At 38.2% G+C, this 72,089-nt stretch overlaps 2 protein-coding genes and 1 pseudogene across 2 annotated transcripts; 1 reads left to right on the forward strand and 2 right to left on the reverse strand.

The window, feature by feature from the left end:
• Positions 1–3,638: 3,638 nt before the first annotated feature.
• Positions 3,639–4,275, reverse strand: LOC143633869 (putative calcium-binding protein CML36 pseudogene; annotated as a pseudogene).
• Positions 4,276–11,413: 7,138 nt separating this feature from the next.
• On the reverse strand, positions 11,414–14,894 carry LOC143633919 (triacylglycerol lipase SDP1-like). Its single transcript, XM_077102133.1, has 3 exons — positions 13,423–14,894; positions 13,194–13,337; positions 11,414–12,441 (listed from the first exon to the last, which is right to left on the reverse strand). The coding sequence occupies exons 1-3, from the start codon at positions 14,851–14,853 to the stop codon at positions 11,575–11,577; spliced, it is 2,442 nt and encodes an 813-aa protein (XP_076958248.1). The 5' UTR covers positions 14,854–14,894; the 3' UTR covers positions 11,414–11,574.
• A 14,581-nt stretch (positions 14,895–29,475) lies between these two features.
• LOC143633870 (uridine 5'-monophosphate synthase-like) lies at positions 29,476–33,802 on the forward strand. The gene is made up of 7 exons (XM_077102094.1): positions 29,476–29,941; positions 31,568–31,911; positions 32,624–32,707; positions 32,881–32,963; positions 33,045–33,132; positions 33,207–33,461; positions 33,555–33,802. The coding sequence occupies exons 1-7, from the start codon at positions 29,494–29,496 to the stop codon at positions 33,681–33,683; spliced, it is 1,431 nt and encodes a 476-aa protein (XP_076958209.1). The 5' UTR covers positions 29,476–29,493; the 3' UTR covers positions 33,684–33,802.
• Positions 33,803–72,089: the final 38,287 nt, after the last annotated feature.

Consider the following 72,089-nt stretch of genomic DNA (forward strand, 5'->3'; position numbering starts at 1 on the left):
CTAATAACTATTTTTCATCAAATCAGTTTCTTTTTTTTTTCTTTTTGAAAGGTAAAGATCTTGAGATTTGAACCAGAACCTTTAATGTTTAAGAGACCTTGTCGGCTTGTCTCTACCATTGAGCCACCAACCCGAGGACTTTCATTAAATCAGTTGAAATGTGTGAGGAACCACCTATTGTTTTAAAACTGTGTAGTTACCCTAACAAACTAGTACGAGTTATAGAATCTATAAGGCTGAGGGGTGTGGAGCGCGACAGGGGGCGCGTGAGCCCATCCCCTCGCGCCCCGGGGCGCGAGCACCACACCACCGAGGCGCGAGAGGGGCGCGAGAGGGGCGCGAGCGCGGAAAAAGAGGCAGGCGCAAGAGGGGTAGCGGCTGGGAATAGGCGTGAAGGAGTCTTGGGTTGCGTAAATAGAGCCGTTGGGCTCTTTGTTTATTAAAAAAAAAAAAAAATTTCTCTATAAAACCAATATCACATACCACCCAAAACCAATATCACATACCAATATCACATACCATCAACCCATTTTAACCATATCAAACACAACTTCAATCTCCAAACTCATATATAATATCCCAAACTCCTTTATAAAACCCAAAATTTTTTTCCTATATATAACCCATTTCATATAAAAATCCAAAAACAACCCATCGTCCCAAATTTTTTTTTAAAAATAATGTCGTCGTACTCGTCTGATTACGACTCCTCCGAAGAGGATGATTTGCTTCTTCATGTAGGGGGAGTTTTGACCGCAACCGTGGTCAATCTCTTGCAAAATCAAGCCCATCAACCCCGACTCCCGAGGGTTAGAGCACCACCTCGTGATCGTGATCGATCGGGTGCTAACGATACTTTGATGAGGCATTATTTTAGCCCTCAACCGGTATACGCGGAGTCGGATTTTCGAACTCGTTTTCGAATGAGCAGGCAATTGTTCACGCGTATAGCGAGTGATTTAGAGGCACGGTATCCCTTTTTTCAACAAAGGAGGATGCTAGGGGTCTTCCCGGTTTTACCCCCCTTCAAAAATGCACGGCTGCTATCCGTCAATTAGCGTACGGCATCTCGTCGGACGCTTTGGATGAGTATTTACAGATGTCGAAAAGGGTTGCACGTGAATCCCTTCATTTTTTCTGCCAAGGTAAAAAACATTAATTTTACTTTTTATTAAATATTTATTACATTTTGTAATATATATTGTACGTAGGAGTCATATCGACTTACGCTCGGAGATATCTGCGTAAACCTACAACGTATGACATCCAACGCATATATGAGGTGCACGCAGAAAAACATGGTTTTCCTGGGATGCTAGGTAGCATCGATTGTACGCATGTTGGATGGGCTATGTGTCCAACGGCCTGGCGAGGTCAGTTCCACCGTGGTGATCATGAAGGGCCGACCCTCATACTTGAGGCGGCGGTGTCACAGGATCTTCGGTTTTGGCATGCTTTTTTTGGTGTTGCTGGGTCAAATAACGACCTTAATATTATCGATCAGTCACATTTGATCAACGACCTTATCGACGGGGTTGAACCACCTCAATCTTTTCTTGCAAATGGAGAACTCTTCAAGTACGGGTACTATCTGGTCGATGGTATTTACAACGAATGGGCTGTGTTAGTTCAAGCTTTTACAGATCCAATCGCCGACAAACGGAAGTATTTTACGAAGAAGCAAGAGTCTGCTAGAAAAGATATTGAAAGAGCTTTTGGAGCTATAAAAAAACAATATTATGTTCTGGCGAACCCGATACGTTATTGGACTCGGGAGAGGATAATGGACGTCGTCTACACGTGTCTTATCCTACACAACATGACGTTAGAAGACGAGGGCAAAGCTATATGCCAAAACTACCAAGGTGACATTCCGCCACAACCGTCCACAATCAGTGATCAACAAAAACTTCATAACATAGCAAATATCAAGAGCCGTGAGATACACGGGGATCTTCGACATGAGTTGGTTGAACATTTGTGGGCGAGGCGACCAGATGATCTTGTATTAGATTAGTTTTATTATTAAATATTATTGTTTGTTTAATTTTTAGTATGTTTTTTTTTATTATGAATTTTCAAAAAAATGTGTGTTTTTTTAAATAATTTCTTGTTTTTTTAATAATACGTTTTTTTAATACATTTATAAAAAAATAAAAAAAAACCCGCTCGCGCCCCCTCTCGATCCCCTCCACACCAGGGCCCGGGGCGCGAGCACCACAACCAACACCCATCTTATCAAGTTTCTCTCTCTGCCACACGTCACAATATTATTGGCTGGAGCCCCCACTCGCGCCCCCCACACCCCTCAGCCTAATATGAAGCTGCCTTCAAATTTTTTAAAGCAAATAAATTTAATTATAACAAAATTTATTGAGCGAACTTGCTCCACTAGAAGTGGTTTGTAGTATTTGGCAATCCATACATCCATGAACATCATCTGTGACCCTTGAGCTTTTATCTTCGTTCGTGGATCAAGAAGATGACTTCCATGAGTGAAATAGTTCATACAAAGAAATACATTAAATTATTAATAATTTTGTAACATATCAGTTGACACTCGGTAAGTTGTTCCCCTATGTAAGATTAGTTTATAAATTAGTAATCATTTTTGAACATTTGGTGAATGCTTAAAAGGTTGAATGTTATGAAGAATCTAAAATTGTTAATTAGGGTAAAGGGAATACCTCTCGCTCACCCTACCTAAAATTGTTAAAATAGTCATTTGCCCAGTCAATGTTCGTTTATTGGACCAGCCCATTTACAAAATGTTGATGCTAAAACTTTTTGATCCCGTCACTTTTTAATCATTAGGTGACAAGATTTTTAACAAAACGAATCATGTCGTTTGTCCAAAATAATCTTATAAGAAGCCAAAATAATCTCATGAAAGCCTAAAATAAATCTTTTCGGGTTAAAATCCAAAATAAATCTCATCATACGCCAAATAATCTTGTTGAACGTCACAACAATCATGTCGTTTTTAGCAACCTAGTGGCTTCAGCAACTTAAGAAAACTCAAAGGTCAAAAATCGAAAGCCCGTCGGATTAATGGTGACACAGATATCACTCCGGCTGAAAACTGTCGAATCGCCAAAGACAAGAACAACATAAATGTCGTCTCCTCCAAAGACAAGAACAACATAAATGTCGTCTCCTCCGACAGTTTTATAGCATGTGACCGAAGCTGATTTTTTGAAAATCCCTTTTAAGTAAATGATTAGACCGATAAGCTTTACAATGAACATTTTTAGAAAGCGTATGGTCCAATAAAACATTTTGTTAAGGTTAGTTAGCATAAAATTTGAAAATACACTAATCTTGGTCGTCCATCTATTAATATTATGCTGATATGCACAATAACGCCTCAAGTTCAAATTCGATTCCACGTTTTACACTTTTATCGTAGTGGACTTTCGTGTAGCAGGTTTACTTAAAAGAGGAGACGATGAACTTGGACTACCAAGCAGTATCTGTGATCCGCGTATGAGGTTATCCGGATAGCTGGCCTATACTCGTTGAACGTTAGGAAACCGATAAATCACTCACAAAAATAAAAACCAAAAAAAAATAATAATAAAAAACTCAAGAATTAGTATTTGATTAATGTTAAAATCGTTCCATTACAGTATATATGTTTTCACGTATCTATCTCTCTCTGCTGCTCCATCATTCTCGTGAAGTCTTCAAAGCATACAAACCCGTCTCCATTTCTATCCACACTTCTTATCATACGCTTACAATCCTCTAAAGTGCACCGTCCGTCACCGATCACTTTAAACACCTCAAACAACTCGTCCGCCGTCACCCGTCCGTCACGGTCCGTATCAAAAAACTCAAACGCACCCTTCAACTCATCATCACACGCAGGCGGACCAAACGCGGAGCTTATCGCACTAAACTCCTCTAAACTGATGGTCCCGTCACCGTCCGCATCAATCTCATCGATGATCAAACTCAGTTCGTCCGAACTGATGGGCTCGGATCCCCCAATCCGAGTTAACAGGTTTGTTAACTCGGATCGCGTGATCTGTCCGTCGCCGTCGGCGTCCAGCATACGAAAGGCTTGGATTAGTTCGTACTGGACGTCGAGGGCGGCGGAAAAAGGAGGTAACACGCTTGTTGGAGTCCAACAAGCGGGTCTGTTAGATACGGATTTGCGGTGGTGAGAGGAGTCTGGAGAGGAAGAGGAGCCGGAGGAGGAGGATGAGCGAGTTTTTGATCTGAAGAAGTTTACCTTTGTAGACAGTTTCATTATTATTAGTATTAGAAGAAAGTGTTGATAATGATAATAATAATAATGGTGGGATGGAAGGAGGGGGTGGTTATATGGAGGGAGGAAAGGTGAGGCATAGTGAGCTTCCTGGAAGCTTCATTTTGAGTAATGAAGGATTATTTATAGGTATGAAAGTGGGGAAGTGGGCGGTTTGTTCCTTTTCAAGATTGATTAATGAGTTGGGTGATAAAAATCTGGCATATGGTTTGTGGCCGACGTGTGTTGTTGTTTATGGGTAGCTACTTGATATCATACTGATAAAATAAAACTTGAGACAGGGCGGGTGTTTTAATGTTTGAGATGATACTTATCAGCTCGGGCCTCAAATAAACTCGTTTAGTTATGAGGTCTGAGCTCGAGCTTAGTGTGTGTTTAATTTTAAGTTTTGACCATTTTGAACATCTATGTATTAATTTCACACCACTCAGCAAGCTTGAGCCGCACTTTCGGTCGTATAAGACTATTAGGTTCGGCATGTGAGCTCAAGCCAGGATGGTGTTTGTGATGTGGTTGCGACTACAAGAAGGTGTTGGGGACAGATATGAGGTTGTGTCAACGATGGTGGAGATGAAGGCTATATAGTTGTGGTGACATCGGCGGTGATCGGGAAGTGATGGCGTGGGATAGCAATGACGGTGGCGTCAATGGCCTAAATAAATTCATATAAAATTATGTTTATCAAAGACAACCCGTTATTTTATAAAACGAGTCATAATTGTCACTTATACTTTTTATTGATACGACCAACTCACACAACCTTTAAGATGCCTGTAAATCTAAACCAATGTGACAATTTTAGGCTTTTATATATAAAATTTAAAATTTTTGTATTTACTCACTTGTTGAGCCGATAGAGAATGGGGCCTTATGATTACCCTCTAGTAAGTTGCTTCGCCATCAGGAAGTAACACATTACTACATATCTTAATACCATAGGACCGGTATCTTTATGCAAAGTAACAAATCTAATATATATCTCAATACCACTATGAATGAACATATATTTACTACATATCTTAAGTTGTAGTTCTGCCTCAGTAATTAACAATGTCCAGCATAAGACTAGTATCCTCAAACATTTGGAGAGGAACACATCGAATACACGTCTTAATACCGCTAGACTACAAACCATTTGGTGTCACCTATAAATAATATGTAGTTATATATGAAATGTATATTTATTTAGGCAAATTGTGTAACATCTAGAAAAACCCATATTTATTTTGGGTTAAAATTACCAACTTTGAAAGTTGAAGGATTAAAAATAATCTTAAAGGCAAGTAATGGGAAAAATGAGATAAGAAAAAAAAATAAAAAATTAAGCATCTTATATTTAAGGAAATAAGAAAAATCCATCCCACATGGAAAGATGGAAGAAAGTGGAAGCATTCCACATGGGTATAAATAAGGAAAAGATATTTTCATCTCACATGGAAACAAACAAAGAAATTGAAGCTCTTTATGAGGAAGCAAGTTTCCATAGAAATGTTTTAATGTGGCTAATCACTCTCCACAGTCCTAGCGGAGGGTGCGAAGCACCAGACGCGCATGGTCACGAACGCGGGCTCAGGCGATGGGCGTAATGTGGACAAGTACAAGGACTGGAAATGAAAATATGAAAAGCTCATTCTTCGCGATACGCGAAGGATCGAGCCTCAACATTTTCGCGCTACGCGAAAGACAAAAGACCTGAACCAACCATGAAGCATCTTCGCGATGCGCGAAGAAGCAAGACCAGGCATCTTCGCGATACGCGAAGTGGCATTTCTGCATGCGTGACACGTGGCAACCCTACTGATGACTCAGCGAAGCTAGTGCACCTTCGCGTATCGCGAAGCAGCTTCGCGATACGCGAAGATGCACGATTTCAGCTATAAATAGAGGGGTGTTCGACACATTCCAACTCACACCAACCATTTCACTTTTCACACGTTTTGCATCGTTTTGCGTGCCGACCTCGAAAGGTGTACCGACCTCGTGAAGTGTGCCAAGCTCCGAAGCTCTGAAAGTGTAAGCTCTGTTACGCGATATATAGTAGAAGTGTCGCTCGACCAATCAAAAGCATTTAACTCCTAATACCCGTACGAGGTAAGGGTTCTGATTAAGTTATTATTTTAATAACTTAGACCATAGTCGGGGGTATAGCCCAAACCTTGATCACTGTTAAATATAATATAACTTTTCATAAGCAAAAATTATAGTTAATTATAGTTTCTTCATGATTAAGAAACGTAATCATTTTCATGCAAAAGGTATAATTAAATAGTATTTCTTAATGATTAAGAAATATACTATTCATTCACAGATTATAGACAAAGTAATGTTTCTTCTTGAAAAAGAAACCTGGTATAAATGTTTCTTCCTGAAGAAGAAACCTGATATATAATTAATAAATAAACAAAGGGACTAAAGGTCCACATGTTTTGTACAAACAGACGATTTGTCAAGGTTACAGCTATACAAAACAGACTACGGGGTATGAAGCTAGATCATTGATCTAGACATTTATATAAATGTTATACTCGTACTATAGGTCCGAGATAACAGTCAATCAATCAAACAAAAAGCTGAACAGAAACAGAAATCAGTAACAGAAACTGATTTACAGACAGGGGTCAGTAACAGAAACTGATCAATATACAGGAATCAGTGTCAGAAACTGATTTACAATCATAAAAGGTGAATACGCCCCAACCTTTTACAACTCTTTTAAAGTCTGAACTGTTTACATGGGATTTACGAATCCTTAAAACTTTGTGTTACAATAATGAGAAACGGGCATACTCAAATTAAGAGTATACATGTGTCTGGATCCATACATACATGGTGACTCTGAGTTCCCTGAGGCCATGCATATCATCAAACATGCCTCTGGTAGTCTACGACACTGATCAGAGAAATGATATTGTGTATATGATTAATTATACATGTACTTAGGGTAATTGTAACCCAATTGAGTTGGGTGCCTAATGAGTATTGTCACAAAGGTATTATTATTGATTTACACACTGGTATTATTGAGTCAGCGTCATTCACCGGCTGTGTGCTGACGTATTTTTCCCCCACATTTCAGGGAACTGAAAAGAATAGAACTGACAGGCAAGACTGATAGAAGATTGGAGACATAGTCATTAGAGGTGATCTGATGGCTCAGATATTTTATTCAGGATATTGTAAAGAATGATATTTTTAAAAGATATGTATTTAAATTATCAAATGGGAATTCAACTCCCGAAATTTCAATATAATAATATTTTATCCAAAAAGACTTCCGCCGATATTTTAAAATATCCAAATGGGTATTCTGACCCGACATTTTATAAATGAATACTATATTATAAGACCTCCGCTAATAACCCGCAACTCTGATATATTTTCAAAACTAGATACCAACTAACGGGCGTTGCACCCAGGCCTTGAGTCGGGGTGTAACAAATTGGAACTAAATAATCCCATCATTTGTGTACTGGCCGATAATAAACTCACCTTTAAAAATCACTACCACCGTTTCGAGTGAAGTTTTACATCAGCTGCCTCGTATCTTTCTTTCGATCAAAATCCCTAAAACATCAGTTTGAAAATTGGAAAAAACTTAACGACATTAAATATTTTTAACGGAGGTCCATTGAGACAAAAATATGTGAAAGGTTAGACCGTTGGTAGTTATTTTTAAATGCGCGATTATTATCGAACAATACACAAAAGGTGAGATTATTTATTTCCAATTTGTCATTTATTTGTACATCTAGTTCTTGCAAGCTCTAACAATTTGGATATTACTAGTTGCTTGCTATACAATTTTTCCTATTATGGGATACTTAGAATGGCATTTTAGGGGAATATTAAATAATTTTAATGTCCGTAAACACATATAGTAGCGTATAACACTAGAAAAATCATAGAAAAATGATTATATTGTGGTTTTATAAATGGAAAACATGATTTATATAATTTTATGGGGAGCCGGGAGCATAAAGCCATACACAATATCTAAACATTGTAACATGTTCGTATCTTTCCTGTTGGATTTATAAATCATGTTTTTCTTTCTAGAATATTAGAGAAGACTAACATCTAAAATTTTATAAATCCATATTAAACAACTGGAAGCAATTTAAGATTATAATTTATAAGAAGTGAACGGAATATGGGCCTCTTTAAGTTGACTAGTAAATAACATTATTTTGTCTATTCTTCGGAATATCATAAATAATAGATATGTATATATGACTGAATTGTTATATAATAATAATAATAAGAATAATAACAACAACAATTGTAATTTGATTATTATATGTGACTTTGGACAATTGGACCCGTTTAATGCGTTCCACAGGTTCCTTTTTAATTATGTCTTTTTGGTTGTACAAATACTAACATACAATTAAATAAAATAAAATTCCACATTGTGTCAAAGTTCTCCTCTAGATACCTTTTACAATTGATTAAATGATTAAATCATATAATAATTAACAGCCACGTCAATTGCTTATCTAGTTTTATAACTATTAACGAACTATCGGATACTTTCCACATCACGCAACACACGGTAATAACACGGAGCATGACTCCCACCTTTTATTTATGCAAAAATGTTTGATTAGAATTTTTATTAATTTAGAAAACAATTTAAAATTGTACAAGGCTAAATTATCGAGTCATAGCGAAGGTATCTCGGTGGTAAGGAGATGAAAATCTGTTGTGAAATGCCTGGTGATAAAACATTCAAACCCAAGTATTGTCCGTTTAATTTTGTGTCACATTATTTACTTTTCTCATGTTGGTTGTGAGACCGGTCGGTAGGGGACGCCTCATGGCCCATGGTGATGAATTGACGATTGTGCAAAAACGACAAGATGTTTAAATATGTTTTTTACTAACTACAATTCTTTAGAGTAGACTCAAATACATTATACTTTAGTTGTAAATGTTGGAGAAGTTTTTAAGTATGCTGAATTTTGTTATTTTACATTTTGGAGTTTGGACAAGATGATAAAATTGATATAAAAGCAACACAAATCCTTCAGTATTCAATAATGTTCACTTCCAGCCCCTCAACATTCAGTTCTCAACCAATACATGTAAACAACTAAAAATAAGCTAGAATTCGAGTTGAGACAAAGTTTCTTTGTAAACGGCTTCAGTTTAAATAAATACAAAACCATCAAGGAGCTAGGGGAGTTTACAAAGGAAAAGGTGGTTGATACAACAAAAACAAGCACGTAGGACATGAAAAAAGTTATTGAATGTTTAAAAAAAAGTGTAATTTAAGAATTAAGAGTATAATTAAAGAGTGTGTGAGTATCATTTAAAAAGAAAGCACAGTTCGACCATGATATATAGAAGCCGAATTTGAAAACTAATTGTTGAACTCGAGTTGCCGGCGGCATTTTACCAAAGGATAGAGGGCCAAGCCGAGGCCAACCCGAAGGGTACCCCGAATACTGGAGCCGTTGGTTATTTAAGTTATCTTTTCTAATAATGTTATCGTTTCTCACTGCATTATCCGTCATAGTGTTACTGTCCAACTGACTAAACACGTTACAATTTAACAAACACTTATTAGCAAATTTGTAATTCCTAATTCAATTTTTTTATTTTTTTTAAAGTTCATTATTAGTTATTTGGTAGGGTGGTCATAGAGATTTCCTTAGGTTTTCCTCTTGGGTGGTGCTCAAATTCGATTCCCGGCTCATGCACGATTTAAAACATGAAAAACATCACTGTAAGGGGATTCGAACTTGGATATGTGGGTTATATGCAAGGTAGGCCTTTCAGAGTCCCCATACAGCCAGTTGCACCAGCATTGGCGGATCCAGCTAGTAAATGGGTGGTTCCCCGGAACCACCCGAGTTTCGAAATAATAGTGTACGGATATATAGAAATACTAGAGGAACCACCTTATATATTAAGAGGGAACCACCTAAAAAAAATTCCTGGATCCGCCACTGTGCACCAGGCGCCGAAAGAAAAAAAAAGTTGTTTGGTATGTGGAATTGTCATTGATTAGGCATGAGCACAAGTCACGCTTGGACGCATTCATAATGATAGGTAGCACTTGGCCTAATGCACATGCACCATTCATTGCTTTTGGAAATTTCTTTCTCCTTGTTTGCTGGAATTTTGTCCATCTAAAATAAATATCGGGATAATAAGATACAATATAACCTGGATACTGGCACAGTCAAGAGTGACAAATTTATAAATCCATATATATATTTGTAACTAAGATTATGATTAATAAAACCTCTTTATGATTTTGGTAAGTTCAAAATATATTTTATAGAAACATGGGAAAGTGCCCTTTCACATGGATGCTTAAGGTATTACTGTATTCGAGGCGTCCTTCGGGTAATCCATCGGTTTCATCTGCCACTCTCCATCTCAAATGATTTGGTAGACTAATTTGGTTTAAAAAAATCGAGCAGCAACACCCGAATGTGAAGCATGTGTGGAAAAATGAATTGGGTACTTCAAAACCACCCCATATGTTTTGGACTTTTACCTATGAAATTTGATAAAAGTGAGGTGCTACGATTTAATTGGTTCTTTTAAATTGAGTAAATTTAGTTACTTCGCGAAGCACCCTAATACCCTTGCAATACATAGAAAAACTCAAAGCTCAAAAATTGTGAAACAGCTACATAGGTATAGTCTCTGATTTGAAATAAGTTTACTTCCATAGCTATGAAACCCGTACAGTGCTGGATGACAACTCAATTGAACATTGCATACCAATACCATTTGATTTTATTATTTTTATTTTCTTATTGTTGGGTAATAGAATGATCTATTAATCAACTAAAACTTCATATTTTATATTTTTAACTTCTTTGGTTAATAAAATTATATGAACATTAGAATTATAAGAAATTACTTACGAATCCAATAGGTAATTGTTTACAAATAATCGGATATGTCTAATAAGAACGGATAACTAATAACTAGATAGCCACATACATTAAGCATACAGTATACACGGTTCGGTATGAGACTAGTATTACCAGTACCCCTCTCAAACCGGAGTTATAGCCATCCTAACAATATCTGGTTATATCATATATAATGAATTTTTTTTCTAGAAGAATATAAAACATTCAATAAAATTACTTTTGTTAGGCAATTATTGATAGGGACAAGCATCAAATGTGGAAGAGTAATGCATTGATACTCCAATCTGATTTGCTGGATACCAATCATACAACAATCATTCATGTCCTACAATTCATTGCTTACTAGACCTACTCTGAGTCAACTCAGACCTATTGCGAGTCAACTCAACCGGCCCAACTCGGTGCTTAAACCTTCACACCAACTCCACTATTATGATCATTAACATCTTCATTATCACCATCATCATCTACTTGACCACATTCCGAATTCGAGCTCACATCCATATCCTGCTCGGCCGAGTCAAGCTGCACGCACTCAGCAACCGAGTCACATGGTGAGTTGAACCCCGAGTCATAGCTTCTATTAGATGGTGTTAAGTCTCCTTTCTTCACTACATTAAACACAATCCCATTATGTATCTTCTCAGGCTGAAGCAAATCGCCTGCCGCCACCGTGATGCTACTGCTACTGCCACAGCTATGAACCCTTTGATCAGCCTCAGGATCTAAATTTCTCTCAGGCGGGACCACCCGCAAATTCTGAAAATTACTGATTGACTTATTCATTTTCGACTCGGTATCAAGGTTTTGAACGAACTCACCGAACTGATCAGCAGATGTCGTACGCATCAGCGGGCCACCAGATCGCGTCCACGAATTCAACTCCGCGGTCTCCGACTCACTATCGCTGCCCTCGTGTGCGCGGTGGTGGTGCCGCCAGTTCCGGCCACCGTAGTGGAGTGACGTGGCGTCAAGTAAATCATCTTCTAACGAACCCGTTGAATTCTCTCGGGCTATACAGTTCCAAGATGGGATTCGTTTTGAAGCGTTAAACCAGACCGTGTTTGGTCCACCGTGTGAGGCTGCAGCCGCACGTTCTGCACTTCGTTTTAGTCGGCGCATGTGGTTTAGAATCGCGACACACTCGTCGAGTGCGAGTTCGATCCCACAGTTGGCTTTTATGGCTGAAAGTTTCTCCCATGTGCATCTACGGCCTTGATTGGCGGCTTTTTGAAGTTCTATATGAGATGGGTTTTGTATGATCTTCGAGTACTGATAACCGAAACAAAAAATCCGAGTTACAACTTAGTCTAGTTTTATAAAATTAAAATATCACTCATTACAATTTTGTCTAGTTTTATTAGTTTCTTTAGGCCCAACAGATTAATGTACGCATTTGTGAACCGTTCGTTCCTGCTATTAACAAGCGAGCATAAAAGAACAAGAAGACACTCATCAATTAACGATCTAACACAAACAAGAAATCGCGTACGTTTAACTGTTCGTGTTTGATCGTTTGTCCAGTTAAGGTTAAATGAACATGTTCTGTTCGTTTACCAGCCTAAGAAAAAGCGAATAACTGTTTACCCAAAAGAGCGAACCGATTCGGTTATGACTTTTTTGGCAACCGACTTTTATGGTTCGGTTATGGCTACATGTATATAAATAACCGAATAAACCAAACCGAACTGACATTAAAGGCAACCTTTATATAATAATATGTTATATGTTGGAAAAGTTTTGTTATAATATTTTGAAATAAAACATATTGGTTGGCATTTCTTCTTTATAAATTAAAATAATTACTAATATATTATTTGACCCAAGATATAAGTTGATTTATTAGTTGAAATTAGCTTGAATTCAGTGATGGTTATCAGCATTAACAGAACCATGACTTTCCAGTAACCAAATCAATCGAACCGTTTATAACCAAAACCGATCGGTTATGAAAATCTAAAACCCAAAACATTTTTTAAATTCGGTTTTAGCCCATAACCCACCCAACCAGAACCGTAACTCACCTGAGCTAAAGTTGCAGGCATAACGACAGTAACATCACCCTCCCAATCTTGCGCAAACAGCTTTGCAAGTCCTCCTAACGGAAACCCGAGTTCCAAAATCTGATTACATCTATGTTTCACTTCCATTTCAACAAGATGTGCAAGCTGCAACAACATCCATATAACATATAAAAAATCAAAAAACGAAAAAAGATTCAAGCTTTAACATTAAAGATTCACAAAAGCATACCTTTGCAGCAAAATTACCACCATAAGCTCTCACAAACTCTTTAAATCTAAGTAACGGTACAATATGCGGGTTCGCTTGACTCACAATAAAATGATTCACATTAAACAGCTCTTTCAACTGAATCATTGGCAAATCAATCTCCAAACTCCCATCCCGCCACCGCCTAGTCGACGCACCACTCGCTTCTTCCGGGCCCCACTGAAAAGGCGGGTGGTACGGTACAATCTCACCACTTCTATCTTTTGCCATAAGTTCTTGAGCTTCAAACAGGCCAGGGAACGCACATGAAGCAGTAACCGCACTCCATATAACCACGTGAGGTGAAGTCAAGTAGTTTAAACATCTTGGTGGCTCGTGTTTTCGTGGCGAGCATACGGTTATCCCAAGAACCCGACCCGTCATATCGTAAGCTTCTTGAAACGTGAGGTTGTTAGTTAAGTTTCTTAACAAAACTTGTAAATGTCTAATGTCGTGAAGCGCTCCTTTTGTCATAACCCGCTTGAAAACGTTAAAAATCCCGCCCATTTGATCGAAGAACTGCAATGAGTGCCACGAATCCTCGAAAAAACTTTGTAGTTCGGGCCACGATCGAGTCGCTACAACCGAACACATTATGGACCCGACACTAGACCCCGCAATTATTCTCGGTAAAAGTTTATGTTCCACTAAAGTTTTCACCACACCAACATGAAACGCGCCGAGTGACGCACCACCGCTTAACAGCAGCGCGGTCCTACCAAACGCATGCCTCGTTTCATGCATAAACGCGAGCTTCTCTTCTAAAAGAAGCTCGTCAGAATCAGAATCACAAACCATTCTTAACTGCGTTGAAACCTCATCAATATACTCTTTAATCAACTTCGGTACCTGATGCCTACCTTTATGAAGCTCGGGATTACACATATTTCCAAGATTCCTAATCAAATCAGCCCGCATACAAAAAATAATATCTCTAAGCGAACCTTCTTGACGCCTATGTCTAAGTTCTTGCAGCTTATTCCTAACAAGCTCTACATCATAAAGATCATGTTCATTCAACTTAGGCGTCTCTTTATCCAGCATTTTAGCAGCATGCGCCCATTCCTCATACGTTAACGCTGCCCTCATCATATTCCTCCAAAACTTTCTCCTATATGCCATTTCAGCTTTTAATCTCACATTCGTGTAACGCTTTAACAAAAACGCTATTATCGTCACTAATAACAATATCCCTTGAGGGTTTCGAGGGTGTAACCATGAGATAACAGGCGTAACGATATCCGAAACACATGTTCTAACTCTATGAAGGTAATATAACAACACAGTAACAATCTGATGCCTTAAATGTGCTATTGACTTACAGAACAAAACCCGAAATGCTATCGTTCGTCCGAATATAGTCGACGGTCCGATTAAAAACCGGTCCACCGCAGCTTCACTACTTATATCCATTTCTTAAATTCGGATCTTAATTCAAACCCTAAATTCTGAATAACTGACTCAAATCACTCAAATTCAACAATTGGGTACGAACAAAACCCTAATTTTGAATATGATCCGACTAAAATTGGTTCAAATTGAGTGAAATTACTAGGATACAACCAACAGATTGATGATATTCTACAATTCAAGATGATTTTTAATACCTGATTCCACAACACAACGAATTGAAGAAAACTGCAAATTGGGGAAAAACAAAACCCTAATTTAGACTGAAATTGGGTTAAAGGGTGTGATGGAATTGAATTGAATTGAAGGGTTATGGATTAAAAGGTTGAAATTGATGATGAAGGTATGGGATCTGAAGTCAAGTTGATGTGATGACCAAGATAACAGTATATGTATATTATAGTATATGATATATGTATGTATATTATAGTATATGATATATGATATGATAAGATTAGATAGATGGATGCACACGTTTACGTTTATGTTGTCAACTTTTGATTTGATTGTGTGTTTGATTATAATATTTGAATATGTGGATAAGAGGAGGTAATGTTTGCATCATTGGTGACTGTACAAGATGATGAAGGAATGGGTGCCAATTTTGAAAATTGTTGGGTGATTTGTGTTGGTCTAAATAAGGGCAAAATTGGGGATTGGGGTTATAAAATTTGGGGGTTTTGGAAAGGGTTTGATTATAATTATTATCGTATATTTTTACTCGTATTTAGGAGGCGTGTTTGGGAGTAAGTCGAGCTCGGTTCGGGTTTAGAGTTAGGTGAGCGATAACTGAAATGCAAATCGAAATTGAACAGGAGTTAACTGATTATTAAGTCCATTGGCATAAATATGCTAAGTTGAAGATTTTACCACCTGGTTTTTGGTTATTAAACAAACTGAAATATCAACTGAATCAAAACCAATGAAAATCGAAATAACCTGTAACATTTCAGATTTTTCCAAACCATATTTGTTTATGAACGAAACATTTTTAGATTTTTAATATTAATCAAAATCAAATATTTATAAGAAATTATTTTCACTTTATACCCTTTAAGTTTTGAATATGTTCATGTTTTGATTTAACTTTAAAAATGAACAAGAGATGGACATTTATGAAAATACAAGGGCTAATATTGACAAAAAATGAAACATCCTATCCTTGGCTGGAGTGCCACGCAGTGGGGGAGCCCCATGCCGCCGTGCGCCGCCATGACATGTCTGCACAGATCGTTTACTTGTTAATTGTTTCCTAGTTCATTTTTGGCATATAAATCGCTTATTTTAGGACATAATCGAGTGAATTAAGCCACAAGAAATCCCCCAAAGCCTAGATACATGTCTATATACCTTAACCCTTGTCCAAGAACGAAATCCTCCGGTTATTTTAATGATTTCATCATTAAAGGCTCATTCGGTTTTTTAAACAAGTAAGTTACCATATTTAGTTCGATTTAGTGTATCTTATATAAACATATTATTATTTCTCTGCCACAAATCATCCATAAACCCTAATACACTATTCTCAGCCGTCACCATCCTCTGTCCCTCATCAAACTCTTCGGTTTTCGCATTATTGTTGAAGATACGCGCATACACTGTTGACTTTGCTTGCTTTAGGATCTTTGACTCTTCATTTCTCTTGATCGTTTCAATGTCGTGGTAAGTTCTAAACATAGGAATCGTTCATATATATTTCCTAGTCAATAACCTTCAATCAACTTCGGTGGTTGAAGGGTGTTGACTGGTCAATTCGCTTAAAACCCGCTAAAGGGCAAAATAGTCAACAAGTTTGACTATACGTTTTCTCATACTTCTGATCTGATTCAGCGTTCGGTCCAAAGGATTTTTATTCTCGTAATGAAATTTTAAGGCTACTGACCAAAACCCGACTTTCGACTCACTGTTCGGATTGTGGTCAGTACCAGCTCGCTTAAATCTTAAAGTTAACATAACCGGAGTTTTAGGCGTCCGTTTAGATTAATTCCAGCGGCATTAAGTTCTTTTTTACTTACATTAGCATATCTCCAAGATTCAGGTTCTGATCATTTATCTCGTTCGACGCGTATTGGACGACTTATCTTAATTAATAATCACTTGCCTTTAATCTAATGTGAGTTTTATCATTCCCCTATTTTACTCAATTTTCTAAAATGTTTTGGAGAAATATGCGTATATCATACTACATATATATCTGTATCAAAAACAGCAAACGCGTAATTGTGTGTGATTAATCAAATATACTTATTATGTGCTTACTTGTTTATGTGTGCATTCGTTTGGCATATCCCCTTGTGGAGGGTTCTCACTGACCAAAGCCCGATTCGCTTGGCAACGGTCTTATTATTATTTGCTCATGGTTGATTTACCGGCGCCCGATTCGCTTGACAATGGTTTAATCGATATTTATTTGCTCATAGTTTGATTTCATTACCGCTGTCACACCCCGACCAATAAAAGCGGAAACGTCGAGGCGCGACATGATTGCTCATTGCATGTAACACCCCGGCTAAAGCGGAAACGCCTGAGTGTGACGTACAAATTGCTCAAACACACGTGACACTATTAGGTGACCATAATAACATTATTTCATTTAAATCATCATATAACACAAGTTTATCAAATAATACAAGTTGAAACAATAAATAAATAAATGATAAGTTGTTTTTGAATATCCTATAGGCATGCTATGTGTCTTCTAACTTTCATCCTCGTATCTTTACACCTGTTACATATGTATAAAATAAAGTCAGCTATAAATAGCCGGTGAGTTTCCATAGTTTAAGTACGTACGTAAAAACCATACAATTCATGGACAAGTGATAAACGAGCAAGTAAGTCCTTTCCAGTTAGTAACAACCAACATACTCGGGTAATCGCGCAAGTAAGGTCCTTTCCAATTGGTAACAACCAACGTACTTGGATAATGAGCTCTTTTCCACTCGATACAAATGGACCGGAGTTCAAAGGGGGGCGTATGATCATACTTAATGAGGCTTCCCAATTGTGCAAGTAATACAAGTAGCACACAAGTCCATATACGAATTGTAGTTTGTAATAAGATAAACAATGCTTGAATTTTTTTATAAGGATACATATGTTATCCCAAAACATTAAAACATTAAAAAGGGGTGGTGAAAAACCCACCTTGAAATTGAAGACAACTTGTAATATAAGCCGAAAACATGATAATGAAACCGAAGCGATCAAACGTCACAAACTATAAATGAAAATGCAAGGGAAATCAAGACTAGTCAACGGGATTAGTAAAGTTGTAAATATTTGGTTAACAGGGTATTGCAATATTTTTGAATATTTTAATAGTATTTTACGGGATAATATTATGTTTAATTTTAACGGTATTTTTAATGAACTAAATATTATTTTAACTTTTTTTATTAATATCTTCACATTTATGAGAAATATACTGTTTGCAAATTTTGAGTTTTAGATGATAATTTTAATCTCGATTTATGATGGTTAACGATTTATTATTACCAAATTAAAGTTTAACGGAATAAAAGCTAACGAAACTAATATTAAAGTTAACGAACTATATTATTTAAATGTTATAATTTTAACACTCATACGAAAGTTACGGTATTTACGAGTCATGTCTTGAAAATACTTATGTTATTGGATGAAACATAAATCTACCAAATTTTAGTTAACAAAAATAAAGTTTAGCGATTTTACAAGCTAATAAATTTAAAGCTAACGGATTAAGTTTCACTAATTTTAAGTTAATGGTTTAAAGTTTACGAATTACGATTAACTAATTGACGTTTAATGGATTAAAAGCTAATAAATTGAAACAACGGAAATATAAACTTTTTTTTTTCGGTTTAACAAAAGTGGAAGTTAGGTTTTAGATAAAAAAAATAAATTATAATTTACAAAAAATTTTACTTAGTTTAAAATAGTTTTATTTGATTTTTAATACTTAATTTGATAACAAAAAATTAAATGTAAATTGGTTTTAAAGAAAACAAACTGGTCTGCCCGAGTGAGGTTCGAACCCGGGTCATCACGCCTACACCTATGTGGTTAACCAACTGAACCAGCCATAATATTCTGTTAATATATCAAAACTATTTTTTATAACAAGAAGCTGATGATCATCTTCCTCATTGAAACCCTAGGGTTTCAAATGTTCAGAGATTTAAGTTGAGGGGTTTTGTTAGCCGATTGAAAACTGCTATTTTGCATATTATAATTACGTTAAATCGTTTTGGTTAGGCCGAGAACCACCTTGCCGGAATACAGGAACTTTAAGCTTCTATTATGAAGAGAATAAGGAGAATGAGAGGATTAGGGAGTTGTGAGCGAGTTTAGTTCGATGCTAGGTTCGTATTTATACTAGTTAATGGAGCGTGTACTCATCAATTTGATTAGTTTGATTTCCGAGTTTTCCGGCGATCATCACGGCCTTGATTTACGGTGTTATAACGCAATTACCGAGTTGGTTAAGTATTATAAACGTGGTCTAAAGTTGTTACTCAATTAAAATGGTCAAAGATTGAGGTTTGGAGGCCGTTTGGGATTTCCGGCGTCGCCGCCGGCGACGGTGGCTGGGAAGACGGGTTCAGGGGGGAGAGGGTTGGGTTTTATTTTTATAATAATATAATTTAAATTAAATTTACAGTTTAGCCCCTGGTCTTTACTACTTCTTTTAAATCCTAACTTGCACTTTGACTAACAGAACTGGTCCTTGCACTTTTAGATAGATTATACTTTCATGAATTATAATTATGACTTTTAAATTATGATTGGAAATAAGTTTACAATATGAACCATGAACTCTGAAATGCTATAATTAATGAATCGTGAATTATTATACTTGGATGTATTTGTATGATATACTCGTGTACTTTGCGTATTGTTTAAATGTAAACTTTAAATCCCGTAGCTTCATTAATTGTACAAAATGAAAACAAACGGTAAACGAGCGGGTGATAACGTAATTTCTCGTGAACATTATAATATTAATGGATGATAAACAAGAACTTGCGGAAAATGCTCGGTTTAGCAAATAACAAAATAACGAATGTCAAACACGTGAAACAATCTTAAGGTATGTATATATATATATATACACATATTTATAACAAAACCGAAAATTTAAAATGGGTCGGGTTTTTGGGTTTGAAAAGTAACGAATGTTACAGGATTCACAACTTTTAGAAATTTCGTCCCGAAATTAAAATAAAAATAAAAATTTAAAAGAAACCAACTTATGCAGAGAGTTGTTTAAAAGTTTAACAAATTTTATATACATAATTATATAAAAACAATAACGTCGATCTCTGAACGGCCCGAAAGATGCCACCAATGGGAATATGGCAAGGACACTTATACATAGGATGTACCAGTGGCGTATCCACCATGTCCTTATCATATTTCATTTGTCCCGTCATTCAAAATCATTCCAGGTTTCGAGTTATTGCACACAACGTACTTATTATGTCTTCCATGCGATGACTTGGATAATTACGTGTCAACCCATAATTACCTTTGTCATCAGATGGTCCACATAATCCGCCCCATTATGTGGTTTTAAGATAAAAACAATAAATACAATAAACTTTTGTGTGAAAACTTAGAAATCAAGAACAATGAACTATATAAATCAAAATTTAACAGAATATATAAACAAATCCTTGAGGGCAAGGATAACTGAAAATATTAGGTCAAAAAGAAATCATTGAAATTTAAACGAGGTAAACGATGTTATTGAGGTTTAAACAAAATAAGCGCAACTTAAAATAATATGAGTAATGAATGAAAACGTCAAGGTCATGAATATCATTGTAATTCAACAAAGCATTGGATTCGAGAATAACAGAGCGAATAAATGTGGCATTAAGTCAACAATTACAAATATGAAAATCGGTAAAGCATTAAGGCCGAGAATAGTAAACGAAACTTTAACATAGATTAAGTTCTCAGAGTCAATCACGACTCGTTAAACAAAAGAAAATTTCCAATAAAATATCAATGTGAATAAAAGCCACATTGAGATTAAGAGTCACAACATAAATAGTTGAAACTTAAAGACCAAAGTAAAGCATTCGTCTCAAATTGATGAAACATTGAAATCAATAATAAATAATTGAAACTTCAAGGTCAAAATAAGACATTGGTCAAATTGATAAACATTGAAATCAAGAATAACAAGATAATTCGAATAAAACCTTGAGTGGAAATAAAACAATCAAAATGATTCATGTAACAATAACAAACTCACATGTATATAAACGTGTTTATAGTCCCAACTTCCCTTAAAAGATGGTGCTTCATGGAAAATTGATTATAGACCGCGAAATTGAAATAACAAAACAAGCTGATTCAAAGTGCAACTATGAATGGAAGTAGTTTACAAATTAACGAATAACCAAACTCAATATTAACTTCGTGGACAATCTTTGAAAGGAACTCGATACATAAAACTTCATGAAAATGCCAAAACAGAGAAATATCTATAAAATATGAAAGAAAGGAAAACAAAAAGGTAACTTGTCATGCTCGTCATCTCGAAAAATGGGTTTTGTGGTATGGAGGTTATTATGGTGCGGTGGTATGGTTTACTAATCTGAAACTCGTTAGTGTTGAAAAGGAAGAGGAAAAGAAATGATTGATGAGATTCATTTAAGTTTGTGAAAATCAATTGTAAAAACGTGATATTTATAACTTAAGGAAAATAAGTGTTGTGGTTTAAGACTCAAGTACAAATCATTTGAATTTGAATAAGCATACAATGCCACCCCCAAAACGAAAAATGGAAAACGGGGGATGAAAAAGTACTCACATTAACAAATAACTTGAAAGATAGTGTCGTGAATAATCGGAGAGATCGGTTTAACGAGCAAGACCTATATTAAACGGGTCTTGTGTTAGTAGGTAGTCTTGGAAGGGTTTAAAATAAAATACATGACAAATAAAGTTTAGGTTTTAAAATGTAAATATTTGAGAAATTAAAGAAACGAGTCTTGTAAAATAAGTTTACTCGAAACCGGGTCTCGGTATTCTATTCATTAGTTTTTTTCTTTTTCTTTTTTTACTCAACCTATGTTAAGTAATAATGTGGGTTAAAATACATTATTGCAAAACCCTTGGTTATAAGAATACCAAAAGGATGTTTAAACGAGTGTTCGGGTTTGTCGGTTCGAGACTTGATAATTGACCAAGCTCAAAGTTAACTTCCCAAAATAATAAATGTTATGAGATAACTCCATAAAAATCAAAATAGACTTAACCAAGTATGTAGTTCTATTGTGAAGAACCTTAACGTTCGTTAAGCGAGTATACGGCTTTATCGGTCCGAACTTGTTATAAGATCAAGTTGGTTACCGACATGCCAAGTATGTTTATAAATTAACTAAAATTGATTTAAAATATAATCTTGAAGAAAAATATGAGTTTTGGTGGCTAAAAACACACTTGTGTGTCTTAAGCGAGTGAACTCGGTTTAGTTCGGTTTTTTTGGTTCGGTCATTGACTCGGAATAAGACCGAGGATGGTTACCACACACCCAATTACCATGGAACTTGTAAAATAACTTATAAATAATAATACTCAAGTTTTACATTCAAAAAGTTAACAATAAAGCTTTTAAACAAAAGTTCGGTTTTTGGTTTGGTTCTCAACTCGGGATGAAACCGAGGCTAGTCACCACATACCCAGTACCATGGAACTTGACGAATATGAACAATAAACTAAAATATGCAGAAGTTGAGCAAGTATAACAAGTTATATGGTTAGATTTGTTAAATATATAAACAAGGTCTACAAAATCCTCCATGTAACCTTGCCTTACTAGCCCGACATTTCAACCGGCCGAGACTGGAGAAATGAAAGACCAAAGGTAAACAAGGAGTTTATATTATATATATGTTGTAACGTCAAGTTTTAAGTATTGAGAAGTTAGTTAAAATGAAAGATTAGCTTATGAAGAACAACCTTAGAATTCAAGAATTTGAAAGAGAAATAAGGAAATGAGCAAGCATAAATGAAGAAGATGGGTGTGTATATATAGGGTAAGTTGAATGGGTCTTTCATAAAGGGTGTTGCATGAAATGGGTTGGTTATAGACCCAAGAAAGCACAAACTACAAATGGGTCCTTTAAGTCTCCATTTTGGCAGTTTTAGTCCATAGAGTTCGTTTTGAGCGTTTTCGGGGCATTTTAAGAACCGAAAAGTGTATTTTTTTAGATCCAACAACTATAAAAAAAATATGTAACATAAAATTCATCATTTTGATAATATCGAAAGGTTCGAGATACAAAACGGGTCGGTTTACATTAAGAATACAAGTATAAAATAACCCGAAATTGACAAATTTCACACCGCAGTTATTACGTTTTGCTTATTTCTCTTATTTATTATATTAACATTATTTTATTGCAAAACTGGTGATAAACTCACTCAACATGTGTTGTTGACAAACTCTGTTTTCTACACATATAAAGGTTGCTTGAAGTTGAAGTATGGACACTTAGAAAGACCTTAGGGTTATAATGAAGACAAACATGGATTTAAACTTGTTATATTTATTTACTTGAATAGCTTTGTTGTATTTGGATATTGTATGTATTCTTTGAATAAAATAATTAATTAGATATTGTCACTTATATTCATGGTAGTATCTTCGAGCTGTGAGCAATCGGATCACGCCCCGGCATTTCCGCCTTAGATTGGGGTGTGTTATAACCGAACGGAACTGCGGTTATCAATTTTCGATTTTAGAATAACGAACTTCGGTTATTGGTTTTGGTTGAGTGTAATAACCGAACCAATGTTGGCTTACTCCTAATTCTTAACAAGCTAAAACTTGAGCTCTTAAAGAAAGTTTCAAGTTGGCTTATGATTCCACAAGCCAATTTGTTTAAATAAAATTATAATATATAGTATTTAACTTAAAACCAATATTGAAATTATTAATAGACAGAAATACAATTTTTGTCCTTTAAACATTGACAATTTATGGATTGGGTCATTTAAAATGTTTAGTTTCACTCACTGTCCTTTATATGACAAAATGTCTCGTTTTTTGTCCTTTACACTAACTGTCATCCAAGAACTCTGTTAAATTCTAGCATGTGCAATATATATGAGGGTAAAACGGTAATTTTCAACCATTAATTAAAATACCCTTAAAATTTAAACAAAAACAAATTCAAATACAATTGATAGGATCAACTTAATTTATAATTATATAAAAGTATTACATAAACGTGGGTCCCACCCCCACACACTCTCCATTATCATCCTTCCAAGTCTCATCAAACTTTTGTCACCACCACACAGCCATCATCAACCAGCACCACCACCACATATACCGGCCACCTGACCACTGTCATCTCGCTCACTCTCTCTGACTCACACCGTCTGAAATGCTCGCAAATCAGAAAACCAAGTTGTATCTTGATTCACACCCACTCTTTCTGTGTTCATTTGTAAACAATTTATCGATTAATGCAACGATACTGGAATTGTTCCAAATCACAGGCTCGATTGGCTTCGTTAGGCTTGCAAAAAGAAAAACTATATATGAGCTACATCCAATCACAACTCTTGTAAAATAATCGAATAGGACGGTGACCAGTGGCTTGATTCCTATCTGTCGATCTCTCTCTGACTTCCTTCAGATGGTTTCCCCTCTTTTTCCCAACCGATTAGGTTCAAATAGAAATTAGGTTTAGTGAGTTGGTGACCAGCAACGGCGGAGTTAGGTGATGCTGCTGGTTGCCGGAGTTGGTGGTGGCGGAGAGATAGGTGATGGTGATGGACGAGGTGGCCATTTATTGAGGGTTGTGGATGACGATTTGGCCCTGAACAAGAAGGGATGAGGAAGGTAAGGGTTAGCATAAGAAGAGAGAGAATACAAAATAGAGACAGTGTTGGAGTTGTGTACCGGCGATAGTCGGCGGAGAAGAAAGTGTTGGTGGCGGAGAAGGTGTTTGTAGATGTGCAGGTGTGTGTGAGAGATAGGATATATACAAAAATACTATCTATTAATAATAAATGGGTGGAATTACCATTTTGCCCTCAGTTACCATGACTTAACGGACGTTAAGTTAAAGGACAAGAAGCAATGCAGTTTGTCGTTTAAAGGACAACGAGTGAAACTAAACTTTTTAAAGGACCTAGTCCATAAATTATTGATATGATGGTTTCTAGATGTGTCACGGACTATATATTATGTTGGCTTATATATACAAATGAAATTAATTAAGTTATAAGTTATCGACGTTATAACTTGAGCATAAAAAGCTAGCGACTTATTTTGGCTCTAGCTCGATTCATTTTATAAATTATTCAATTTTAGGCTAACTATCAGAAAAATGCAATCAAAAGCTTCTTTATTTTGAATAATCAAACTACAAATAGATTCATACAGATTATAAGATGAAGAAAACAAAAAAGGATTAAAGACTACGTTGTTGACCGTTGTTATCTTGAATATTCATACAGATTATAAAACAAAGAAAATTTATCTTGAATACTAGCACAGTGTCTAGTTTATAGCCTTAGCAAACGGTAAATATCTTGAATCAATTAGGGAGGTATCCATTGTAGAGACAGGCTGGCTTCGAGCTCAGTTTATAAACAAAAAAACACATTAGAAAAATGAAGGTTTGATATTAAATTGAATATATTTCTAACACTAAGCGGGTGTTTGGGATTCCTTATTTTGGCCTCCTTATGACTTTTTCATAAGTTATAAGGTATAAAGTTGTAACTTATAAAACTTTTCCTCTCACATTATAAGCAATCTCAAATAACTTTTAACTTCTCAAAAAGTTAATAAAGCATAAGTTGGTGAAAATAAGTTCCCAAACACCCCCCTAACTTTTTTCAAGGTTTAGTTGAGCAAGCTTCAAGTCACATTATTTTTTGGATAATTATATGCATGAGGATTGGGACTAGTGTTTTTATTTCTTACTGCTTAAACTCTAAAGGGGAGTCGAAACAATATTGATGAATGATGTTTTTATACATTGATTAACTTCAAAAACTCTATTTTTGTTGAGATGTTGCAACTAGATTATGACAGAAAGTAAATATTTAAATGCAACTGTATTCATATAAGCAAATCGGACATTTGAAAAAAAAATAGACATTTCAAGCCGTGTGTGTAGCGTAAACAAAGTGTATCACATTACCACAATCATTCTTTTGTATTTCTTTCTTTCGAATTATTTTTCTACTTGCATTAGAATTTTGTTCTAATACTATGGATGATAACCAGAAACTGACAACCACCCTGAAACATATGGGAAAGGTATAACACGGGTATTTGGGTATCATATGAGAGATTATGCAATAGATTAATTAAAGAAAAAAAGAAAACATATCGGGTATGAGAATAATAGTATTAATGAGTTAACCAGCACTGGCGAAGCTTTACTTGGGCCGGGGGTGGCCCCGACCCCCCGGTTTTTTCGCGTAGTAGTGTAAATTTACCCGTTTTCGCCCGAAATTTTTTATGCGTAGCGTAAATTTAGGCGTTTTCGGCAGAAAATTTGAGTCCGCCCCCCCCATCGTTTGTGAATTTTTGTATACATTTTGAGTCCACCCCCCCCCCCCCCGTGTCTTAGTCCAAGCTTCGCCACTGTCAACCAGCGCAACCACCCACCACCACTGCGTGTTACCCCCACTTATAAGTCACTCCAACTGCCGCTACCACCCCTCCCATCATTCTGTCATCCTCGTGGTCACCCTCTAAGGCCATCATTGCCACCTCGACCCCGCATCTTTCATCGTTGTCGTCATCACCGACAGCACATCCCCATACACGGTTGTCGTTCATCACAATAGCCACCATGAAGACATATATAACACAACACATACACCCATCTAGTAGCTACACCGACCTCCCCCATATATTTAAGGATTTGGATAATTGTTGAGTAGATGGGTTTGAATTTCATTCTCAAATCGGATTTCGAATATTCGATTTTGAAATTTCGAAGCTAGACTTGAATTCGATATAGATTTGAGAAATTCAAATTAGCAAATTCGAAATTCGATTTAATTCGAGAATGAAATTCAAATGGATTCGATTCAAATTCAATTAAAAAAATCTATTTTAGTTCAAATTTCAAAATCACTACAAACATGAGTTTTTAACAAAACTAAAACGTCTATAAAGCAAACAAATTAATCAAAATTACAACATCTAAACATTCGATTTTTAAAATCATAAGTTTTAGTCTAATTACATGAACTAATAACCCAAAATGATAGAACTTTCAATTTTTAGTCTTTAGAACCTAAAAGATAGTTATTATTTATCTTTTTATCAATATGCATGTTTATAATAAAAATAAAATGTATAATTTGAATTGTTTTCGAATCGAATCAATTTTAAAATCATAATTTGTATTCGACTTAAATTTCTATTACTATATTGAATTCGAGTTGAATCAAATTCGAATGATTGAAAACCAAATTCGAACCTTTAAATTCGAATGCGAGTCGAATCGAATTGAATTTTGAGTTCCTCGAGTCTAATTCGATACTAAACACCCCCTACGCCCTATACAACCATCTGTTCCATTTCTATGTCTAACCTCATACAGTTAAAAAACGAGTTTTTAAAACATCGATTATCATAAATTCAAAACCTCAAAACAACGCTAGACTTCATCCAACATCCAAATCACTTAAATGCGATTATATTCTTTGTTGGGCCAGGCCAACACCTAGGCCCGGGTTCACAACCACTATTTTTCTACAGTCTCCCGCACAAACTGAAAAGAGCATCTTTACTCACTTTAACAAAGCAAGCAATTAGGGTGGTCCAAATCAAACGCCGAAATTTGCAGTGTCATCATCTTCTCTTCTTCTTTAACACCTTCGTCAATGGAGTCTCTAATCCTTTAACTCCATGAAATCTCCTCCATCAAATGTATCTTAATCACGAGCCATACCGAGCTTAGGCCCATTATGTTTTTTTCTTAAAATATATACAAGTATTAATAAAAAGTATTTAAAATTATTTACACTGCATTCTCGAGTTTAAAATATAAAGAAAAGAAATGATAAGATTGGATAAGAGAAGAAAAGAAAAGAAATTATATGCTTAAAAGACATTTTCAAGTTAAAATAAAAAAAAGAAAAGAAAAGAAAGCGTTAATTACATTCTTGAGTTAGATGAGAAGGAAAAGATAAGAAAAAAAATTGTAACTTTACAATTATGCTCTCATTCTTGAGTTAAATAGAAAGGAAAAGATGGGTAAATTAGTAATAAATGAACTTTTCCTTCACAATCCGGCCGTATTTGACAGGAAAGTTTTGAAGAAAAAAATGCCTAACTTTTATTTTAATTCTCTTTCTTTTCTTTAAATAAAAAAACTTAAGAATGAAACAAAAAAATTTTCCTATTTTTACTTTTCTAAACCCTTAAAAAAAACTCAAGAATACAACATTAGTAAATAATAAATGAGTCGGGGCAAGTTGAACTCAAACTTAAAGAAACATCTCACGAGCCGACATAGCACTTTAGGAAAAAACTCGAAATGAGCCAAGCTCAAACTCAAGCTCTCACAAGTCAAAAACAAGCTGGGCTCAAGCTTAGTTGAGGCCTTTAACATTAATCAAAATGCTATAACTTATTAGACGTTTGCATAAAACTCGGTTATGGGCACGACTCATGGGTACAAACCAGGTTTCAGTTCCTTTTAAGAATCGTACCAAGACTCAGAACCAAACCAGCTCCACCTCTATTTAGTCAAATCCGGACCAGACCCAGCCAAAACCCATTAAAAACCGGGAAAAACCCGAACGATCCCAAAACCAGTTCTTAAGTGACCCATTTCTTAACTTTTCTTTTATCCAAACCCATAACCAGTTCCTGAAAAAAACCGACTTGCCTACCTCTACTTTATATACCGAACCGGACCCACACCTACCCAATCAAAATCCAAACCCCAACCCAATAAAAACCCGCCAAAAACTTGAACATACCGAAACCGGTTCCAACCTCACACCAGTTCTTGACTTTGTTAATCAAACCCGAAATAGTTCTAATCCTTAAAAAAAACACCCTTTATACACCTAGACTAGAAAGTAGAAACTAAGGGTGTGTTTGGGATTCCTTATTTAAGATAAATAGGCATTTTTGTGATATGTTGAAAAGGTCTTATGGCTTTCTAATAAGAAGTTTTCAAAAAAGTGTTTGGATTAACACAAGGCAGTAAGTTGTTTCTTAAAAAGCGTTTGGTTTAACTTATTGATGTAAAATGACCAAAAAGGTCATTTTTGTATAAGTGAATAAGTTGCGTGAAATGGGACTTGGAAGGGTGTATTGGGTATTCTAATCCTATAAGGAGATAAGCTAGCAAACCCCAACATATTGAAAACCCTTATTTTGGCTTTGTAGATAAGGAAATATAGAAAAGACCTTATGCGTTTCCAAAGACTTTGTTAACACAAAAAGAAGTTATTCAACCATCACCATAGCATCAAAGAGAGGAGAATAAGGAATCCCAAACACACCCACTCCTATACTTTCTCAAGTATCCCATAAACTCATCACTAACTAAAGTATAAGCATCTTCACAACCATTTGCACGCCGAAATTTACATTACACTCACTCCAAACCCCAAAACACGTCATCATCTTCAACAACGTCGTCAATGGAGTCTCTAATCCTCAAACTCCACGAGATCTCCGCCGTCAAATTCGGCACATTCACTCTCAAATCCGGCATCACATCGCCCATCTACATCGACCTTCGTCTCATCGTGTCCTACCCGTCTCTCCTCAAGCTCATATCCTCCACCATAATATCCACTCTCCCACCAACCACAGCATATGACGTCATCTGCGGCGTTCCGTACACTGCTCTCCCGATCGCCACCGTCATCTCCACGAGCTCCGATGTTCCTATGTTAATGCGAAGGAAGGAGATTAAGACTTACGGCACGTCGAAGGCGATTGAGGGAGTGTTTAAGAGTGGCGACACGTGTCTGATAGTGGAGGATTTGGTGACGTCGGGTACGTCGGTGCTGGAGACGGCGGCGCCGTTGAGGGAGGCGGGACTTAGGGTTAATGACGTCGTCGTGTTGATTGATAGAGAGCAAGGTGGGTTTTTTACTTTTAATTTTTTTTTTAATTTCATATTTGATCATCTCATTAAAATCAAAAAGATTACAATATAGTGGCTGGCAACAAGCTACGCCGCAACCCCTGGGTCGGGTTTAGAAACCGATGGTTCGATTTCGATTTTTAATAAAAACCGAAATATTGGATTTGGTTAAGAGTTGTAATCGAGTCGAGCCAGGATGAGCTTGTGCTCAAACTTAAACGAGCTGGCTCGAGCTCAGCTCGTTAGCTTTATTGAGCTGAAAAATCAAGCTCAAGCTCAAGCTCAGCTCGGAGCTCGTTAATGTTTTATTTTTATTTATTTATTTTCTTACAGAGATTGTTATATAAACTACAAAAATATAGCTTTTAACATCATCCATACTATATAATAAATAAAAGTTTTTTCAGCTTCTCTCTCCTATTAATTAATACTTTCTATAATTGCTTTTACAAAATATATTTTAAAAAAAAGTTAGATTTGTTTATTAAACATTTTTATAATTGAACATTTTTCTATCATTTAACTTCTCTGATGTGAATTATATCGTTTTTTATATATAAAAAAATATTTACAAATATATGAATTATTTTAGCACTTAAAACTTCATTGTTAAAAACGCGTGCATCTTTAACTGAACTAGACCCGTTTTTTTTCTCAGTAGCCGTAATCTCTTTATTTCTATCCATATATTGCTAATCAAAACTATATTGATTCTTTTTTACTGCACATTCTTCGACTAATCAGAAGCCTTCTTCCACCTATGACAGGTTCGTTTCGTTATGATTGTACCAGTTGTGTTCTCATAATACTATCCTACTTTAGTTACCATATTTTTAGTGTATCATTTAATGTTGTATCAAAGTAAATATTTAGAGATTTATGATTTATTTTTAAGTTTGTGGCATATAGTTGCAATTTAACTTTGTACTTATTCAATGTAATACTCAACTTTATCATTCTTTTATATTTTTTACCCGTGCAGGACACGGGTGTCTAACCTAGTTAATTAATATATAATTTATAAACTAGAGAATTAATAACATTATATTTTTACTTTTATTTTTTTATATTATGTGTATTATTTTATATATATTTTATTTTGGTATGCTATTATTATATATTAAAATTTAGGGTTTAATATAAACGAGCTAACAAGCTGAGCCGAGCTGGCTCATTTAGATTCGAGTTTTTGTCAACCCGAGCTATTTTCAAGCTATTTTCGAGTGGGCTACAACTTTTTGAACAGCCCTAGTTTTGGTTTGGTTTTGTGGAAAACCAAAAAACCGAACAGAATTAACCGATTTGTTGAATCGTTTATGTTTTATAAACTTGGATATATTTTTGTTTGTAATGTTGATGGTTATGTTTTGTCGATTTGGACTAGATTAAATCATTTTTAATGTAAAGTATCATGGGCCAAATTTATTTGGCCTGAAGAAATTACTAGCCTGAATAGCAAAACCCAATTGAACACAAAAACCGAAAACCCAAAATCAAAAACCAAAACCTTGGTTCTCGGTTCAGATTTAGCCCAAAACCGCATCGAACTGAACCGTGCACACACCTGCATATATTGTAACCTTCATTGAATGAAATAATCAATTAGCTTTATCATCTTGCAGGTGGGCGCGAGAATTTGGCAGCTAATGGGATTCAATTGCATTCGATGATTAAGCTTTCGGATATGGTTAAGGTTTTGAGAGAGAAGGGGAGGGTTGATGAGGAGACGGAGCGAATGGTGCTTAAGTTTTTGGAGAAGAATAAGAAGGTGGCTCCGGTTAATGGTGCTCCGACGGCTGTAAAAACTGGTTCTGGTAAAGTTAGGGTTTCGTTTGGGGAAAGGGCCGAGCTGGCAAAGAATCCTAGTGGGAAGAAGTTGTTTGAAATTATGGTGAAGAAGGAGAGTAATTTGTGTTTATCTGCTGATGTTAATACTGCTTCTGAGTTGTTAGCACTTGCTGATAAGGTGATTGATTATGTTAATTTATTTAGTTGGTTATAAGTTTTGTTTTTTTGGCAAAGTTATGAATTTATGATCTTAAAGGTTGTATTTTTGGTTTTATTGAGAAAAAGACTGTATTTTATTATTGAGAAAAAAGTAGGTAACAGCTTAGATATAACAATGTAAGATATGGTTTTGGTTTTCTTGAGAAAAAAAGATTTATTTTTTGTTTTCTTCAGAAAAAAAATGTTTTTTTGGTTTTCTTGAGAGAAAGATTTGTATTTTTGGTGGAAAAAGATTGTATTCTTTTGAGAAAAAAGTAGGTAACAGCTTAGATATAACAATGCAAGATATGGTTTTGGTTTTCTTGAGAAAAAAGATTTATTTTTTGTTTTCTTCAGAAAAATGTATTTTTGGTTTTCTTGAGATAAAGATTTGTATTTTTGGTGGAAAAAGATTGTATTCTTTTGAGAAAAAAGTAGGTAACCAGTTAGAAATGAAAATGTAACATAATGTTTTGGTTTTTCTTGAGAAAAAAAGATTATATATAATTGGTTTATGGAGAAAAGGATTGTGTTTTCTCGAGAAAAAATGGGTTGACAGCTTAGAAATAATATTGTAGCATTTTGTTTAGGTTTTTTTGAGAAAAAGGTTTAAATTTTAACTGTTATCAGCTTATCCTATTTAATTTTCTTGATTATATGGCTTAATTGTTGGTTATTGATTTATTATCCAGGTTGGACCAGAGATATGTATGTTAAAAACTCATGTGGACATTTTACCTGATTTTACTTCTGATTTTGGATCCAAGCTTCGTGCGGTACATGTCAACTTATAAAAGATTTTGATTATTAATTTTGAAGTTACATTTTTACATTACATGTAAAGGAGGGATGTTTGGATGCACGTTTAGTAAAAAAAAAAATGCTGCACAACATAATGATAATAATCGTGTGTTTATTTCTACCGACATTCTTTGCATATATTCTCAAGATTGCAGACAAACACAATTTTCTTATATTCGAAGACCGTAAATTTGCTGACATCGGCAACACAGTAACAATGCAATACGAAGGGTAAGTATGTTAATGTTAAGACACACATGTAAAATGACCAAAATGCCCAAATCTAACCGATCCGTTAAACTTAATTTGCAGAGGTATTTTCCGTATATTGGAATGGGCAGATATAGTAAATTGTCACATTATTTCAGGCCCTGGAATCGTTGACGGTTTGAAACTGAAGGTTCGTTGACTTGTTGACCTTTTCTGTCTTTGAGATTCTAAATAAAGGGATTTGACCAATTTGTTGACTTTTAGGGTTTACCTCACGGAAGGGGCTTACTGCTACTTGCAGAAATGAGTTCTGCTGGTAATTTTGCCAAAGGCGATTACACAGCTGCAGCTGCAAAGATCGCAGAAGAACATTCCGATTTTGTTATCGGGTTTATCTCGGTTAACCCGGCCTCGTGGCCCACAGGCCCGACTAACCTGGCTTTTATTCACGTGACTCCGGGTGTTCAGTTGGTTAAAGGTGGTGATGCATTGGGCCAGCAGTATAACACTCCAACTTCTGTAAGTTAAACGCTTTGACCTTTTGAAGTCAATGTTTGACTTTTTGAAAATTTTTGATTGATGAAAAGTTAATAGTTGATATTATTATTTTAGGTAATTGGTGAAAGAGGAAGTGATATTATTATTGTGGGCCGTGGGATTATTAAAGCCGCTAACCCTGTTGATGCTGCTAGGGAGTATCGCGCACAAGGTTGGAATGCGTATTTAGCTAGTTGCAAGTGAGTTGAGAGTGCTTTTTATATAAATAACTGCTTGTATCGGTTGTGGTGGTTATAAACTTGTGTTGTGACTTGTCATCGAATTTGTGTGGTGTGTTTTTTTATGCATTACATGAACCAAGATCCTCTTAAAAGTATTTAGTGGCAGTTTTTGCAAAAAGATGAAAGTCTTGTGATTTAGTGATTCCATGTAGGGTGTGGTTGGGCTCGGGTCGTTTAACTCAATAGGTGTCTTGGGTTTTGCTCATTTTGTGCTTTAGTTCGTGAGTGGTTTCTAAGTTCGAGCTTAGTTTTGAGTAATTATTTTAAGCTTGAGTTCGGCTGCGAGTGATTTTGCATGATCGAGCTTAGTTTTGAGTAATTACAGCTAATTGATGTTAAGTGGCTTTTGAACCGTTCGGCTAATGTGTCCATGGGTTGACTTGAAACTGACCCGAACCCATCTGGGGTAAACTCAAAGCCATGTTGTCGGGGTAAAATGATCGTGTTATTGCGTTTATTGTTTGTATGTAAAAATAGTTACGAGCCTATGATCTTGTTCTTTTGTTTACCGATTTGTGAGTCATAGTGATTCGGTTTTATTGGTTGTGGCTTGTGGATAACAATTGATCAACTAATGTTTGGGCATGTCTATCCTTGTCATAATACGTCATTTGGTGCGCCAAAACCGAAACAAAATAGGTGGAAGTTAGGTAAGTGTAGTAATTTTAACTAAAAGTTCTATTATGGAAAAAAAAAGAACTTTAAAAAATTTACTTTTAAGCGGTGTCATTTGGTGTCCTTTATTTGATATTTTTACTTGATTTTCGTCCTTTTGACTAACGGTCATCTAAAAACTTAGTTAAATGGCATCATGTGAGCTGCATGTGATGGACAATTTTGTAATTTAACTTTCACCTGGTCTCCATCTCTATCTTACTCCACTCTTCTTTCTCTTTCTCTAATCACCACAACACACCACCGGAGCACCGCCACAAAACACCACCGCCAATCCTCTCCGGTCCGGTTCCACCATCCTCTCGGGCTCCACCAAAACCCAAATATTAAACCATCCCACTAACCTTTCATCTTCATTCTAACAGACCTTCAACCTACCGACAGTCACAATCTGTTCACGCCGGCGACCACCACCACCCTGCTCACCAACGAACCACCGCCACCACACAATTACCATTGCAGCACCCACATTGTCCATGGTCTTTAACCACCATATGACCCATAAGAAATCACCACTCAAAACCGTAAAACGAACAACCAAAATATCAAATGTAGGCGATTTTAGGCGAGGATAATTGAGTGTTGTGATTAGTGGACAACGCCGACAGCGTTTAGAACGCGTCTGGGTTTGGTGAACCGATTCTAACTGAGACCGGAAAAACGATTTGAGGGGGCTTTTTCGAGTTGCAGGTCGTTGGAGTAGGGGATGGAGCTTGTGAATAACTTAAACGGATCTGATTAAACCCCCAAATCTTGAGCTTTGAATTTGCTAAATCTGGCAAGAGCTTGTGAATAGGTTAACCAGGATGAAATCGTATTGATATGCGGTCAACGTGGCGGAGTGCCGTGGGGGTGGTGGAGTGCCGCCGTTCTAATAGTTGGGGTCTGGGGAAGAAGTGGCTTGGTCCCTTTAATCCTTATTTGTAATCATAAACAAATGACTTACTGTAAATTACTAAAATGCCCTTACTTTAACGAAAAACTTAACGTTTGTTATTTTAAAGGACTAAAAGCGAAATAATTTTTCATCTAAAGGATACCGCCTGAAAGCAAACATTTTAAATGACATGATCCGTAAATCAAATATGTTTAAAGGACAAAATTTGTATTTCTATCCAAAAAAATAATATGATTGGTTGATTGGAGATGGACCTCATCTCTCACAATCCTAACGCCCGCCATGACAATAGCGGAGAGCCATTTGGCATCGCCCTTTGCTTTGCCTGTAACGGTTTGCCGATGGTAATGACACTCGTGAATTGCTGATATGGAGCGGCTGGAGCCCTTGGCGCCTTCAATGCACATGGTCTTATTAAGTTTACCGATTTTTGTCTTTTATCTTGATATTTTCTTACAAAGTTTTATAAGTTAGTAGTATATCGCATAATATATGTAATTATAGTTTTATACTTTGATTAAAAATGTATATTGGTTTTCATTAATCCCAACTATCGTCTTTTGGTCATTACTGGTCCAAACTAACGAATTGGCTGCTGCGGTCTCAACTTTTATCGTATTTGTTCCTAACAGTCCGCGACTAACAGAATCCTCACGTCGTTAGTTTCAAGTATGCGGAAAAGCGTTTTTTACTGGAAAACTCAAATTTTTTTTTACCGAAAACTCAACATTTCCGTCCCAAACATCTTGGTAACTTTGTATCGGACCTTTAGGAACCTTTTTCTAGTAAAAGCCCCAATTATTGAGGTCGTCGGAAACCCTAGAACCATCGTCGGAATCGGTTGATGGTGCTCAAGTGGTGGTAGTTGGTTGTCAGTGAGTCAATTGGTGGTGGTTGCGGTGTTCAGGTGGTGTTTTCCGGCAAAATTTTGACTTTTCCGGCAAAAAATGTTTTTCCGACGACTTGAAACTAACGGTATTAGGATTCTGTTAGTCGCGAAACATTATGAACAAATACGTTAAAAGTTAGGATCGTCAGCAGCCAATTCATTAGTTGGGACCGACAGTGACCAAAAAACTATAATTGGGAATAATAAAAACCAATATACCTTAAAAAATTAATGTTTTTTTAGCTGGCCGTTATCGTTGAAATACACGTTTTTTTTTTGTTAATAAAAACGCAATTTCAATGATTCATATTTTTATATTCTTAACCACGTGTTTAAAGACATTATCTCTTATAATACTCGTGTTTTTATAATCATATTAAATACATTATTTTAGTCAAAACTTTAATTAAACTAACCACATTTATAATCAATAAAAAATTAAAAATATAAAATCATAGAAGAATAACATGTTTTTGTCTTTTTCTTTCACACATTTATTTTCAAAACAATTATGGAAAATTTCAAAACAAATGAATATAAAAGGAGTATATTCGAGATCAACTGACCCTAAAATCACTACTCGAGATTGGCTTGTGAGCTCTAGCCAAACCGAGCTCAAACGAACTTAAGCCTAAGTTCAAACTTTGAAAATAATGCTCTAAACAAGCCGCGCTCGAGCTTAAACGAGCTTGAACCCGAATCATTTACACCCATAAAGGCATAAATTATAAAAAGAACTAATCTCATGAAATATTGCAAATAACCTCAAATATATAAGTCACAATTTATACCATAATAGTCAGCAAAGTTGTGTACACTTACCAAACACCACGTGAGTTTAATCTCTATAAATAAACTCCTTTTGGATCCAAATCCTTCAAGTTGTTATTCTTGTTCACATTCACTTCCTTTGAACTAGTCTTGGTGGTGTGCAACACTAATTATCGATGGCGGGCCTTCAATACAACTTCTTCCCGACTGATTTCTTTTATCCTAAGTCCACGTTGATCAGTAAAGATACCACCTATCCTCAGACTCTTTCGTTAAACATGCAGAAACCCAATGTTATGCTCGAGGATTCGACCAAGATGTACTCGACGACTAATGGCATCAACAAGCAAATGAAGACACTTCAACTTTCAACAATCAAAAAACAAGTATGAGCATGCATCTACAAACGAGGAAGTACTTATTCTAAATACAAAATCTTTATGTTCTGGTTTTGTTTTTTGTTTTTATTGTTTAAATCATGTTGTTTGTTTTTGACATAATGAATTCATTACAACATTTCTAAATTTGAGTTTATATTATGCATTTGTTAAGAAAACAATTGGTATGTGTTTTATAACGTGCTGTAACATCCTAATTCTTATGAGATTTAAAATATACACACACATACTACATACAATAACACACCCGAAAGCGAGACACTATTTGACGAGATCATATAGTATTATTTTCTTAAAATGGAGATTTTAAAGCTTGGGAATTTTAAGTTTTATGTGGAGAAATCTATTTTAACATTATGGAGATATTGAGGGACCAAACTTGGCTAATTATAAAAATTGAGCGTAAAAGAGATGGGTTCAAATGGCCCCTGTTGTCATCTAGCAGACAGACAGAACCGAGCAGGGAGGTTGATTCACCCCAAGTCTCGATTTCCAAATGATTCGAGCACAAGTTTGTTATTCTCCATCGATTATAGAGTTCTTGGTATGTAGTTTTCTGTTTTTATATTAACAAATACGTTTATTTGGGGTTCTTGAGTTATGGTTTCAAAACCTGAGTAATTGGGGTTGCATGGTGTTCGATTTTGGTGTAGGAAACCCTAAGTTGTATGCTAGAATGCTTAATTGTAGTTTTTGAGTTTTAGATTCAATTGCATGTTAAGGTTTGATTTCTAAATTGAAAAATGAGTAGCGTGGGATGAAAATCCTGTTTGGTTGCTAATTAAATCTGAATAGAATCCGAGTAGAACTCGTGCATCCAAAACAATGATGAATCGTGATTTAATGAAATCGATCAAGAACGCTTGGTTTTAATAATATTACTTTGTGAATAAAGAAACTGAACAAAATTGATAATGGCGTGAATTAGAGAAGTTCATATTGATATTAAAATGGTAAATTGTAATTTATGCCCAAAAGGTGTTCGATTAAATGTTTAAAGTAGTCAAATAATGAGTTACAATGTCTACTTAAGTGACATAATTTGTTAGAAAGGGTTAAACTAGTGGGTAGATGGTTATGATAAACCTAGATGGAATAAATGATTTTATGCGTTCTTATTAATTTAGAAATTGACTCGATGTCGAGATAGGCGTGGCATAGCTTGGAAGGCAACGAGTTAAATGAGCAACAAAACCAACAAAACAAAGTAACGAGGTACAAGGTAAGTCATGTTAGAAAATAAAATAATTTTAAAGTTTGCAAGGATCAATTTTTCACCATTACCCAAAATAGAAGATATGTGCAATAATATGACAGCAAAGATTTGGAGGCTTAAATCAAGGGATATGACATTCCTTTTCTTTTGTTTTTTCCTTGTTAAGGGTCAACACCATTGTCAATTTAATATGTTCTTCTTGTACCATTGTAAAAGAAGCAGAAAGTAATAGAAACAAAAAATTCTCCTTTGAATGTTCATTGCTAACATGGTATCAGAGCAATGTTCTTGGTTCTAGGACCAGCCTGCTCATCATCTACCAATATCCGACCCAACCATTTTATTTCGGGTTCAATTTCCAAACCAAAACGGACTGCAATGTTGGAGGACGTTAACCCAAGTTCAAATATATCAATCTAACTTGCAAATAGCCTTAATTTCCAACCTCAAAATCCAAAATTTTCCACCAACCAAACAAAATCCCAAAGAACCATGGGACCAAGAAATGAACAGTGATGAGTTACTAACACCTCAAATACTAACCTGCATGATGACCCATCCTACAGAAGCAGCAGTTAGGGCATATGTGGTTCGAGGTGGCTCGATTAATAATCGTGTTAATGGGTTAGTTGAGAGGAAATCAAAGGAAAAAGTTGAAGTTACTTTATCATCTCTAACCACCGCCGTGGGCGGCACTACTACCACCATCACCGGCAACGAAAATCAATGGCAAATCAAAGGAGGATTCGGCAGTGCTGTCGTCACCATCACAGACAACAATGTCGCCGCCGCAATAGGAAGTGATAGAACCACCAACAACAAAGATGACCATATTGGTGGAGTTTTTTGTTATATAGCCGCCGCAAACAAGAGAAGTTGTAATGAATCTCCAACAGGTAACTGGTTTGGGGAAACCTCCTCAAACCCTTTCCTCTTAAAACACAATTCTTTTAATTTAGTTACTGAAGTAATAGAAAAGTCACAAACTGGCACATTTTCTTGTTTTATAAAAGAAAGTTTCAATAATTGCAAAACAATCCTTGAACAAAATGGAAGGGCAAATATGGCTCAAACTTTTCATAAAAATCAAGATAAATCATGGATTTTCGATTGCGGTGCAACCGACACCATGACTTATGAACTATCGAATCTTATCTCACTATCCAAACCCGTAAAAAATTATATACAAACGGCAAATGGTGAAATAATGGATGTGGAAAAAGGGGGTACAATAGAGATTTCATCAACGTTATAAGTTTCAAATTGCCTCTATGTTCCATCATTGTCGCATAAACTATTATCCATCAGTCATGTAACAAAAGAAATAAACTGTACAGTTCTTATGCACCCTACCTTCTGTATCTTACAAGACATTAGGACATGAGTGATTATTGGGCGTGGCACTGAGCGCCAAGAATTGTACTATGTTGATGAAGTGACTCAAGGAGGTATTGTGATGCTTTCTCACGGAACTACTAACAGGGAAGTTTGGTTGTGGCATGGACGTTTGGGGCACCTATCTATCGGTTATTTAAATCTTTTATTTCCTAAACAATATCCTACAAATAAAGTGTTTTTGTGTGAAGTTTGTGCGTTGGCTAAAAGCCATAAACATACCTTTAGCCCAAATAACACGAAAGTTGAGTCACCCTTTTCAATGATTCATTCAGATGTTTGGGGACCTGCAGAGGTCATAGGGGGGCAAAACTTTCGTTTTTTTCTACTCTTTGTTGATGATTGCACACATGTGTCATGGGTTTACTTCTTAAAACACAAGTCTGAAGTCCTAGATAAATTTAAAATGTTTTATACCATGATTCAAACCCAATTCCAAAAGAATATCCAAATCCTTCGGTCAGATAATGGGGGTGAATTTGTTAATACCTCGATGAAAAAATTTTGTCAAGAAAAAGGATTAATCCATCAAACTTCATGTTCACATACACCTGAACAAAATGGTACCGTAGAGCGAAAAAACCGTATTCTCTTAGAAATAACCCGTGCTCTTCTAATTGAATCTCAAGTTCCCACATCTTTTTGGCCTGAAGCCGTTGCTACCACTACTTACCTTATTAATCGTCTACCAACCAAAGCCCTTGACCTAAAAACCCCTCTTCAAGCCCTGTCTGAATTCACTAAACTACTTGCCCCACTCACCTTACAACCACGAATCTTTGGTTGCTCTGTTTTCGTTCACATACCAAAGACCATCGAACCAAACTTGAACCATGTGCTGAAAAATGTGTTTTTGTGGGATATGGAATCAATCAGAAAGGCTACAGATGTTATAGCCCCAAAAGACGTCATATGTATACCACCATGAATTGCGGCTTCCTTGAAACCGAATTTTTCTACAACTCCCAACACAGTAGTCAGGGGGAGAAAGGGTATGACCCATTGAATTGGTTACAATGGGTACCGTCATCAGAACTAGTTGATCACAATACCCGAGACGAGTCACCAATCCCACACCAATTTGGTGGACCAAGTGTTACAATCCCAAATCCTCCTGATCTAACGACTGAAGTGAATAATTCTCTAAGATCTGAAGGATCTCATGATACTCATGAAAATATAACTAACAACAATGATGTAGAATTAAAACAACCAGTGCAGGTGGAACAAGAAGTATCAATACAAGAAGAACAACCAGTGCAGGTGGAACAAGAAGAATCATACAAGAAGACAATAGACAAGAAGAAACCACTAAGAGATATGTTCTTCCGCCAAGAGTCAACAGGGGTATTCCAGCAAAGCGGTACTCTCCAGAAAAACAATCTAAATCTTCTAGGTATCCCATAGCAAACATAGCTGAAGGGAACCTTTCCAAAGAAGCCAAAGCGTATAACTCTTCTCTTTACACCAAACAAATTCCCAATATGGTGGAACAAACCATGGCATCAAAGAATTGGAAGAGCGCAATGGATACAGAGATGAAGGCGTTAATGAAAAGCAACACATGGGAGAAATGTCATCTTCCTGAGGGAAAGACGCCAGTGGGTTGTCGTTGGGTCTTTACAATCAAACACAAACCGGATGGAACTATTGAAAGATATAAAGCATGATTAGTGGCCAAAGGCTATACTCAGACATACGGGATTGACTACTCAGAAACATTCTCCCAAGTAGCCAAGATTAACACAATCCGGGTTCTTTTTTCGATCGCTGCAAACAAAGGGTGGCCGCCTCATCAATTTAATGTTAAGAATGCTTTCCTACACGGAGAATTAGAAGAAGAAGTTTATATGGAAGCTCCGCCAGGGTTCACAAAAACCTTCAAAGAAAAAAGAAGTATGTCGGTTAAAAAAATCTCTATACGGGCTTAAACAATCCACTCGAGCATGGTTCGGCATATTCACTCTAGCAATGAGAACATACGGTTACCAACAAAGCAACTGTGATCATACGTTGTTCCTTAAGCAAAGAGGTAAACTTATAACTTGTTTAATTATATATGTTGATGACATGATCATTACAGGAAACGATGAGGAAGAAATGAGGAAGTTGAAGGCGAACTTGTTCACAGAATTTGAAATGAAGGACTTGGGAAGACTTAAGTACTTTCTTGGAATTGAGGTACTAAGGTCTAAACAAGGGATCTTTATATGTCAGAAGAAATATATTCTTGATCTTCTAGCCGAGACTGGGATGTGTGACATCTGTCCCGATCCGACCCGACCCAGGTACCCGTTTCTCTGACCCGATCTCTTTCTGTTATGATTTAATATTTATTTATACTTATACTTTATTTTTAATAATAATAATATATTTTCCTTCCCGCCTCTTTCTCTCTTTTCCTTTCCTCCGTCCCGTCCCTCTTCCTTCTCTCTTTCCGCCTTCTTTTCCCTCTTGTCGCCGTCCCGCCCTTAAGCCTTGTTTCCCTCTTTTTCTTCTCTTTGCTTGTCCTTTGTTCCTTCCCGCCTAAGGTTGTCTGCGCAGCTCCACGCGCCAGACTCCTTACAAGGAAGCCTGCGTGAAGACCATCTGTTCCAGCGATACGCGAGACGAACTCTTCTCGCAGCGCGCTAAGAATTGTAATTCTTCTCGCAGCGCGCTAAGAACGGTAGTTCTTCCCGCGACGCGCTAAGGATTTGTAGTTCTTCTCGCAGCGCGCTAAGAACGGTAGTTCTTCCCGCGATGCGCTAAGGATTTGTAGTTCTTCTCGCAGCGCGCTAAGAACGGTAGTTCTTCCCGCGACGCGCTAAGGATTTGTAGTTCTTCTAGCAGCGCGCTAAGAATAGTAGTTCATCCCTCGGCGCGCGAAGAATTATAGTTCCTCCCGCGGCGCGCTAGGAATTTTAGTTCCTCCCGCGGCGCGCTAAGAAATGTGATTCTTCCCGCGGCGCGCCTTAGCTTTCTCGCGCTAAACCCTTTGAGTTTTTCTTCTGTTTAACCCAGCCGTTTGCTTTTGTGATGTCTTATCTTTTGTGTTGTTGACCTAATCTGCTTTATGTCTGAAAAGCCACTTTTGGCGCAGCATGCGCACCAACCCCATTGGTTGACAGAAAAAGTGACTGACAGTATCTTTGGAAATCTGCTTTTTTCATGCTTGACCAGTACCTTTATCTGATCCGCCCATGCCTTTTTACTGTTCCCTGTCAGCCTTTTTCTCTTTTTCCCTGCTGCCATATCTTTTGATATCTTTTGCTTTTGGAATCTTTTGCTTTTTGAGATCTTTTCCCCTTTTCTAGGGATTGTGTTCCCTAGGGTTTCTCTATAAATAATAGTATTATTTTTCCTAACACAACACACACAAGCACTTAATCTCTCATGTTCTTCCTTGCTCTCTGCCGTTGATCCTCTGCCGTCTCTCTTTGCCTCCGTTTTCTCCTCTCTTCTGCCCAGATTTCCGGTAATATATAATACATATTATATATAATAACTTACTTATTAATTATGTTAACTTATGATCAAGACTTAAAACAAATCATTAAAACAATAATCTTATTTATAGGTTAACTTGTACTTGTTTAAAGTTGGTTCTTGCTTTATCTTACACCGCATCGTTTATCATGTGAGTAATCTCGTACCTAATCCCTTTTTATTTTTAATGTTTTGGGATGTTCATGTGTTCGTACAAACTTAGAGTCTTAAACTTGTTTATGAACTTTAGTCGCGCAGTATCCCATGTGTTGAGGACGTTTACTTGGCTGTTTATTTGTATGTGTGTATCATTAACCGCTTTGTTCGGCCTATTCCGCAGTTTTCATGGATCCATTAGATGAACACGGGAGACCTATCGTTTACGGTTTTCTTTGTTTACACTTGCACAGATGTTTTCTCGTTTTTGTGCTCAATTGGGAGCACGGATTGAACTATGAACTATGAGCTATGATCTATTTAGGCTTGATCACAATCTGATTGCACCCTTGTTAAACACCAGACATACACGTGTTGCGCGCAGATTTATTGTTATCTATTATCTATTAAACTTGATTTCTCACCAACACGCAAGTGTTTGACGTTTATTTTAACACATGTTCAGGTTTGCAGTAGCTGTTTTGGAGCTTGAGGACACGTAGGAAGTTTTCTTTATTTTGGACCTAGATTAAAATGTATCAAGACAAGTTATTGCTGTTCGAATATTATGATTTATAATATATTGATTTATGATGATTTATGTTATCTTATGTTTACTTTGCGCGTGCGCGAATGAATGTATTTATTAAATATTGACACCCAATAGTGTCACGAGTAATGAAACAATATGTGGCGCCCCGATGTATAATCCGCCTTTGGTCGGGGTGTTACAGATTGGTATCAGAGCTCGTTGACTTTAGGATAGGTGGTTAGACGTAACGGACTAGAATACCTAAGAGTCCCTTCTCGCGCATGAGAGAAATCTCATGTTTGCGCGCTTATTGTTAATTACTCGTTATTTATGAATATGCTCGCGCTTGCGCAGTATATGATTTTATGTTTTATTTCGCGATATTTCGATTTTTGTTGAATTTCGATTTTTATTGATTTTACTTACATATTCGTTTGTTGGACTTGAAAATCCGAAAAGTCATGGTGATACATGAATAGTTGATTTTCAATTTCCATTTGCGATTATGTTCTGAGGTTGGAGACTTGAAAAGTCATGGTGATACATGAATTGTCAACCTCCAATACTCATTTTCTTGTATATTTTATATTGAAGATTGAAAAGTCATGGTGATACATGAATCGTCAATCTCCAATACTCGTTTGCCCGTATATTTTAAATTTGGAATTCGGAAATTCATGGTGATACATGAATTGTCGATTCTTGATTCGAATTTGTTACCTTTATTAAGTCTGCATTTAGGGTCATTTATTTTACTTTAACTTTTGACAGTAACTGACTTCGCGAAACCAAGCTTTTCGAGGTTATACTTTGCGCTAAAACCAAGATATTAACAAAAATTAAAACTTTTATAGAATGCCTCCGCTATCAGCTCGCCATCTCAAGAAGAAAGAAGCCGCGCGCAGACGTTCGCTGCAACGTTCCCAGGAAATGGCCGCCGCAATAGCCCAAGCCTTAAACCAAAACAATGCTAACACCTCTGGTTACAACATTAAGTCCTTTAACGCGGGTAACCCTCCAAAGTTCACAGGTCTTGAAGGAGCCACCGTGATGCTCCAGTGGCTTGAGAAAATAGAAAACACTTTCCTCCACACCCAATGCCCCTCAGACAGACGAACCCTATATGCTTCCAGTGTCCTGGAATCTAGAGCGCTTACATGGTGGAATGGAGTAGCTCATGCGCGTGGCGCAGAAACTGCTTCCAACATGCTCTGGGAGGAATTTAAGGAAATTATGACGCGAGAATTCTGCCCTCCCAACGAAGTTAAGCGCTTGGAGGAAGAATTTTGGAATCTTAAGCAATACAGTGGTGAAGCGCGCGAGTACGCGACGCGCTTCCATGAACTAAGCCTGCTTGTCCCTCACCTTGTTACCCCTTCCCGCCGAGCCATAGAGAAATTCCTTGGGGGTCTCCCCATGGAAATTCAAGATTCTGTATGGGCCAGAAACCCAGTAACCCTCTCTGACGCCATCGAGTTGGCCGCTGTGCTCAGCGACAACCATGTCAGAGCAGGAACCCTGTTCCTGCGGGGAACAGAAAAGACCAAACCCACCAAGACTGTTCCTGAACCAACAGAAACCAAACCAGAACCCTCAAACCGTAACAACCTCAAGCGCAGGCGCAAGGCCTATGCGCTTACCAACCCGCCCATAGTCCAGCAACCCGCCTACCAACCTCCAGTTTACACGCCTAACCCACTAACAGCCTACCCAACACCTCCTGTAGTCCATAACTATGCCTTAACCAATCCCGCACTCCCTGCCCCGCCACTTAAGAAACCTTACACAGGAAATCAACCCTTTTGCCCAACCTGTAGACTTCACCACCCAACCCAAACCCCGTGTCGACAATGCAACCGATGTGGCCGCGTTGGTCACTCTGCCGAATACTGTAGAGTCCCTCTCGCCAACCCAACTGCGCAAACACCACCAGTCTACCCGCAGAACCCACAACCAACCTACCAAAACCCACGACCCAGATCGTGCTTTAACTGCGGTGATCCCAGTCATTTCCGGAACGCGTGCCCAAGGCTACAAGTTCAGATTACGCAAGCGAATCCGGTGAACCAGATTTCAAACCAAGTGACGCGTGGACGAGCTTTTAACATAACCGCGCACCAAGCGCAAGCGAATAATGACGTAGTTAATGGTACATTTTTGCTTGACGGATTTTATGCTTCTGTACTTTTTGATACTGGCGCCGATCGAAGTTTTATTTCTCGCGCGTTTGAGCAGAAGCTTGCGCGACCGCGCGATAACTTAAAAGAAGATTTTTCAGTTGAATTGGCTAATGGCGAAACTGTTTTAATTAACTCTGTGATTAAAGATTGCACGCTTAACCTTAACGAAAACGATTTTCTGATCGATCTCATCCCCATGCCTCTTGGAAGCTTTGATGTTATTATTGGTATGGACTGGCTTACGCATAATCGCGCCGAAGTTATTTGCGCCAAGAAGATGATTCGCATTCCTCGAGAAAATGGTGATCTTCATATCTACGGCGAAAAACCCTCCCGCGGTCTTAAACTTATGTCTTGCGCCGAAGCCCAAAGACTCATGAGGAAAAGGTGTATTGCATTTCTAGCCCATGTGGTTAAACCCGATGAAGGAAAGAAGAAGCTTCGCGATATCCCTGTTGTGCGTGATTTCCCTGAAGTTTTTCCTGATGATCTTCCTGGTATCCCTCCCGCTCGTGAAGTCGAGTTTCGTATTGATCTTGTCCCTGGTGCTTCCCCCGTAGCTAAATCTCCTTATCGTCTTGCACCCGCTGAAATGCAAGAATTGGCAAGCCAACTTCAAGAGTTGACTGCTAAAGGATTCATTCGCCCTAGCTCTTCGCCCTGGGGTGCTCCGGTGTTGTTCGTTAAAAAGAAAGATGGATCGTTTCGCATGTGTATTGATTACCGCGAGTTGAACAAACTCACCATTAAGAACCGGTATCCCTTACCGCGTATTGACGACCTCTTTGATCAACTCCAAGGTGCCTCTTGTTTTTCTAAGATTGATCTCCGCTCTGGCTATCATCAGTTGCGCATCCGCGATGAAGATGTTCCGAAGACTGCTTTTCGAACTCGTTATGGCCATTTTGAATTCTTGGTCATGTCCTTCGGTTTGACCAACGCACCCGCCGTTTTCATGGATCTAATGAATCAGGTGTGTAGGCCTTTCTTGGATAAATTCGTGATTGTGTTTATCGATGACGTTCTGATTTATTCTAAAACCAAGGCCGAGCATGAGCAACATCTTCGGTTGGTATTGCAAAGACTTAGAGCCGAGCAGCTCTTTGCCAAGCTCTCCAAGTGTGAATTCTGGTCCGATGAAGTACAGTTTCTTGGCCATGTTGTCAACAAGATGGGTATCCATGTCGACCCATCCAAAATTGAGGCAATCAAGAACTGGATTACGCCGACCACTCCTTCTGAGATCCGTTCCTTTCTGGGCTTAGCTGGTTATTACCGGCGCTTCATTTCGAACTTCTCAAAGATCGCATTGCCTTTAACTGCTCTAACGCACAAAGGTAAACCGTATATTTGGGGCTCGAAGCAAGAAGAAGCCTTTCTATCGCTCAAGCGATTGTTGTGTGAAGCTCCTGTCCTTGCGCTACCTGAGGGTAATGATGATTTTGTCGTGTACTGCGATGCCTCCAACCAAGGTCTCGGTTGTGTTCTTATGCAACGAGGCAAGGTTATCGCTTACGCGTCAAGGCAACTTAAGGTTCACGAAAAGAATTATACAACTCACGACCTCGAACTAGGCGCAGTTGTTTTTGCCTTGAAGATCTGGAGACACTACCTTTATGGTACTAAGTGTATCCTCTACACTGACCATAAAAGCCTTCAGCATATCTTTGATCAAAAGGAACTTAACATGAGGCAACGCCGATGGAACGAACTCATCAGCGATTACGATTGTGAGATCCGGTATCATCCTGGTAAGGCTAATGTGGTAGCCGATGCGCTCAGCCGAAAACCCTGCCAACTTAACTGTATCTTGCCGCGCACCCAGCTTCACTTCGCGCCGATTCAAAGCAACCTTGAATCGCGCATCCGTGACGCGCAGCGCGCATCCATCAGTAATGGTAACCTTCGCGCCGAGTTAGCGTGTGGCGCGGAAGCGCACTTTGTCCCTAATCTGAGTGGAATTCTCTGCTATCTTAATCGCATCTGGATTCCCTGTGATGAGAATCTTCGCGTTGATATCCTGAATGAAGCGCATAAATCTCGGTATTCCGTTCATCCTGGCGCTGATAAGATGTACAAGGATTTGCGCATTACTTATTGGTGGCCCGGTATGAAGAAGGATATTGCTGTGTTTGTAGCTAAATGCCTGACTTGTTCTAAAGTAAAAGCTGAACACCAACGCCCATCTGGTTTGCTCGAACAACCAGAAATTCCTACGTGGAAATGGGAAAGTATAGCGATGGACTTTATTACCAAGTTACCTTTGACAGCAAGCAAACATGATAGCATTTGGGTAATAGTGGATCGTTTGACTAAGTCTGCTCACTTTCTGCCCATTCGTGAAAACTACCGTGTTGAGCAGCTCGCGCAGCTTTATGTCAAGGAAATTGTCTGCCGCCATGGTACTCCTTTGAGCATCATATCCGATCGCGATGGCCGTTTTATATCTCGCTTTTGGAAATCTCTCCAATCTGCGCTAGGAACTCGCTTGGACATGAGTACGGCATATCATCCTCATACTGACGGTCAGTCTGAGCGAACTATTCAAACTCTTGAGGATATGCTCCGATCTTGTGTTCTTGATTTTGGAGGTAATTGGGATTCACACCTGCCTTTGATTGAGTTCTCTTATAATAACAGCTATCATTCCAGTATTGGTATGGCCCCATTTGAAGCACTTTACGGTCGTAAGTCCCGCTCCACGATTTGTTGGAGCGAAGTGGGAGAAGCTCAAATCACAGGACCCGAACTTGTTCAAGAGACAACCGATAAAATCGCCAAGATCCGTGATCATCTGCTGACTGCCAGAAGCCGACAGAAGAGTTACGCAGATCGTAGGCGGAAGCCTCTCGAATTTCAAGTTGGTGATCTTGTTCTCCTCAAAGTGTCGCCCTGGAAGGGTGTTGTCCGCTTTGAGAAGAAAGGTAAGCTTGCTCCTCGATATGTTGGACCATTTAAGATTCTCGCGCGCGTAGGAAAAGTTGCCTACAGACTAGACCTGCCGCCCGCGCTCAGTAATGTGCATCCAACGTTCCATGTATCCAATCTCAAGAAGTGTTTAGCTGACGAGAACCTTCACATTCCACTTGATGAAGTTCAAGTTGATGAATCTATGCATTTCGTTGAGAAGCCTGTTGAGATTATGGATCGCGAGGTAAAGCAAACCAAGCGCAGTCGTATCCCTATTGTTAAAGTTCGCTGGGAGTCCAAGCGCGGAGCCGAGTTTACATGGGAAAGGGAAGATCAAATGAAGATCAAGTACCCGCACCTGTTCTCTGCGCAACCTACTTCGAGATAAATTCCGGGACGAAATTTCTTAAAGTAGGGGAGACTGTGACATCTGCCCCGATCCGACCCGACCCAGGTACCCGTTTATCTGACCCGATCTCTTTCTGTTATGATTTAATATTTATTTATACTTATACTTTATTTTTAATAATAATAATATATTTTCCTTCCCGCCTCTTTCTCTCTTTTCCTTTCCTCCGTCCCGTCCCTCTTCCTTCTCTCTTTCCGCCTTCTTTTCCCTCTTGTCGCCGTCCCGCCCTTAAGCCTTGTTTCCCTCTTTTTCTTCTCTTTGCTTGTCATTTGTTCCTTCCCGCCTAAGGTTGTCTGCGCAGCTCCACGCGCCAGACTCCTTACAAGGAAGCCTGCGTGAAGACCATCTGTTCCAGCGATACGCGAGACGAACTCTTCTCGCAGCGCGCTAAGAATTGTAATTCTTCTCGCAGCGCGCTAAGAACGGTAGTTCTTCCCGCGACGCGCTAAGGATTTGTAGTTCTTCTCGCAACGCGCTAAGAACGGTAGTTCTTCCCGCGACGCGCTAAGGATTTGTAGTTCTTCTCGCAGCGCGCTAAGAACGGTAGTTCTTCCCGCGACGCGCTAAGGATTTGTAGTTCTTCTCGCAGCGCGCTAAGAATAGTAGTTCATCCCTCGACGCGCGAAGAATTATAGTTCTTCCCGCGGCGCGCTAGGAATTTTAGTTCCTCCCGCGGCGCGCTAAGAAATGTGATTCTTCCCGCGGCGCGCCTTAGCTTTCTCGCGCTAAACCCTTTGAGTTTTTCTTCTGTTTAACCCAGCCGTTTGCTTTTGTGATGTCTTATCTTTTGTGCTGTTGACCTAATCTGCTTTATGTCTGAAAAGCCACTTTTGGCGCAGCATGCGCACCAACCCCATTGGTTGACAGAAAAAGTGACTGACAGTATCTTTGGAAATCTGCTTTTTCCATGCTTGACCAGTACCTTTATCTGATCCGCCCATGCCTTTTTACTGTTCCCTGTCAGCCTTTTTCTCTTTTTCCCTGCTGCCATATCTTTTGATATCTTTTGCTTTTGGAATCTTTTGCTTTTTGAGATCTTTTCCCCTTTTCTAGGGATTGTGTTCCCTAGGGTTTCTCTATAAATAATAGTATTATTTTTCCTAACACAACACACACAAGCACTTAATCTCTCATGTTCTTCCTTGCTCTCTGCCGTTGATCCTCTGCCGTCTCTCTTTGCCTCCGTTTTCTCCTCTCTTCTGCCCAGATTTCCGGTAATATATAATACATATTATATATAATAACTTACTTATTAATTATGTTAACTTATGATCAAGACTTAAAACAAATCATTAAAACAATAATCTTATTTATAGGTTAACTTGTACTTGTTTAAAGTTGGTTCTTGCTTTATCTTACACCGCATCGTTTATCATGTGAGTAATCTCGTACCTAATCCCTTTTTATTTTTAATGTTTTGGGATGTTCATGTGTTCGTACAAACTTAGAGTCTTAAACTTGTTTATGAACTTTAGTCGCGCAGTATCCCATGTGTTGAGGACGTTTACTTGGCTGTTTATTTGTATGTGTGTATCATTAACCGCTTTGTTCGGCCTATTCCGCAGTTTTCATGGATCCATTAGATGAACACGGGAGACCTATCGTTTACGGTTTTCTTTGTTTACACTTGCACAGATGTTTTCTCGTTTTTGTGCTCAATTGGGAGCACGGATTGAACTATGAACTATGAGCTATGATCTATTTAGGCTTGATCACAATCTGATTGCACCCTTGTTAAACACCAGACATACACGTGTTGCGCGCAGATTTATTGTTATCTATTATCTATTAAACTTGATTTCTCACCAACACGCAAGTGTTTGACGTTTATTTTAACACATGTTCAGGTTTGCAGTAGCTGTTTTGGAGCTTGAGGACACGTAGGAAGTTTTCTTTATTTTGGACCTAGATTAAAATGTATCAAGACAAGTTATTGCTGTTCGAATATTATGATTTATAATATATTGATTTATGATGATTTATGTTATCTTATGTTTACTTTGCGCGTGCGCGAATGAATGTATTTATTAAATATTGACACCCAATAGTGTCACGAGTAATGAAACAATATGTGGCGCCCCGATGTATAATCCGCCTTTGGTCGGGGTGTTACAGGATGATTGATTGTCAACCGATGGACACACCGATAAGGGTCAACCATAAACTCCATATGGATAAAGAAGCAGAATTGACAAACAAAGAAAGATATCAACGCCTGGTAGGTAAATTAATATATCTGTCACATGCTCGTCCTGATATTGCATAAGCAGTTAGAGTGGTTAGCAAATTTATGCACCAACCTCAAGTTACCCACATGGAAGCAGTAATGAGAATTATTAGATACCTAAAAGGAACGGTGGGTCATGGAGTTCTCTTTCAGCAAAACAATCATCTTAAGGTCGAACTATACACCGATGCAGACTGGGCTGGAGATCAAGATGATCGAAGATCTACATCAGGATACTTTACCTTGGTTGGTGGAAACTTAGTAACTTGGAGAAGCAAGAAGCAAAAAGTTGTAGCCTTATCCAGTGCCGAAGCTGAGTTCCGAGGGATTGCAAGAGGATTGACAGAGGTTCTATGGATTCATAGACTTCTGACTGAAATAGGATCCCTCCATCAGAAGCAAGTAAGATCATGTGCGATAACAAAGCCGCTATCCAGATTTCAGAGAATCCCGTCCAACACGATCGTACAAAACACCTAGAAGTCGACCGGAACATCATCAAAGAAAAACTCGAAGCTGGAACGATTGAGTTACCATTCGTTCGATCAAAAGACCAATTAGCAGATATACTAACCAAGGCTGTCAATGGAGGAATATTCAACAAATGTCTTAACAAGTTAAGCATCGGAAACCCCATTACTCAACTTGAGGGGGAGTGTTAGAAAATAAAATAATTTTAAAGTTTGCAAGGATCAATTTTTCACCATTACCCAAAATAGAAGATATATGCAATAATATGACAGCAAAGATCAGAACGTTGGAGGCTTAAATCAAGGGATATGACATTCCTTTTCTTTTGTTTTTTCCTTGTTAAGGGTCAACAGCATTATCAATTTAATATGTTCTTCTTGTACCATTGTAAAAGAAGCAGAAAGTAATAGAAACAAAAAATTCTCCTTTGAATGTTCATTGCTAACAATCTATACTTTGAATATAGGACTTAAACATTTATATTGTGATGCACGATAGAGTAACTCCATTCTTATATCTGCTAACAATCTATACTTTGAATATAGGACTTAAACAATCTACTTTTTTTTCTCTAAACATGGAGTTCATATGAATATCTTGAGTTTTCAGAATATTACAAAGATCTATAGGTAATTCTTACTTGAAAAGAGTGATCTTCAAATCATACTTATTAATACAGATTAGAGAATACGACGAAGACAAGGATGAGTATGACGAAGACGAAGATGATGCTCCGGACAGAGATGGGAAAATATCGGTTCTTCGGGTTTTTTCGGTCCAACCCTAATTGTGCACACCCCTAGTTATGGGACAAAACCATTTTGACAAATGAGTTATAATTTCCTTTCTAATCTTTCATCTCATTCATCCTATCTCTCCATGGGTTACGGGTCAAAATAATTTTGACAAATGGGTTATAATTTTCTTTATAATTCTCTAATTCACCGTCTTATTTATCCTACATATCCATGGGTCATGCGTTAAAACAACTTTAACAAATGAGTTATAATTTCTCTTCTAATTCTCTAACTCTCGTCTCATTTATCATAACTATCAACGGGTAATAGACTAATATGTCAAAACAATTTTGACAAATGTTGTATATAAAGATATTTTTTCTAACTTGTAAATTTAAGATTGTAGATTTCTTATTATTTGTACTATATATTTTATTTTCTTTCTATCTTTAATTTTGTTTATTTCTTTCAGATAACGGACCTTATTTATTTTTATTATTTGACAAATCCCGTGTAATACACGGGTTCAAAAGCTAGTCATATCATATACGAAACAGACCGCATACTGATTCACCACTTAAACAGTTAAACCGGTGTTTTAATAGAAAAAGATAAAAAAAATCATATATATAGAAACTACAAAAAGAGAAAATTATTAAAAATCAAGACATCTCTCACATCCTATGAATCTGTAACCTACTTGATGAAACATTAAAAGCCATATATCTTGTTAGTCTCAGTTTAATGTTGTTTTAAGCATTGATATATTTTGTAATGATTGTTGATGAGTATAATGTGGTCTGGATTCCAACCTTTAAAAAGCATATGCTTTAAATGCAAAATATTTGTAGTTATTGTAACAAATATTTATGTATTCACTTTTTTAATAATCAAATAAAGGCACATGAAAAAATGGGATAATAGTTGAAACTTAAGCAAGTGTTCTAAAGGCATGTGTTTACACTAACAAGTGAAAATTGATAAAGGGTGAGCATCGTCATGTAGACGTCACATAAATAGGAAAAACACTAAAAACACTCGCTTATTATGTGCTATAATTTGTGAGTGATGAATGATTCTTTAAACAACTAATATTAATTATTTTAACCAATCACTTATTAGATAATTATTTCTTTTAGAAAATGATGCATAAATTAAAAAAATTATGTTTTTTAGTTAAATTTATATACATCTATATATATGATTGTTTATTGGATTACATCGAAACAGAAGGCAAGCGGGCAACAAGCTGCGCCGCTACTCCTTTTTGTTTATTAAATTATTGTTAACTTTCTTTAAAAATAATTCTAAGCACACTCACGGGTACACGCTCACCATTAACACCCTGACATTCTAACGAGTGTGAGTTCTACGTGACGGACTTTCACTTACACTCATCTCATGTAGTATAAGTGTATAACACATAATCTCATTTAACTAATTAATTTTGTTAGAAGAATCTCTAAAAAGCAGTACCTCCGCGCATAAGTTTCTTATTATTATAATATTACTCATTGTATTTTTTATATTGCGTTTGGCTTTTGGTCTTTATATGGGTTCTTTATTTATATTAAATAACACTTATCATGACCAAAGTACCGAACATGTTTTTGTAGTGATTAATTTATTAATCTAGTGGGCATAAATTTTTATAAAATTTAAAAAAGATTTATATGATTGGAGACAATAAAACCCGAATAATAATTGTCCATGGCTTTGTAGCCTAGTGGCATCTTGGTGGTGGGATAAGGCTTAGGGACCATAAGGTCCTGGGTTCGAATCCCATAAAAGGGGGTTTTCCCAACTTTTGTTGGCTTTCCTCCTGAATTGGTGGTTAGGCATTATTGCCTAGTGGAGATGGATATGATCGCGTGGTTCTGCTGGTACTATACTCCAGTGGTCCGTGAGTGATCCTAAAATTTGCCGTTCAAAAAAAAAAAAAAAGAAACAAATAATTAATTAGATTATTTTTCTATAAATGTTTTTTGCGGTTTACTTTATTCTATTTAAACTGAATTTCGCTATTGAAAACCTAGAACATCTCTAATAGTACTTTTATGTGTTTGTAATAACTAAATCTTAAATATGACGACATCTGATTTTTCATTCTAGAGTTTGGTCTGACCAACAAACTAGTAAGATGGCCAGTTTGATAACCCATTCGGTTATGAAAAGCATTATTAGATGGTCCGACTTTTTTAGAATGGCTAAAACAAACACATTTTCTAAACCTACTTCTAGATCTACATCAATTTCCATTGCAAGATTCAAAACTTCAACCTTATATTAAGAGAACATTTTTCTAAATAATTTTTATTATAAAATTGTTCATGACATGGAATCACACTTTAACATGACAAGCAGACAAAAAGTCATTTTTGAGTGTCTACAAGCACCATCACATGCTCAAGATTTACTTCTTGCTATCCCTATAGATGGGTTAGGCCAGCATATGTCTCCAGTGGAGTATCGTAGTATCCTTAAGTATCGCCTCATGATTCCTCTATTTCCGGTTGATGAGATATGTCCTGTTTGTCGTAAGGCGTGTTTAGACTCATATGGGGAGCACGCGGTGCACTGTAAAGAGCTCCCGGGATTCAAGTACCGACACGATCTGGTTAGGGATGTGCTCTTTGATATATTCAGGCGAGCTGGAATTTCTGTTAAGAAAGAAGCACTTGTGAATTTCCTGACTGACCCGTCGGAGGGAAGATCATCTCTTCGACCGGCTGACATTTTGGTGTTTGGATGGATAGGAGGGAAACACGTGTGTGTGGATTTAACAGGGGTTTCTCCTTTGGTGGGCTTAGGGAGTAGTGGTTTCGCAGTCGGTCAAGCCGCATTAAAAGCTGCTTCAGGTAAGGTGGCAAAACATGAAAAAGCGTGTCTTGACAACCAACATGTATTTATTCCTTTTGCTTTTGACACTTTTGGTTTCCTCGCGCCTGAAGTTGTGGAGCTACTTACCTGTGTTCAGCGGGTCATGCATAGTAATGTTATGACTCCAAGATCAGCAAATATAGTTTTTAAAAGATTGGGTTTTGCGATTCAAAAAGGGGTAGCGGCGCAGCTTGTTACCCGCTTGCCTTCTGTTTCGATGTAATTAAAATTTAAGCTTAATTTAAATAATTTACAGGTTAATAAAAAATTGATAAAATTATTATTTAGATTCTTGAAGGTGATTATTGTACTTAACATAATATAAATGCCACATTTTATATTATATGATGAAATAGTCAACAAAATTGTGTTTACTTTCTCAAACACCACACGAGTCATGATTTCTATAAATAAAACTCCTTTAGGATCCGAATCCTTCAAGTTGTTATTGGTGTTTGCCTCACTTCCTTTGAAACAGTCTTGGTGGTGTGTAGTCACTAATCATCGATGGCAGGCCTCCAATACAACTTTCTTCCCGACCGATTTCTTTTATCCTCAACCCACATCAATCAATAGAGATGTCACGTATCCTCAGACTCTTTCATTAAACATACAGAAACCCGAGGTTATGCTTGAGGATTCGATCAAGATAAACTCGGCTAATGGTGTCAAGAAGCAAATCAAGACGCTTAAAGTTTCAACAATCAAGAAACAAGTATGATCATGTATCCATCCATATTCAAGATAAGCATATTCAAATGAAGAAGTACTTATTCTAATACAACTTCTTTTGTTATGTATAAGTTTTGTTTTGTTTTTTTGAATATATTTTTATGGTAAATTTATGTGAACGATGAAATTTGCAACTTATGTTTATTAGTGAGTGATATCAATTTGGCATGGATGTGAACAAATTTGTATTTGATTTATGTTGTTCGTTTTTACTTTAACAAACTTATGGCAACATTTAGACACGTCCTAAATACAATTGTATATTACGCATTTTGTTAAAACTTAAAAGAACAATGTGTATATTTCTATGAAAGGAATAAAAAAAACAGCATGCTAGCCATAAATCAATAGAAATAAGAAGAGCCGATAATATAGATTGAAGGGTGATATAATAAGGTCTTCATTACCTATTTTTAAATCTAATCTGTTTTGTATGGAGTAATGAAACGGGTGATGGAATGGAATGAGCAAGGGAATGAAATATACAAGGTAATGGAATAGATCATTACCATTCATTGAGATGTTTGGTTACTATGTAGGAATGAAATGAATTATTACCTTTTGTTGTTTGGTAGGCTAGAAAAAGCCAAAATAAAATAAAAATGGTGGTGACTGGCCGCGGGTGGTGGTGGTGGTGGTGGGTTACGAGCAGTAATGGTGGCGGTGGTGGGTGGTGAGCGACGGTGGCAATGGGCGGGAGCTAAGAGTGATTGTTGATGGCGATGGGTGGATATGTGGTAGTGACAAGAGGTGGTGGCAGGTGGTGGTGACTGGTGGTGGTGGTGAGTGGCGGGTGGTGGCAGAGGGTGGTGGTGGTGGTCGAGAGTGGTGGGCGGTGGGCAATGGTGGTGATGGTCGAGAGCGATGATTGGTGATGGTGGTGGTTGGTGGTAGGGGTGTTCATGGTCCGGTTTTGACAGCTTTTAGGTCAAACTGTGGACCAAACCGTTAGTAATGTTTTTTTTGTTAACGTAAACCGAAACCGAACCGCTGAAAACTAAAACGAACCAAACTGAACCATTACTAACGGTTTGGTTCCGGTTTGATTTCACGGTTTTGACTTATTGGATCGGCGTATTTGCAAGTTGGCTAACGCCCTTCATATTTGCATGTTGACCCGAGTTTGCAAGTAATTTTATTGTTGATGAGTAACTATCATTTTGGGTTCCAACCAACGGAAACACCACATCAATAGTGTACTCAAATGTATATGTCATATCATACGCCTCATATGATTTCATACGAGTTGTTTAATGCTAGTTAATTTTGCACACTAGAGTCTATCACATAAAATGTGTCGTATGATAGGACGAAAAATAGTTATGGCTATATGGCATAATTAGTGACAACATCGGTCATTTCTTTATCAATTTAAAGTATCATACACTCTTATTATTTACCCCTTGCACCACCCATATGGCCATTTCCTCCCTTTCATACGCCCTTGTGGTCATTTTCTCATTATCATATGGTTCGTCTAATGATACGAGCCATACTAGTATGACACGCTAGAGAAGTTTTTTTTCCCTCTCTTTTTTGAGCCTCTATTCACTTATAAATTACACTAAATTTTATTCCTTGTTTGGGCTTGAACCCAAAAACTCTCACCTAAGGCTGTTCTCTATGACGGGGACATCGAAGCCCTCCACAATGGCACGCCATCGTCGTGTAGAAAGCGGGGTTTCGAAGTCCTTCTTCATAACTTCCCGCTATGGTTTAAAGCCCCTTGGGCGCCCCAATATATATATGTGTGTGTGTGTGTGTGAGAGAGGGGTCACCTTCCACGCCGGTCATTTCAAAGGCGCCCCCTTCCACGCCCCATATCGTGGAGTCTATAAGGCTTGCACCTCTATCACATGGGCTAGTCCCACAATAACATCAATAAAACTTAAATAGTGTGTTAGTGATGTTTGTTGATCAATGCTCCTCTAAAACATATATATTTACCATCCAAATAGAAATTTAGTTATTTTTGGTAGAAAGTAACAAATATTTGTATTTATGTTATATAGAACTATAGAAGGCACTTGTGAAAATCGGGTATAGAAGAATCTATATAAAAACACTTGCGTACGTAACTTATAGTTAAAATAATATAACAACCGTTAACAATATTCATAATATAATTTATATTCTTTTGCCTTTTGGTCTTTTTGTGGGTTCTTCTTTCATATTTAATAACACCTGTATCATAACCGAACATGTTTCTATAACTATCTTAGGTTTTTTTTTTTATTCTAACGGGCATAAATTTTTAGAAAAAAAAAGGGTTTAATTTAAAGAATAAAACACAAATAATAAAAACAAGCGCTTTGATTATTCTTCTAATTTTCTGTAACTAATTTTGTGGTTCACTTTTATGTTTACTATAAACTACTAAGTTACCCGCGTGTTGCGCGGTAAAATCGGTCAGCGAAACCCAAGTGCTGCAATGACGAATCAACGCGAATTCAGTCAATAGTACCTACAACCATTACAGTGTTGGAACTAAAACAAAATTGAAACAAAAAGATAAGAATAAAAGTTGAGGTAGTCCAATGGGGTAGCGTCGGTTGGTCTTAGACGACAACAGCTAGTCAATGCGAATTTAGTCAGCATTAACTGCGTTCGTTATGGTATTGGAACTAAAACAAAACGAAAACAAAAAATAAAAACAAAAAGTAAGGTGAGCGAATGGGGTGACGTCGTGGTCGGTCCCTGACGCTGAGGCAGTGACATGAGGACACTCGCATAACATATTATACTTTTTTTCCTTAACATATTTAAAGCAATGTTTACTTGGTCGGTAAACCCGAGCGTTGGCAAAAGCTGATCATCGAAACGTCAGCTCGATTCGTATTCGGGCGTTTGTGGTAGCGAGTCGGTAAAACTGGGGCGCTGGAAAAAATACCGACCTTTTCGGCGTTGGGGCAACGCGAATTTCATAGTTTTCGTTTACATTTGTTACGGTATCGAAACTAAAATAAAGTTTGGCAAAACCCGGGCGTTGGTAAAACCCGAGCGTTGTCGGTACTGGACGTTGCGCGATGAGTCGGTAAAACCCGAGCATTGTTGTGACAACTGCCCAAATCCGACCCGACCCAGGTACCTGTTTTCGGATCCGATTTTAAGATTTAAAATTTGATTATAATCTTTATAAATTTATCAAATATATATATATATATATATATATATATATATTACTAATAATAATAATAATAATTCCTTTCCGCCGTCCCGCCCCTTTTTCTCTCTTGTCGCCGTCCCGCCCCTTTTTCTCTCTTGTCGCCGTCCCGCCCCTCTGCTTAACCCTTAAGCCTTGAACCCCCTTTTCTCTTAACTCTTTGCTTGTCCTTTGGTTCTTCCCGCCTAAGGATGTCTGCGCAGCTCCACGCGCCAGACTCCTTACAAGGAAGCCTGCGTGAAGACCAGCTGTTCCCGCGGCGCGCAAAGGATTGTAGAACTATTCCCGCAGCGCGCAAAGGATTGTAGTTCTTCCCGCGGCGCGCTAAGGATTGTAGTTCTTCCCGCGGCGCGCTAAGGATTGTAGTTCTTCCCGCAGCGCGCTAAGGATTTTAGTTCTTCCCGCGGCGCGCTAAGGATTGTTCTGCTGACTGCCTTCGCCCTCGCGCACTCAAGCCTTCTCGCGCTAGACACTTAAGTCTTTTCTCCAGTTTAAGCCAGCCTGTATGCTTTTGAAATATCTTATCTTCTGTGCTATACCTGCCAAGGTATGGGCACAGTAGGCCAGATCTGACATCTGTCCGAAAAGTCACTTTCGGCGCAGCTTGCTTACCAACCCTCTTGGTTGTCAGAAAAAGTAACTGGCATAATCTTTTAAAATCTTCTTTTCCATGTCTTGAACAGTACTTTGACTGACCCCTCCCATGCAATGAACAGTAACCTGTCAGCCTTCCCCATCCCCTGCAGCTGCCACCATATCTTTTGCTTGTGATATCTTTTGCTTTTGATATCTTTTGCTTTGATTTGATAAGATCTTTTTCCCCAATTCGAGGGATGTGTTCCCTAGGGTTTTCCTATAAATAAAACTAATTTCTTGGATAATTAAACTACACTCAAACACTTAAACACTCCCCAAAATCTTTCTCCCTTACTCTCTGCCGAAGATCCTCAGCGACGCCTCCACTCCCCTCTTTGCAATCCGTCTTCTCTTCTTTTCTGCCCAGAAATCTCGGTAAATATTTAATTTGTTTAAGTGACTTGTGTAACACCCCGACCAAAGGCGGACTATACATCGGGGCGCCACATATTGCTTCATTACTCGCGACACTATTGGTGTCAATATTTATTAATACACATTTTATCGCGCACGCGCAGCGGGGAAAATAAAGAACATAAATCAAACATAAATCAATATATTATAAATTATAACATTCAAACAACATTAACTTGTCTTGATACATTTTAATTCTAGGTCCAAAAGTAAAAACGTCCTACGTGTCCACAAGCTCCAAAACAGCTACTGCAAACCTGAACATGTGTTAAAATAAACGTCAAACACTTGCGTGTTGGTGAGAAATCAAGTTTAATACAATACATAGATAACAATAAATCTGCGCGCAACATGTGTATGTCTGGTGTTTAACAAGGGTGCAATCAGATTGTGATCAAGCCTAGATAGATCATAGCTCATAGTTCATAGTTCAATCCGTGCTCCCAATTGAGCACAAAAACGAGAAAACATCTGTGCAAGTGTAAACAAAGAAAACCGTAAACGATAGGTCTCCCGTGTTCATCTAATGGATCCATGAAAACTGCGGAATAGGCCGAACAAAGCGGTTAATGATACACACATACAAATAAACAGCCAAGTAAACGTCCTCAACACATGGGATACTGCGCGACTAAAGTTCATAAACAAGTTTAGGACTCTAAGTTTGTACGAACACATGAACATCCCAAAACATTAAAAGTAAAAAGGGATTAGATACGAGATTACTCACTTGATAAAGATGCGATGATAGATAAAGCAAGAACCAACTTTAAACAAGCACAAGTTAACCTATAAATAAGATTATTGTTTTAATGATTTGTTTTAAGTCTTGATTATAAGTTAGCATAATTAATAAGTTATTATATATAATATATTACCGGAAAACAGGGCAGAGGAGAGGAGAAAACGGAGGCAAGAGAGGAGGGAGGCGGCTGAAGAACAACGGCAGAGAGCAAAAAGGGAGGAAGAGAATAAGTGTAGTGTGTGAAGTGTTAAGAAAATAGTACTATATATAGGCAAACCCTAGGGGACACAAACCCTAGAAAGATCTCCAAAAGTAAAAGAAAAGATATCAACAGTAAAAAGTTCTGAAAAGTAAAGATATCAAAAGATATGGTAGCAGGGAAAAAGAGAAAAAGGCTGACAGGATTCAGAAAAAGGCATGGGAGAGGACAGATAAAGTTACTGGTTAAAGCATGGAAAAGCAGATCTCAAAAGATAATGTCAGACACTTTTTCTACCAACCAATGGGGTTGGTACGCATGCTGCGCCGAAAGTAACTATTCAGACATTAGATAGGTTAGGTCAACAGCTCAGAAGAAAAGACATGACAAAAGCAAACGGCTAGAATAAACAGAAGATACAAGGGTTAAGCGCGGGAAGGCTGAGTGCGCGAGCGCGAAGGCTGGCACAACAATCCTTAGCGTACTGCGGGAAGAATCACAAATCCTTAGCGTGCTGCGTGAAGAACTAGAATTCTAAGCGCTTCGCGGGAAGAACATACATTCTTAGCGCATTGCGGGAAGAACATGCATTCTTAGCGCGCTGCGAGAAGAGTTCTCTTCACGCATCGCAGGAACAAGATGTCTTCACGCAGGCTTCCATGTAAGGAGTCTGGCGCGTGGAGCTGCAGACATCCTTAGGCGGGAAGAACCAAAGGACAAGCAAAGAGTTAAGGAAAAAGGGTTCAAGGCTTAAGGGCGGGACGGCGACAAGAGGGAAAAGAAGGCGGAAAGAGAGGAGAGGGACGGAACGGCGGAAAGAAAGAGAGAGGAAGAGGCGGGAGGGAAAAGTATATTATTATTATTAAAAGTAAAATATAAGTATAAATATTAAATAATAAAAGAAAGAGATCGGGTCAGAGAAACGGGTACCTGGGTCGGGTTGGATCGGGTCAGATGTCACAGTCTCCCCTACTTTAAGAAATTTCGTCCCGAAATTTATCTCGAAGTAGGTTGCGCAGAGAACAGGTGCGGGTACTTGATCTTCATTTGATCTTCCCTTTCCCATGTAAACTCGGCTCCGCGCTTGGACTCCCATCGAACTTTCACGATAGGGATACGACTGCGCTTGGTTTGCTTAACCTCGCGATCCATAATCTCAACAGGCTTCTCAACGAAATGCATAGTTTCATCAACTTGAACTTCATCAAGTGGAATGCGAAGGTTCTCGTCGGCTAAACACTTCTTGAGATTGGATACATGGAACGTTGGATGCACATTACTGAGCGCGGGCGGCAGGTCAAGTCTGTAGGCAACTTTTCCCACACGCGCGAGAATCTTAAATGGTCCAACATATCGAGGAGCAAGCTTACCTTTCTTCCCAAAGCGGACAACACCTTTCCAAGGCGACACTTTGAGGAGAACAAGATCACCAACTTGAAATTCGAGAGGCTTTCGCCTACGATCTGCGTAACTCTTCTGTCGGCTTCTGGCAGTCAGCAGATGATCACGGATCTTGGCGATTTTATCGGTTGTCTCTTGAACAAGTTCTGGTCCTGTGATTTGAGTTTCACCCACTTCGCTCCAACAAATCGGGGAGCGGCACTTACGACCGTAAAGTGCTTCAAATGGGGCCATACCGATACTGGAATGATAGCTGTTATTATAAGAGAACTCGATCAAAGGCAGGTGCGAATCCCAATTACCTCCAAAATCAAGAACACAAGATCGGAGCATATCCTCAAGAGTTTGAATAGTTCGCTCAGACTGACCGTCAGTCTGGGGATGATATGCCGTACTCATGTCCAAGCGAGTTCCTAGCGCAGATTGGAGAGATTTCCAAAAGCGAGATATAAAACGGCCATCACGATCGGATATGATGCTCAAAGGAGTACCATGGCGGCAGACAATTTCCTTGACATAAAGCTGCGCGAGATGCTCAACACGGTAGTTTTCACGAATGGGCAGAAAGTGAGCAGACTTAGTCAAACGATCCACTATTACCCAAATGCTATCATGTTTGCTTGCTGTCAAAGGTAACTTGGTAATAAAGTCCATTGCTACACATTCCCATTTCCACGTAGGAATTTCTGGTTGTTCGAGCAAACCAGATGGGCGTTGGTGTTCAGCTTTCACTTTAGAACAAGTCAGGCATTTAGCTACGAACACCGCAATATCCTTCTTCATACCGGGCCACCAATAAGTAATGCGCAAATCCTTGTACATCTTATCAGCGCCAGGATGAATAGAATACCGAGATTTGTGCGCTTCACTCAGGATATCAGCGCGAAGATTCTCATCAAAGGGAATCCAGATGCGATTGAGATAGCAGAGAATTCCACTCAGATTGGGCACAAAATGCGCTTCCGCGCCACACGCTAACTCGGCGCGAAGGTTACCATTACTGATGGATGCGCGCTGCGCGTCACGAATACGCGATTCAAGGTTGCTTTGAATCGGCGCGAAGTGAAGCTGCGTGCGCGGCAAGATACAGTTAAGCTGGCAGGGTTTTCGGCTGAGCGCATCGGCTACCACATTAGCCTTACCAGGATGATACCGGATCTCACAATCGTAATCGCTGATGAGTTCGTTCCATCGGCGTTGTCTCATGTTAAGTTCCTTTTGATCAAAGATATGCTGAAGGCTTTTATGGTCAGTGTAGAGGATACACTTAGTGCCATAAAGGTAGTGTCTCCAGATCTTCAAGGCAAAAACAACTGCACCTAGTTCGAGGTCGTGAGTTGTATAATTCTTTTCATGAACCTTAAGTTGCCTTGATGCGTAAGCGATAACCTTGCCTCGTTGCATAAGAACACAACCGAGACCTTGGTTGGATGCATCGCAATACACGACAAAATCATCATTACCCTCAGGTAGCGCAAGAACAGGAGCTTCACACAACAAACGCTTGAGCGTTAGAAAGGCTTTTTCTTGCTTCGAGCCCCAAATATATGGTTTACCTTTGTGCGTTAGAGCTGTTAAAGGCAAAGCGATCTTCGAGAAGTTCGAAATGAATCGCCGGTAGTAACCAGCTAAGCCCAGAAAGGAACGGATCTCAGAAGGAGAGGATGGCGTAATCCAGTTCTTGATTGCTTCAATCTTGGATGGGTCGACATGAATACCCATCTTGTTTACAACGTGACCAAGAAACTGTACTTCATCAGACCAGAATTCACACTTGGAAAGCTTAGCATAGAGTTGCTCAGCTCTAAGCTTTTGCAACACCAACCGAAGATGTTGCTCGTGCTCGGCCTTGGTCTTAGAATACACCAGAACATCATCGATAAACACAATCACGAATTTATCCAAGAAGGGCCTACACACCCGATTCATTAGATCCATGAAAACGGCGGGTGCATTGGTTAGACCGAAGGACATGACCAAGAATTCAAAATGGCCATAACGAGTTCGAAAAGCAGTCTTCGGAACATCTTCATCGCGGATGCGCAACTGGTGATAGCCAGAGCGGAGATCAATCTTCGAGAAACAAGAGGCACCTTGGAGTTGATCAAAGAGGTCGTCAATTCGCGGTAAGGGATACCGGTTCTTAATGGTGAGTTTGTTCAACTCGCGGTAATCAATACACATGCGAAACGATCCATCTTTCTTTTTAACGAACAACACCGGAGCACCCCAGGGCGAAGAGCTAGGGCGGATGAATCCTTTAGCAGTCAACTCTTGAAGTTGACTTGCCAATTCTTGCATCTCAGCGGGCGCAAGACGGTAAGGAGATTTAGCCACGGGGGAAGCACCAGGGACAAGATCAATACGAAACTCGACTTCACGAGCGGGAGGGATACCAGGAAGATCATCAGGAAAAACTTCAGGGAAATCACGCACAACAGGGATATCGCGAAGCTTCTTCTCTTCAGCAGGTTTAACCACATGTGCTAAAAATGCAATACACTTCTTCCGCATGAGTCTTTGGGCTTCGGCGCAAGACATAAGTTTAAGACCACTGGAAGGTTTTTCGCCGTAAATGTGAAGATCACCATTTTCTCGAGGAATGCGAATCAACTTCTTGGCGCAAATAACTTCGGCGCGATTATGCGTAAGCCAGTCCATACCAATGATAACATCAAAGCTTCCAAGAGGCATGGGGATGAGGTCGATCAGAAAATCGTTTTCGTTAAGGTTAAGCGTGCAATCTTTAATCACCGAGTTAATTAAAACAGTTTCACCGTTAGCCAATTCAACTGAAAAAATTTTCTTTTAAATCGTTGCGCGGTCGCGCAAGCTTCTGCTCGAAGGCGCGAGAGATAAAACTTCGATCGGCGCCAGTATCAAAAAGTATAGAAGCATAAAATCCGTTAAGCAAAAATGTACCATTAACTACGTCATTATTCGCTTGCGCTTGGTGCGCGGTTATATTAAAAGCTCGTCCACGCGTCACTTGGTTCGAAATCTGGTTCACCGGATTCGCTTGTGTGATTTGCACTTGTAGTCTCGGGCACGCGTTCCGGAAATGACTGGGATCACCGCAGTTAAAGCACGATCTGGGTCGTGGGTTTTGGTAGGTTGGTTGTGGGTTCTGCGGGTAGACTGGTGGTGTTGGCGCAATTGGATTGGCGGGAGGGACTACAGAACTCAGCAGAGTGACCAACGCGGCCACATCGGTTACATTGACGACACGGGGTTTGGGTTGGGTGGTGAAGTCTACAGGTTGGACAAAAGGGTTGATTTCCTGTGTAAGGTTTCTTAGGTGGCGGGGCAGGGAGTGCTGGATTGGTTAAGGCATTGTTGTGAACTACAGGGGGAGTTGGGTAGGCTGACAGTGGGTTAGGCGTGTAAACTGGAGGTTGATAAATGGGTTGTTGGGTAATGGGCGGGTTGGTAAGCGCATAGGCTTTGCGCCTGCGCTTGAGGTTGTTACGGTTAGAGGGTTCAGGTTTGGTTTCTGTTGGTTCAGGGGCAGTCTTGGTGAGTTTGGTCTTCTCAGTTCCCCGCAGGAACAGGGTTCCTGCTCTGACATGGTTGTCGCTGAGCACAGCGGCCAACTCAATGGCGTCAGAGAGGGTAACTGGGTTTCTGGCCCATACAGAATCTTGAATTTCCATGGGGAGACCCCCAAGGAATTTCTCTATGGCTCGGCGGGAAGGGGTAACAAGGTGAGGGACCAGTAAGCTTAGCTCGTGGAAGCGCGTCGCGTACTCGCGCGCTTCACCACTGTACTGCTTAAGATTCCAAAATTCCTCCTCCAGGCGCTTAACTTCGTTGGGAGGGCAGAATTCTCGCGTAAGAATTTCCTTAAATTCCTCCCAGAGCATGCTGGAAGCAGCTTCTGCGCCACGCGCATGAGCTACTCCATTCCACCATGTAAGCGCTCTGGATTCCAGGACACTGGAAGCATATAGGGTTCGTCTATCTGAGGGGCATTGGGTGTGAAGGAAAGTGTTTTCAATCTTTTCGAGCCATTGGAGCATCACGGTGGCTCCTTCAAGACCTGTGAACTTTGGAGGGTTACCCGCGTTAAAGGACTTAATGTTATAACTGGAGGTATTGTTTTGGCTCAAAGCTTGGGCTATTGCGGCGGCCATTTCCTGGGAACGTTGCTGTCTACGCATGCGCGAGACTTCTCTTCTCTGAAATCGGCGAGATAGCGGAGGCATTCTATAAAAATTTTAATTTTAGTTAATATCTTGGTTTTAGCGCAAAGTATAACCTCGAAAAGCTTGGTTTCACGGAGTTAGATACTATCAAAAGTTAAAAGTAAAATAAATGACCCTAAATGCAGACTTAATAAGGGTAACAAATTCGAATCAAGAATCGACGATTCATGTATCACCATGACTTTCCGAATTCCCAATTTAAAATATACGAGCAAACGAGTATTGGAGATTGACGATTCATGTATCACCATGACTTTTCAATCCTCAATATAAAACATACAAGAAAATGAGTATTGGAGGTTGACAATTCATGTATCACCATGACTTTTCAAGTCTCCAACCTCAGAACATAATCGTAAATGGAAATTGAAAATCAACTATTCATGTATCACCATGACTTTTCGGATCTTCAAATCCCAACAAACGAATAGGCAAGAAAAATCAATAAAAATCGAAATTCAGCAAAAATCGAAATATCGCGAAATAAGACATAAAATCATATACTGCGCAAGTGCGAGCATATTCATAAATAACGAGTAATTAACAATAAGCGCGCAAACATGAGATTTCTCTCATGCGCGAGAAGGGACTCTTAGGTATTCTAGGCCGTTACGTCTAACCACCTATCCTAAAGTCAACGAGCTCTGATACCAATCTGTAACACCCCGACCAAAGGCGGATTATACATCGGGGCGCCACATATTGCTTCATTACTCGCGACACTATTGGTGTCAATATTTATTAATACACATTTTATCGCGCACGCGCAACGGGGAAAATAAAGAACATAAATCAAACATAAATCAATATATTATAAATTATAACATTCAAACAACATTAACTTGTCTTGATACATTTTAATTCTAGGTCCAAAAGTAAAAACGTCCTACGTGTCCACAAGCTCCAAAACAGCTACTGCAAACCTGAACATGTGTTAAAATAAACGTCAAACACTTGCGTGTTGGTGAGAAATCAAGTTTAATACAATACATAGATAACAATAAATCTGCGCGCAACATGTGTATGTCTGGTGTTTAACAAGGGTGCAATCAGATTGTGATCAAGCCTAGATAGATCATAGCTCATAGTTCATAGTTCAATCCGTGCTCCCAATTGAGCACAAAAACGAGAAAACATCTGTGCAAGTGTAAACAAAGAAAACCGTAAACGATAGGTCTCCCGTGTTCATCTAATGGATCCATGAAAACTGCGGAATAGGCCGAACAAAGCGGTTAATGATACACACATACAAATAAACAGCCAAGTAAACGTCCTCAACACATGGGATACTGCGCGACTAAAGTTCATAAACAAGTTTAGGACTCTAAGTTTGTACGAACACATGAACATCCCAAAACATTAAAAGTAAAAAGGGATTAGATACGAGATTACTCACTTGATAAAGATGCGATGATAGATAAAGCAAGAACCAACTTTAAACAAGCACAAGTTAACCTATAAATAAGATTATTGTTTTAATGATTTGTTTTAAGTCTTGATTATAAGTTAGCATAATTAATAAGTTATTATATATAATATATTACCGGAAAACAGGGCAGAGGAGAGGAGAAAACGGAGGCAAGAGAGGAGGGAGGCGGCTGAAGAACAACGGCAGAGAGCAAAAAGGGAGGAAGAGAATAAGTGTAGTGTGTGAAGTGTTAAGAAAATAGTACTATATATAGGCAAACCCTAGGGGACACAAACCCTAGAAAGATCTCCAAAAGTAAAAGAAAAGATATCAACAGTAAAAAGTTCTGAAAAGTAAAGATATCAAAAGATATGGTAGCAGGGAAAAAGAGAAAAAGGCTGACAGGATTCAGAAAAAGGCATGGGAGAGGACAGATAAAGTTACTGGTTAAAGCATGGAAAAGCAGATCTCAAAAGATAATGTCAGACACTTTTTCTACCAACCAATGGGGTTGGTACGCATGCTGCGCCGAAAGTAACTATTCAGACATTAGATAGGTTAGGTCAATAGCTCAGAAGAAAAGACATGACAAAAGCAAACGGCTAGAATAAACAGAAGATACAAGGGTTAAGCGCGGGAAGGCTGAGTGCGCGAGCGCGAAGGCTGGCACAACAATCCTTAGCGTACTGCGGGAAGAATCACAAATCCTTAGCGTGCTGCGTGAAGAACTAGAATTCTAAGCGCTTCGCGGGAAGAACATACATTCTTAGCGCATTGCGGGAAGAACATGCATTCTTAGCGCGCTGCGAGAAGAGTTCTCTTCACGCATCGCAGGAACAAGATGTCTTCACGCAGGCTTCCATGTAAGGAGTCTGGCGCGTGGAGCTGCAGACATCCTTAGGCGGGAAGAACCAAAGGACAAGCAAAGAGTTAAGGAAAAAGGGTTCAAGGCTTAAGGGCGGGACGGCGACAAGAGGGAAAAGAAGGCGGAAAGAGAGGAGAGGGACGGAACGGCGGAAAGAAAGAGAGAGGAAGAGGCGGGAGGGAAAAGTATATTATTATTATTAAAAGTAAAATATAAGTATAAATATTAAATAATAAAAGAAAGAGATCGGGTCAGAGAAACGGGTACCTGGGTCGGGTTGGATCGGGTCAGATGTCACAACTTGCATATATTCAAGACATAAAAACCAATCGTTAAACCAATAACCTCTTATTTATAGGTTAACTTTCGCTTGTTTAAAGTTGGTTCTTACGTTATCTTTCAACGCACCTTTTACAAGTGAGTAATCTCGTACCTAATCCCCTTTTATTTTTAACGTTTTGGGATGTTCATGTGTTCGTACAACTTGAGTCTTAAACTTGTTTATGAAATTATGTGCGCAAAACCCATGTGTTATGGACGTTTACTAGTGTTGTATATTTGCATGTGTTGATCATTAACCGCTTTGATCGGCCTATTCCGAAGTTTTCATGGATCCATTAGATAAACACGGGAGACCTATCGTTACGATTTTCTTGATTTGTTTGCACATACACGAATGATTATTTGTTTTTGCTCGATTTGGAGCACGTTATGAACTATGAGCTATGATCTATTTAGGCTTGATCACAATCTGTTTACACACTATGTGGAACACCAGTTATACACATGTTGCGCGCAGTGCTTTGTTATTATCTATTTATATCTATTAACTTGATTTCTCACCGACACGCAAGTGTTGACGTTTTATTTTAACACTTGTTCAGGTTTGCTGTAGCTGCTTTTGGAAACTCGAGGACACGTAGGATGTTTTCTTTTACTTTGGACCTAGTTTAAAATATAAAGACAAATTTATGTATTTGAATATTATGATTTATGTTATGTGATTTACGTTACTTTATGTCGTGTTATGCGCATACGCAATGAAATGTATTTATTAAATATTGACACCCAAATAGTGTCACGAGTAATGAAACAATTGGTAGCGCCCCGATGTATAATCCGCCATCGGTCGGGGTGTTACAGATTGGTATCAGAGCTCCGTGACTCTAGGATTAGGTGGTTAGACGTAACGACCTAGAATACCTAAGAGTCCCTTCTCGCGCATGAGAAAAATCTCATGATTGCGCGCTAATTGTTAATTACTCGATATTTATAAAATATGCTTGCGCATACGCAGCACATGATTTCATGTTTTATCCGCGATCTTTCGATTTTTTTTATTGTTAAATTTCAATTCGTTTCTTTACTTACATATTCGTTTGTTGTTGGGACTTAACATTGAAAATCCGAAAAGTCATGGTGATACATGAATAGTTGATTTTCAATCCCCATTAACTTTATGTTCTAAAATTGAAGATTTGAAAAGTCATGGTGATACATGAATTGTCAACCTCCAATACTCATTTACTCGTATATTTTAAATTGAAGATTTGAAAAGTCATGGTGATACATGAATTGTCAACCTTCAATACTCATTTACTCGTATATTTTAAATTGAAGATTTGAAAAGTCATGGTGATGCATGAATTGTCGATTTTCAATTCGAATTCCTTACCTATATTAAGTTTGCATTTAAATTCATATTTTACTTCAAAATTTGATAGCATTTAACTCCGCGAAACAAGCTTTACAATGATATACTTTGCGCTAAAACGATTTCCCATACCAAGATATTAACAAAAACTAAAACTTTTATAGAATGCCTCCGCTATCAGCTCGCCGTCATCAGAGGAGAGAAGCCTCGCGCAGACGTATGCAGCGTCGTTCCCAGGAAATGGCCGCCGCAATAGCCCAAGCCTTAAATCAAAATAATACCAACCCTTCCAGTTACAATATTAAGTCCTTTAATGCGGGTAACCCTCCGAAATTCACAGGGCTCGAAGGAGCCACCGTAATGCTCCAATGGCTCGAGAAAATTGAGAACACCTTCCTCCATACCCATTGCCCTCCAGACCGACGAACCTTATACGCCTCAAGTGTCCTGGAATCAAGAGCGCTTACATGGTGGAACGGAGTAGCTCACGCGCGTGGCGCAGAGGCTGCTTCTAGCATGCTCTGGGAGGGATTCAAGGATCTTTTGACTCGAGAATTCTGCCCTCCCAACGAAGTAAAGCGCCTTGAGGAGGAATTTTGGAACTTGAAACAGTACAGTGGCGAAGCGCGCGAGTACGCTACGCGCTTTCACGAACTAAGTTTGCTTGTCCCGCACTTAGTTACCCCTTCCCGCCGCGCCATCGAGAAGTTTCGTGGGGGTCTTCCCATGCAAAT

The sequence above is a fragment of the Bidens hawaiensis genome, unplaced genomic scaffold (assembly GCF_021521415.1).
Source record: "Bidens hawaiensis isolate Kalapana, Puna unplaced genomic scaffold, B.hawaiensis_p1.1 tig00006913_1, whole genome shotgun sequence".
Taxonomy (NCBI): domain Eukaryota; kingdom Viridiplantae; phylum Streptophyta; class Magnoliopsida; order Asterales; family Asteraceae; genus Bidens; species Bidens hawaiensis.

Excerpts from the sequence above, each read along its gene's own strand:
- LOC143633919 (XM_077102133.1), bottom strand. The coding sequence starts at position 14,853 with ATGGATATAAGTAGTGAAGCTGCGGTGGACCGGTTTTTAATCGGACCG. Across the intron at positions 13,338-13,422 it reads GTGGTAATTTTGCTGCAAAG|CTTGCACATCTTGTTGAAAT; the intron begins GTATGCTTTTGT and ends ATGTTGTTGCAG. Across the intron at positions 12,442-13,193 it reads TGCCTGCAACTTTAGCTCAG|TACTCGAAGATCATACAAAA; the intron begins GTGAGTTACGGT and ends TTCGGTTATCAG.
- LOC143633870 (XM_077102094.1), top strand. The coding sequence starts at position 29,494 with ATGGAGTCTCTAATCCTCAAACTCCACGAGATCTCCGCCGTCAAATTC. Across the intron at positions 33,133-33,206 it reads TTGACGGTTTGAAACTGAAG|GGTTTACCTCACGGAAGGGG; the intron begins GTTCGTTGACTT and ends GTTGACTTTTAG. Across the intron at positions 33,462-33,554 it reads AGTATAACACTCCAACTTCT|GTAATTGGTGAAAGAGGAAG; the intron begins GTAAGTTAAACG and ends TTATTATTTTAG.